Source organism: Apium graveolens, chromosome 5 (assembly GCF_009905375.1).
Source record: "Apium graveolens cultivar Ventura chromosome 5, ASM990537v1, whole genome shotgun sequence".
In the NCBI taxonomy this organism is placed as follows: domain Eukaryota; kingdom Viridiplantae; phylum Streptophyta; class Magnoliopsida; order Apiales; family Apiaceae; genus Apium; species Apium graveolens.
Window position 1 is genome coordinate 26,009,838 of NC_133651.1, and position 72,089 is coordinate 26,081,926.

At 33.6% G+C, this 72,089-nt stretch overlaps 6 protein-coding genes across 12 annotated transcripts; all 6 read left to right on the forward strand.

Annotated features, from left to right (window-relative positions):
• Positions 1-26,471: 26,471 nt before the first annotated feature.
• On the forward strand, positions 26,472-31,322 carry LOC141723712 (uncharacterized). 2 transcript variants are annotated; one of them, XM_074525580.1, is made up of 7 exons: positions 26,472-26,802; positions 27,885-27,998; positions 28,501-28,581; positions 30,102-30,274; positions 30,377-30,473; positions 30,624-30,766; positions 30,853-31,322. In XM_074525580.1, the coding sequence occupies exons 1-6, from the start codon at positions 26,527-26,529 to the stop codon at positions 30,747-30,749; spliced, it is 867 nt and encodes a 288-aa protein (XP_074381681.1). In that variant the 5' UTR covers positions 26,472-26,526; the 3' UTR covers positions 30,750-30,766; positions 30,853-31,322. The 2 variants fall into 2 exon arrangements, with proteins under 2 accessions (XP_074381681.1, XP_074381682.1); XM_074525581.1 differs by lacking the exon at positions 30,624-30,766.
• A 588-nt stretch (positions 31,323-31,910) lies between these two features.
• On the forward strand, positions 31,911-37,386 carry LOC141723711 (uncharacterized). Of its 4 annotated transcripts, none has more exons than XM_074525578.1 (9): positions 31,911-31,938; positions 34,878-35,235; positions 35,467-35,500; positions 35,605-35,832; positions 35,911-36,000; positions 36,241-36,306; positions 36,408-36,499; positions 36,594-36,641; positions 36,905-37,386. In XM_074525578.1, exons 1-9 carry the CDS (start codon positions 31,926-31,928, stop codon positions 37,020-37,022), a joined length of 1,047 nt encoding a protein of 348 aa, XP_074381679.1. In that variant the 5' UTR covers positions 31,911-31,925; the 3' UTR covers positions 37,023-37,386. The 4 variants fall into 4 exon arrangements, with proteins under 4 accessions (XP_074381679.1, XP_074381677.1, XP_074381676.1 ...); XM_074525576.1 differs by lacking the exon at positions 31,911-31,938 and adding an exon at positions 33,658-34,393 and having other exon boundaries at positions 34,792-35,235; XM_074525575.1 differs by lacking the exon at positions 31,911-31,938 and adding an exon at positions 33,658-34,393 and having other exon boundaries at positions 34,820-35,235.
• Positions 37,387-48,022: 10,636 nt separating this feature from the next.
• On the forward strand, positions 48,023-53,998 carry LOC141723713 (uncharacterized). Of its 3 annotated transcripts, none has more exons than XM_074525583.1 (5): positions 48,023-48,179; positions 48,603-48,707; positions 50,018-50,273; positions 51,118-51,195; positions 53,406-53,998. In XM_074525583.1, the coding sequence occupies exons 1-5, from the start codon at positions 48,141-48,143 to the stop codon at positions 53,519-53,521; spliced, it is 594 nt and encodes a 197-aa protein (XP_074381684.1). In that variant the 5' UTR covers positions 48,023-48,140; the 3' UTR covers positions 53,522-53,998. The 3 variants fall into 3 exon arrangements, with proteins under 3 accessions (XP_074381684.1, XP_074381683.1, XP_074381685.1); XM_074525582.1 differs by having other exon boundaries at positions 53,485-53,998; XM_074525584.1 differs by having other exon boundaries at positions 53,441-53,577.
• A 333-nt stretch (positions 53,999-54,331) lies between these two features.
• LOC141723714 (uncharacterized) lies at positions 54,332-56,087 on the forward strand. Its single transcript, XM_074525585.1, has 4 exons — positions 54,332-55,243; positions 55,330-55,392; positions 55,494-55,557; positions 55,828-56,087. The coding sequence occupies exons 1-3, from the start codon at positions 54,418-54,420 to the stop codon at positions 55,550-55,552; spliced, it is 948 nt and encodes a 315-aa protein (XP_074381686.1). The 5' UTR covers positions 54,332-54,417; the 3' UTR covers positions 55,553-55,557; positions 55,828-56,087.
• A 4,248-nt stretch (positions 56,088-60,335) lies between these two features.
• Positions 60,336-64,152, forward strand: LOC141723715 (glutaredoxin). The gene is made up of 4 exons (XM_074525586.1): positions 60,336-60,502; positions 63,269-63,357; positions 63,615-63,713; positions 63,863-64,152. The coding sequence occupies exons 1-4, from the start codon at positions 60,399-60,401 to the stop codon at positions 63,946-63,948; spliced, it is 378 nt and encodes a 125-aa protein (XP_074381687.1). The 5' UTR covers positions 60,336-60,398; the 3' UTR covers positions 63,949-64,152.
• Positions 64,153-65,720: 1,568 nt separating this feature from the next.
• Positions 65,721-67,774, forward strand: LOC141661550 (uncharacterized). The gene has a single exon (XM_074468561.1). It carries the CDS (start codon positions 65,742-65,744, stop codon positions 67,488-67,490), a length of 1,749 nt encoding a protein of 582 aa, XP_074324662.1. The 5' UTR covers positions 65,721-65,741; the 3' UTR covers positions 67,491-67,774.
• The last annotated feature ends 4,315 nt before the right edge of the window (positions 67,775-72,089 follow it).

Below are 72,089 nucleotides of genomic sequence, written 5' to 3' on the forward strand. Positions count from 1 at the left end.
GCAGGGAATGAATGAAATTTCTACGGGTACAATTTTTCTCGGAGATTTTAAGACAACTCTATGATTCCAGATTATACAATCATGCGTGGTTTATACCAATGCTATATTTATCGGGAATCAATGAGATCATACAGGCAGTAATTGTGGAGGTCAGAGAGAATAGTGGGGACAAACAAACATCTCAGTCACAGGTAGTAAAGTTAGAACCTCGGGACAGAATGTAAGAGTTACTGATAGCTGAATCAAAGGAAGCTTAAGTAGAATTACTTGAGGGACTGGACGTCAGGGCAGTGTTTCACTTATCAGGGAAGTTTAGTCGCATCAGATTCACAAGGAGTACATAAGCTATATCCAAGGAGCAAGCCTATCTATTCCGAAACAGAGATTCTTACAGATTTAGTTCAAGGGGTGATTACAAGACTGAAAATGGGACATAAACAAGATTTGATAGCTACATGTATGACAAGCAATATGTGTCAAGTAACTATCAGGGGTTTTGCTACAACAGAACAAGAAGCTTGACAAACAAGGATGAGAAGGGATTCAGTTGAAGAGTTGAGACAAAGGTGGAATGTTTTCTTAGGGAAGCAGCCAGTCAAAACTTATAGTGCACATGAAAGAGTTGGGATGGATCAGATGATGAGAATCATGAATATCTTGCTTTCATAGCAATCTCTGAAGATGGTCCAACTCACATATCTCAGGTTTTGAATTCTTGAACCACTGCAATACTTTGTTTTCAATATTCAATGCATGATTAAGATCTCACTGTTTAAATGCTTAACACCCGCACAAGCATGATAGCATCACACATAGATAATGCTGAACTAGTTCACTAGAATATTTTTCTGGTAACTAGGATTGATGTTTAACTTGTGCATGTTACATTAGGTGATCTTAAATATGTGTTTGAATATTTGTTGAACATGATTAATTGCTTTAGTGAGATATATGTTTTTCCAGCACGTAAGACCTTTGTTTATACTCATCTCCTGTATCCTATTACAATGTGATTTATTCATTTGATATGAATTGTTTGTTAAGATGTATTAGTTTATATTTGGATTGAGATAGCTAGATGAGATTCATCAACAAGATTGGAATAGATATAATTAGTGATTTATTTATTAATTTCATTTGTTCCATATCATGCATGTCTTGCTTAATTCTTATGAGTAATGTTTCTGAATGAATTCCATGTATTCTTAATACATCGCTTGCTTATTTTTATGCCATGAATGCATCTCTTAGTACTTGCATTAATTGTAGAGAAAGCATGTTTAGAATTACAATAGGGCAAAGACTGCTAGTCCTCCTTATGTAAGGTTGGAACCATTTTCCCCTAGCCTAGAGACAAATCTGTCAAAGGTATTAAAATGGAGAAAATGGTCAGTCAAAGATAAGAATTAGCATGATAAGGTTGCAGCTGTTGGTGAAAAGGTTGCAGCTGTTGGTATCTCTGTTTATAATAAAATCTCTAATCCATCTGGACCCAAACTGATAAGTTGGGTACCAAGAACTGTTAATCCATTTGTGAGTGCAGGACATAACAGGTTAATTGATTCATATGTATTCTTGGTATTTGATACTCAAGGCATATGATCAAAGAAAGACCCTCACAATCAAATGTGATTGACAAAAGCTATTCCGTCAATAATCTTTGGAGATGACAGCAAAGGTTTTCATTACGGGACAAGCTATGCAGAAAAGGGATGTCATCATGGACTCAACAATTGCTATCACTGATAACAACTAATCATTGGAGTCACTGATAACAATTGAAGCAACTTTCTTGTTGGAGAATCAAGGCACAAATCCTCTTATCAGACAGTTCTGCATCAAAGGATATAATGTCAATTCAATGAAGGATTAGTGTCCCATCTGAAGCAGGAAGGTTGAGAAGCTTGCTCTGGTTAGGAGTAAGGGAAGGATATGCTCGTGGCTAGACTATAATCTAAGAAAAGGTGAAGTCAATGGTTTCTACTATAAAGCTTCATCTGACAAAAGTTTAGCTATGGCATTAGAAGCTCTCACCCTTGAACATCAACTCAAGGAACTCTTTTGTGAAAAGGGATTAGTGAGAGGTGTGACACCCTCAATCTCGGGATTAGGAAATGAGGACTCACACACCTCTAATCTAATAATTAAATATGCATAAACCCCGATTAACTACTAACAGGATCAACTGAATAAAGTATGAGACAAGATTACAACTACCAATCACAAAATATAACTTACAGACCCAAAATATTAATAAATAACCAATATCGATTCCGGCTGGGAACCGACAGATAACCCATTGTATCTTTATACACTTCTTTCTAGGCGCAAGCTCACTCATAATTACCACTACCTGCTCTGGCAACCGGAAGCCCTCAACACGGTAGGGACCACCAGGTACGCTCTTACGAGCAGTGCGCCTAAGTCTGGCCATCTTCTTGCTTAACTGCCATGGTTAGATTAAAACAAAACAAATGAGTATAAAACTCAGCAAATAACTTTATAGCAGTTCTACAATATCAAATCACAATATGCTTTACCAACTCAGGGCATTCTACTTTATTTGATTTGGGTGGCAGATTTCCATCTTTTGGGTTAAGGAAAGGTTTCTGAAGAAAAGTGTGGGGCTTTCAAGGAACAAGGCTCAAAGCAGGACGAAAGCCGACATTCATCATAAATCATTAAAGGATCAGAATAGATCTTTCAATAGAGGAAAGCAACAGTATTTCAAGATATAGAATCAATCACATGATCAACAATTTCAAGGATCAGGGTTCTCGAGCTTTAAGCTCCATAATAACATAATCAACTCTTTTCAAAGCATTATAAACCATTTTCATTTCCAAAAATCAATTTACTGACCAAAAGTTTTAGTTCCCTTTTTAAATAATCAATTAGAACCCTTGATTGGATTACTTTTCTTTCCATTTCATTATGTACGGGTGATCAGCCCGTACCGACCTCCATCCGGTCATTAAGGTACCAATCGGCATAATTTCAGCCTTAAGTTGGACTAGCTCCGCTAGCCTCTTATCATGACTGGACTAGTCCCAGTAGCCTCTTACGTCCCAATCCAATCCATCAGGAATTCATTTGGAAAACCTTGAGTTGGAAAAACAAGTAGGTTTTCAAAAATCCATTTTATCATTACCAAGCATTTGAAATCATTCGGACTCTTTCAAGTCGAAACTCATTCTTAATTCAGATTTTAAGGAAACAAAGTTCAGGGAGTGATTCAAAGATACGTAAGGAACAATTCTTAAGAATTCTGTATCAGGGATAACAAAGCACTAAATTAGAAGGATCAACATTGGTTTAGGGATCAATAGGGTGATCAAGAGAAACAGGGTATCATTAAATAGGGTTAACAAGGATAATCAAAAGGTTCAATACAATTCATGGCTTAATAGGTAACTTGAACAAAAAGGACAGATTATCAAAGGGTGAAATCAATAGGCTTATCAATAACAGATTATCAAGAACAAGGGTACTTTAAATCAATATCAGGGTTTCATAAAGAAAGGGTTTCATACTTAAACAGTTCAATAATCTACATGGTATGAACAACATTTTCTTTATATCTATTTACACAAGTAATCAGAGTTACTTGCTTGAATTTGCTTTCCTGAAGGTTGAACTACTGCCACCTAGTAAATCCTTTCCTTTCCTAGTCTGAATGCCCTCACGCTCCGAATCTACAATAAAACCAAAACCTTAATTAGATTCTCAACTCTCATTCCCGGAACGATCACTCTATACGATAACTCGATTATATCCTTGACTCGAGCATACGAATATAGCTTATACATATAAGCACATAGCACATCTCTTTTTCATAACTTTTATATCCTTGTATACTTAACAATCGAAGCACACTTGCTTATTCTTAGCTATTTCTCAAATCACACTATTATAACTCTTACGATTACAAGATTTATTCACAACCAAACATTTACGTCCATAACTATCACTTATATCTTTTAAAATCAATCAACTTAGTTCCCTTTTTCTTTTGTTCCTTAATTCGAACCACATACTACAATCAAGCAAACAAATTCATAGATATTAACTTATACACCTTCAATCATCCTTTTGATCATTAAAACCAAGTTTTTGACTTTTAATCCCTATGGCCTATTCGGCCTTATCACACAAAATCAACCAAATACACACTTTAATTCACATAAACACATAACTCATTCAAAACCATTAAAGAATCATTCTCTTTTCTTTTAATCATAAAAATTCGAACCATAATCATATATATACAATCAAATTTCTCAAAATTACACCATGCATCCTTATTCTTAGCATAATCCAACTTTTAAACTAACACCCTTTTCTTTATCAACAACCATTCGAACCAAAACACACATACATGCTCGCATGCAATTCAATTTCAACTCATCATTATATCAAACACTTCATTTTTATCAATTAAACCAACTAAACTTCTTAACACAATCCAAGAATTCGAATTTCACCTAAATCACAACATGCATCCACTTATTCATCAAATTAATCCCTTTTTAACTCAATTCCCATTCGGCAAAAACTCAAATTTACATCTCAAGGACAAATCAATGACATGCATATCTTGATCTTCTTTAAAACTAACATGCAATCACTTTTAGGCCATATAAACTTAGTGTTTACCAAGATTAACTCACAAAAATCAAATTCCTCTTCTTATTAGCACAAAATCCGAACCTAAACTTAGCATGCAACAACAATTTCATTCCTTTTTAATCTAATAACAATCCATAATCACTTTAAACAAGTTAACTCAAATCAATATCTTCAAAGATCAAAACCATTTGGGTTTTTCAAGAATGACACATGAAATAATCGAAATAAGTGTTTGGTATAGTAGAGCTCAGTTTTTAACATCATGGCTCACCACCGGTTCACCGGAGTTCATCACCGGTGGCGGTGGCATCTCGGTGGTGCCCTCATTCGAGGGTGTCCAACCACGGAACCCCCGATTTCCATCAATTACGCAAAATAACTAACATGCACATCTTTTTTATCATTTGTTTACAAAGAATCAAGCTTAAACAAGATGTCATCAATAACAATAACAAGAACCAGGTGGTTCTCGGGTGAACACACACATACTGAGCACACACATCACACACACATCGACATGCAAGTGGGTATACACACATGCACACACTTCTACCTACATATAAGTGTTTAGCAAGAAGATTTAGGGATGATTGGTGAGTTTGATCAAAGAAAAGAGAGGTATACCGAGAGAGATTGAATAAAACCGAGAGAGAGAGAGAGAGAGAGAGAGAGAGAGAGTGTTCGAGTGAGAAGGAGAGAAAAGAGAGAAGAGAGAAAGTGAAAGCACGGGAGCAAGAAGAAGAAAAAAGAAAGGGAGTGAGTTTATATATCACTCAAAAACAAGGGCAATTTGGTAATCTTCTAATTCCTTTTTCACTCTTACTTGTCCCATCTTTTTACTAAAATAAAACAAGGATTAAATATAAAATATATCTCTCTTGGGAAGTCGAGAATTATTGAAAATGACATTTTTAATACGTAGGCCTCGAAATTAGCTTTTTAACCATTACTCATAATAAGATTTTGAGCGAACGGTTGATTTTATATGAATTTTGCAAACTTGCTTTAATAATAACATTTTTCAAATAAAATCAATTTAAAAATGCAAAGATCAACAATCAAATTCACTCATCATTTTTAAAAAGTCTCTAGGACCACTACGAAGATCACAGAACAAATCCCATGTTTTTATCTTACTCGAATGATTTTATAAAATGCAAGAAGGTTAATTAAACCTTTATTTAAATTACATAATTCCTTTAAAATTCACAAAAACTGTCACAGATCACATAGCCATGCACACAGACAACAACCTCACATATATAGTCACATAACGACTCAAGTATGATCATAGAATCTATCCCTCTTTAATCTTTATCCTCTTTTACGCGTACCGGGTCACGTTCAGCCTAACGGCCCGACGCTCAGCGTTTTGATTACGCTTCTTATTCTCATTATCAATCAACATGTCACTTAGGAAAAAATACTTTATTACTCATTCATTTCTTTCAATCACACATAATTCACATTTTATATTCTTTAATTCCTTACTAGGATGGGTTCCGTTCTACCTGACGGCCCGACACCACATCTATACTTCTAAGCTGACTCTTTAAATTGGAACGTTTATATCCACGCTCCTAAACTCTAGTGTACATAAAAGACAATTAATCAGCACTTAATCACATAATTATAATCACATCAAATAACACATACTTTATTGACTTAATTACGTCGTAAAATTCTCAGTCGTCACAATCTACCCTCCTTAAAAGGATTATGTCCCCAGAATCTAATCTAAGCAACTAGATGGGGATACTTTTCTTTCATTTCGCTTTCTAATTCCCAAGTCGATTCTTCGACTAATGGATTTCTCCACAACACTCTAACTAGAGGTATAACTTTATTTCTAAGCGTCCTTTCTTTTTGATCCAAAATTCGCACTGGCTGTTCCACATAGGACAAATCTGGTTAGATTTCCACTGCTTCCAACTCGATCACATGGCTCGCATCAGCATTATACTTCTTTAGAAGAGATACATGAAACACATTGTGCAGATGTTGCATTTGCGGTGGTAGCGCCAATTCATATGCCACTTTCCCAACTTGTCGCAATACTTCAAATGGTCCAATGTACCTTGGACTCAGCTTTCCTTTCTTTCCGAAGCGAGTTAAACCTTTCCAAGGAGATATCTTTAATAAGACTTTGTCTCCAGTTTCGAATTGCACATCTTTCCGTTCTTGATTTGCGTACTTTGCCTGTCGATCTTGAGCTGCAATTAATCTCTTTTGAATCGTTTCAACCTTTTCCTTCGTTTGCTGAACTAGCTCTGGGCCAATTAACTTGCGCTCACCAACATCGTCCCAATAAGTAGGGGATCTACACTTTCTTCCATACAATGCTTCATAAGGCGGCATGCCAATACTCGCGTGATAACTGTTGTTGTAGGAAAACTCAATTAAGGGCAAATGATCATCCCAATTTCCTTTGAAATCTATTGCACAGGTTCGCAACATGTCTTCAATCATCTGGATTTTCTTTTCACTTTGTCCGTCTGTCTGCGGATGATATGCCGTACTCATTTTCAATTTCGTTCCCAAATGATCATGGAATTGTCGCCAAAATCTCGAATTAAACCTTGGATCTCTATCAGACACGATAGATACAGGAACTCCATGACGCATCACGATCTCATCCAGATACAATTTGACCAACTTCTCTAATGAAAACCTTTCGTTTATTGGCAAGAAATGTGCTGACTTTGTCAATCGATCGATTACCACCCAAATCGCATCGTGATTTGACTTGGTTTTAGGTAATCCTACCACGAAATCCATCGCTATATGTTCCCATTTCCATTCGGGTATGTCTAGTGGCTGAAGCAATCCGCTTGGCCTTTGATGTTCCGCTTTAACTCTTTGGCACATGTAACATTTACTTACCTATTCCGCAATTTCCTTTTTCATGTTTGGCCACCAATAATTTTCTTTTAAATCCTGGTACATCTTTGTACTTCCAGGGTGAATTGAAAATCTCGAGTTATGTGCTTCTTGCAAAATCTCGTACTTTAGTTCCATGACATTAAGTATCCAAATACGTGAGTTAACACGGTATATCCATTTTCCATCCTTTTAAGCTTTAATTTCTTCTCCCGTCAACTTATCCTTTTCGCGATTCATCACTTGCTCTTGACAGCATCGAATCTTTTCCAAAATCTTGGGTTGAAACAGCATTGCATATATAGCTTCACCTCCATATTCTGGAGTCTGCACCTCTATTTCCATCTTGTCAAAGTCCTTGATTAATTCTTCCGATGATGTTAACATATTCAACCTTTCTTTTCGACTTAAAGCATCAGCTACCACATTTGCCTTTCCAGGATGATAGTTTATCGCACAATCATAGTCTTTAATCAATTCCAACCACCTTCTTTGTCGTATATTCAATTCTTTCTGAGTAAAGATATACTTTAAACTTTTATGATTCGTATAAATCTCGCACTTTTCCCCGTACAAATAATGCCTCCAAATCTTAAGGGCAAACACAATTGCTGCCAATTCCAAATCGTGCGTTGGATACTTTTGCTCGTGCGGCTTGAGTTGCCTTGACGCAACAGTTTTGTCAACGGAACGGCAATCTTTGAGAAATCTTGCACAAATCTTCTATAGTATCCGGCTAATCCCAGAAAACTTCTGACTTCCGTCAGAGTCTTGGGTCTTTCCCAATTCATTATAGCTTCTATCTTGGCTGGGTCCCCTTTAATTCCTTCTTTATTGACTACATGACCAAGAAATTGCACTTCCTTTAGCCAAAATTCACACTTTGAAAACTTAGCATACAGTTTCTCTTTTCGCAGAATTTCCAAGGAAATCCTCAAATGCTCCTTATGAACTTCTTCCGTCTTTGAGTAAATCAGTATATCGTCGATAAACACAATAACAAACTTATCCAAATACTGCTTTAATACTCTGTTCATAAGATCCATAAATGCAGCTGGCGCATTCGTCAAGCCAAATGCCATTACCGAAAATTCATAGTGTCCGTATCTCGTTCGGATCGCTGTCTTGGGTATACCTTCCGCTTTGATCTTTAACTGATGATACCCAGATCTTAAATCAATCTTTGAAAAACACGAAGCTCCTTTTAACTGGTCAAACAAGTCATCAATCCGCGGTAGAGGATACTTATTCTTGATCGTCAACTTATTCAGTTCGCGGTAATCTATGCACAACCTCATACTTCCATCCTTTTTCTTTACCAATAACACCGGTGCGCCCCACGGGGATACACTCGGTCGGATTACTCATTTGTCCAACAACTCTTGCAACTGAGCTGCCAATTCCTTTATTTCGACCGGCACCATGCGATAGGGAGCTTTCGACACTGGTTCCGTACCAGGAGCCAAGTCAATCGTAAACTCGATCTCTCTGTCTAGAGGTAGTCCAGGCAATTCATCAGGAAATACATCCGGAAAATCTCTTACTACCGGAATATCCTCGATCTTCACAGATTCTTTCTCCACGTCCACGACATGAGCCAAATAAACTTCGCATCCTTGACGTATTAATCTTCTTGCCTCAATAGCCGTTAGAAATTTCTTCTCTTGCCTCTTTCCTTTAAATATCACTTCCTCACCATCCTTGGTTATTAACTTCACCTTCTTACTTTTACATTCTATTTGCGCCTCATGGTTTGACAACCAATCCATTCCTAGTATAACCTCAAATTCTCCTAACTTAAAGGGAATTATGTCAGCAGAAAAGTGTCGACCTTCTATAGACACATCACAATCAGGACAAATCTTATTAACAACAACTTTCTCTTGATTTGCAACCTCTATAATCATATTAGGCTCTAGAGGGTACGCAACACAATTTAACTTATCAAGAATACTTTCAGAGATAAAAGATCTAGTTGCTCCAGAATCCATCAAAACTTTTACTTCTACTGAGTTTATAACAAGCATACCTGCTACCACGTCCACCTCTTGCACCGCATCTTTCATTGTCATGTTAAAGGTTCTAGCTCTGGGTTGAGCTGATGGGGCTGGGAGTGACGGCGGTCCAGCAATTCTGAGAATATTAGCCTTCTGCACAGGCTCCTTGCAAATCTTGGCCATATGGCCCACTTTGCCACACTTGAAACATGTCGAATCAGGCTTCCTTACTCTATTTGGACACTCTAAAGAATAATGTCCCTTCTGGTTGCACTTAAAACACGTTATATCCATCTTATTACACCTCCCCGGGTGTCTCTTTCCACAGTTCCTGCATTCTTGCATCTGGGGTCTACTATCCTTCCCCGGTTGTCCAGCTTTATGGAAACGGTTCTTCTGAGCTCTATTACCGGGTCTAAACTTCTGGAACTTTTGGTTTTGACTTCCACCATTCTTCCCAAACTTCCCTCTGAACTTTGAGCTTCCTTGCTCTTGCTCGGAGCTTTCAAACTTCCTCTTTCTTCCTTCATTTTCTCTTCGGGCAGCTTCCCGCTCACCTTCCACTATCATTGCTTTCTGAACCAAAGCAGCATAATTCTTAATCTCCAACATTGCTATTTGACTCCTAATCCACGGCTTAAGTCCCTGTTGGAACCTCTTAGCCTTCTTCGCTTCTGTATTCACGTACTCAGGTACGAATCTTGACAATTCCGAAAACTTCACTTCATATTCCGCTACTGACATTTCCTCCTGTCTAAGATCCAGAAATTTCATTTCCAACTGATCTTGCATATAGCTTGGCAAATACTTTTCCAGAAACATCTCGGTGAACTTCTCCCAAGATAAGTCTTTGCCTTCCAACAACGCCTTAGAAGACTCCCATCAGAAACTTGCTTCATCTTTCAGATAATAACTTGCGTACTGAGCTTTCCTGTCATCCTTAACTTCTGCTAACTCAAAGGCTTTTTCCATTTCTCTCAACCACGACTGCGCGTTAATTGGGTCTGGTAAACCTAAGAACTCTGGGGGATGAACAGATTCAAAGTGCTTAAAGTTTCCAACTTTAGGGGCCACAGGTTGTTGCAAAAGCTGAGCAAGTCTACTCATCATAGTGGTTTCTGGGTTTATTTCTGGGTCTTGGGTGGGGATTTCTTCTTCTTGGTGATCTGGTGAGTTGGCCATTTCTTACAAACCTGATTGAGCAATTATTTAGCAATACGATGGCATGGCATATATATAACAACAGTTTCTATGTAATCTCTTTTGCGGGTTTTAAGTTTTTACCCAATTTTGCACATGCAATCCTTATTAATACATAATTCTCATATCAGTGTTGTTTTATCATGGCACAAAACAGGGTTTTATGATCTTTAAACATGGTTATACGAAAACATGGTATTGAGAACAATTTATAAGATAATCAAGGTACACAATGGAAAGCAAGACAATGGATTTATTTAGGCAAAGGGTACATAGAGATAATTATGGTTATCATAAGTTCTGAGATAAGGTACAGTAAATAGCAGGGTTAAACAGAGGAAAAACTGAAAAACATCCCCCTATCTACCCCTAACTTCCAACTACTACTACTACTACAACACTAATCTAAATACAACAAGATAAATGAAAAAGGGATCCCGGCATCTGACCAAGTATCCCAAAGCCTACCGGCGCTGAAAACAACAATCTACGGGCTCAACCAACAGTCCCGTCTAATCATCTAGAATCTCTCTCAACACAACCAACATCCAGCAAATGATCTTATGCAGCCTCCGGGCCTCAGCATCAGCATCACTAGTGGATGGTCCCTCATCCAATCTCCTCCTAGAAACCTGCTCCACCATCTGAATCCTAGCTCTCCACTCCTCCATCACCACTAAAGTCCTCTGCATAGAATCCCGAATCAACCTATCTACCAAAGCTCCCAACTCAGGAATGCGGGAGTACACAAAGTCTCGATCTTGGGCTAACTTGCCATCAACACTGACAGGAACAGTCTTAGGCATCTCGGACTCTGGCTCAGGGGAAGGGGTCTCTGAATCTGGCCTCAAGGGTGAAATCTGCATGGGGATCTCACTACTCTCAGAAGGGTCCTCCTCTTGGTCTGAACTAACATACACAGGCCCCTCTGGAGAGGGTGGAATGGGGTCCACAGGGGTACCAGTCAAACTAATCTCTGAGTCTGAATCACTACCACTACTAGGATCCTGAGAGAAAACACAAAACAGCAACCAATAGACAATGTTAGGATTAAATAAAGCTTCCAGCTAACTCACACCCTAACTCTAGTTTCCGCTTTACCAATCAACACTTTCCTTAGACTATACCTAATAGTCTAACTCAACTCTATATGAGCCGAACTCTCTCGCGATATAGATATATTCCCCAAATACCCCTTTTTATTCCTAACTTGTCTCAGGGACTAGATCTTGTAGCTCTGATACCAACTCGTGACGCCCTCAATCTCGGGGTTAGGAAATGAGGACTCACACACCTCTAATCTAATAATTAAATATGCATAAACCCCGATTAACTACTAACAGGATCAACAGGATAAAGTATGAGACAAGATTACAACTACCAATCACAAAATATAACTTACAGGCCCAAAATATTAATAAATAACCAATATCGATTCCGGCTGGGAATCGATAGATAACCCATTGTATCTTTATACACTTCTTTCTAGGCGCAAGCTCACTCATAATTACCACTACCTGCTCTGGCAACCGAAAGCCCTCAACACGGTAGGGACCACCAGGTACGCTCTTACGAGCAGTGCGCCTAAGCCTGGCCATCTTCTTGCTTAACTGTCATGGTTAGATTAAAACAAAACAAATGAGTATAAAACTCAGCAAGTAACTTTATAGCAGTTCTACAATATCAAATCACAATATGCTTTACCAACTCAGGGCATTCTACTTTATTTGATCTGGGTGGCAGATTTCCATCTTTTGGGTTAAGGAAAGGTTTCTGAAGAAAAGTGTGGGGCTTTCAAGGAACAAGGCTCAAAGCAGGACGAAAGCCGACATTCATCATAAATCATTAAAGGATCAGAATAGATCTTTCAATAGAGGAAAGCAACAATATTTCAAGATATAGAATCAATCACATGATCAACAATTTCAAGAATCAGGGTTCTCGAGCTTTAAGCTCCATAATAACATAATCAACTCTTTTCAAAGCATTATAAAACATTTTCATTTCCAAAAATCAATTTACTGAACAAAAGTTTCAGTTCCCTTTTTAAATAATCAATTAGAACCCTTGATTGGATTACTTTTCTTTTCATTTCATTATGTACGGGTGATCAGCCCGTACCGACCTCCATCCGGTCATTAAGGTACCAATCGACATAATTTCAGCCTTAAGTTGGACTAGCCCCGCTAGCATCTTACCATAACTGGACTAGTCCCACTAGCCTCTTACGTCCCAATCCAATCCATCAGGAATTCATTTGGAAAACCTTGAGTTGGAAAAACAAGTAGGTTCTCAAAAATCCATTTTATCATTACCAAGCATTTGAAATCATTCGGACTCTTTCAAGTCGAAACTCATTCTTAATTCAGATTTTAAGGAAACAAAGTTCAGGGAGTGATTCAAAGATACGCAAGGAACAATTCATAAGAATTCTGTATCAGGGATAACAAAGCACTAAATTAGAAGGATCAACATTGGTTTAGGGATCAATAGGGTGATCAAGAGAAACAGGGTATCATTAAACATGGTTAACAAGAATAATCAAAAGGTTCAATACAATTCATGGCTTAATAGGTAACTTGAACAGAAAGGACAAATTATCAAAGGGTGAAATCAATAGGATTATCAGTAACATATTATCAAGAACAAGGGTACTTTAAATCAATATCAGGGTTTCATAAAGCAAGGGTTTCATACTTAAACAGTTCAATACTCTACATGGTATGAACAACATTCTCTTTATATCCATTTACACAACTAATCAGAGTTACTTGCCTAAATTTGCTTTCCTGGAGGTTGAACTACTACCACCTAGTAAATCCTTTCCTTTCCTAGTCTGAATGCCCTCACGCTCCGAATCTACAATAAAACCAAAACCTTAATTAGATTCTCAACTCTCGTTCCCGGAACGATCACTCTATACGATAACTCGATTATATCCTTGACTCGAGCATACAAATATAGCTTATACATATAAGCACATAGCATATCTGTTTTTCGTAACTTTTATATCCTTATATACTTAACAATCGAAGCACACTTGCTTATTCTTAGCTATTTCTCAAATCACATTATTATAACTCTTACGAGTACAAGATTTATTCACAACCAAATATTTACGTCCATACCTATCACTTATATCTTTTAAAATCAATCAACTTAGTTCCCTTTTTCTTTTGTTCCTTAATTCGAACCACATACTACAATCAAGCAAAAAAATTCATAGATATAACTTATACACCTTCAATCATCCTTTTGATCATCAAAACCAAGTTTTTGACTTTTAATCCCTATGGCCTATTCGGCCTTATCACACAAAATCAACCAAATACGCACTTTAATTCACATAAACACATAACTCATTCAAAACCATTAAAGAATCATTCTCCTTTCTTTTAATCATAAAAATTTGAACCATAATCATATATATACAATCAAATTTCTCAAAATTACACCATGCATCCTTATTCTTAGCATAATCCAACTTTTAAACTAACACCCTTTTCTTTATCAACAACCATTTGAACCAAAACATACCTACATGCTCGCATGCAATTCAATTTCAACTCATCATTATATCAAACACTTCATTTTTATCAATTAAACGAACTAAACTTCTAAACACAATCCAAGAATTCGAATTTCACCTAAATCACAACATGCATCCACTTATTCATCAAATTAATCCCTTTTTAACTCAATTCCCATTCGGCAAAAACTCAAATTTACATCTCAAGGACAAATCAATGACATGCATATCTTGATCTTCTTTAAAACTAACATGCAATCACTTTTAGGCCATATAAACTTAGTGTTTACCAAGATTAACTCACAAAAATCAAATTCCTCTTCTTATTAGCATAAAATCCGAACCTAAACTTAGCATGCAACAATAATTTCATTCCTTTTTAATCTAATAACAATCCATAATCACTTTAAACAAGTTAACTCAAATCAATATCTTCAAAGATCAAAACCATTTGAGTTTTTCAAGAATGACACATGCAATAATCGAAATAAGTGTTTGGTATAGTAGAGCTCACTTTTTAACATCATGGCTCACCACCGGTTCACCGGAGTTCATCACCGGTGGCGGTGGCATCTCGGTGGTGCCCTCATTCGAGGGTTTCCAACCACGAAACCCCCAATTTCCATCAATTACGCAAAATAACTAACATGCACATCTTTTTTATCATTTGTTTACAAAGAATCAAGCTTAAACAAGATGTCATCAACAACAATAACAAGAACCAAGTGGTTCTCGGGTGAACACACACACACCGAGCACACACATCACACACACATCGACATGCAAGTGGGTATACACACATGCACACACTTCTACCTACATATAAGTGTTTAGCAAGAAGATTTAGGGATGATTGGTGAGTTTGATCAAAGAAAAGAGAGGTATACCGAGAGAGATTGAAGAAAGCCGAGAGAGAGAGAGTGTTCGAGTGAGAAGGAGAGAAAAGAGAGAAGAGAGAAAGTGAAAGCACGGGAGCAAGAAGAAGAAAAAAGAAAGGGAGTGATTTTATATATCACTCAAAAACAAGGGCAATTTGGTAATCTTCTAATTCCTTTTTCACTCTTACTTGTCCCATCTTTTTACTAAAATAAAATAAGGATTAAATATAAAATATATCTCTCTCGGGAAGTCGAGAATTATTGAAAATGACATTTTTAATACGTAGGCCTCAAAATTAGCTTTTTAACCATTACTCATAATAAGATTTTGAGCGAACGGTTGATTTTATATGAATTTCGCAAACTTGCTTTAATAATAACATTTTTCACATAAAATTAATTTAAAAATGCAAAGATCAACAATCAAATTCACTCATCATTTTTAAAAAGTCTCTAGGACCACTACGAAGATCACAGAACAAATCCCATATTTTTATCTTACTCGAATGATTTTATAAAAATGCACGAAGTTAATTAAACCTTTATTTAAATCACGTAATTCCTTTAAAATTCATAAAAACTGTCACAGATCACATAGCCATGCACACAGACAATAACCTCACATATATAGTCACATAATGACTCAAGTCTGATCATAGAATCTATCCCTCTTTAATCTTTATCCTCTTTTACGTGTACCGGGTCACGTTCAGCCTAACGGCCCGACGCTCAGCGTTTCGATTACGCTTCTTATTCTCATTATCAATCAACACGTCACTTAGGACAAAATACTTTATTACTCATTCATTTCTTTCAATCACACATAATTCATATTTTATATTCTTTAATTCCTTACTAGGACGGGTTCCGTTCTACCTGACGGCCCGACACCACAGCTATACTTCTATGCTGACTCTTTAAATTGGAACGTTTATATCCACGCTCCTAAACTCTAGTGTACATAAAAGATAATTAATCAGCACTTAATCACATAATTATAATCACATCACATAACACATACTTTATTGACTTAATTACGTCACAAAATTCTCAGTCGTCACAAGAGGACTGCCTCATCTGGAATTCAGAGGATGAAAAATGTGAGGCATGTCAGAAAGAGAAGTCAAAGACAACATCACATCAAGTAAAGATATACCTCAGTGATGGTGGTTGACTACTCTTATGAAACAAAGTTGTTGTTTGTGCGTTCTCAAGACAAGACATCACAGATGGTGATCGATCACATCAAAGAAGATCAAGCTGGAAGCAACTGTAAAAGAATTGATCTTGTGATTAGATAATGGGACTGAATTCAAGAAGCATTTCTGATTAATATCTGTAACATCAAGAACATTCTGAGACATATTCAGCACTGGGAGCTCCGTGTCATGATGGAGTGGTACAAAGGAAGAACCAGAACTTGATTAAAGCTGTAATAGAGATATCAAGCTAATCAAGACTTTCTAAATACCAAAGGGCTGGAGCAGTCAAAACAGTTTGCAACAAGTAAGATCAAGTCTTGATCAAGGTGTATACATGAAGACCACTAATGAGTCAATGGCCAACATAAGCAAACACTGGATAACCTGAAAGTGTTTGGAGAGAATGTTCTACAGAAGCAAACAATGAAATGTTTTCAGTTGTTTGAAGATCTTGGCATTTGTAGCTATGACTTGTGAGGATATTCTTCATGGCTACTCAGTTGAGTCTACAACCTACATGGCATTTATGGTTGATCAATAGAAGATGATTGAAAGTCTAAATGCATAGTTCAACAACTCAATGCTACAAGCTGTTACAGGAGAAATTAATGGTATTGATGATTCATATCCAAGCAGTGGAATGGCAGTGTATAATACAACTCATTATTTCAATGAAGCCACTCAGCAAGGGTAAGGATTTTCAGGAAGTCCCAGCAACAGCTTAGGGGGAGCAAAAAAAGGATCAACTAGTCAGATACAATACCACAGTGAAGATCAGAGGACACTAAAGAACATATCTGCTGAGATAAAGGGTTTGATGTCAAGTCTATTCACAAAGTCTAGTTCTTAAGTGGTCTAGATGGTGGAGTAATGATTAGCAGGGCTACTAAGTGCGAATGATTATTTCTCTAGTTTTCTATCTGAAGAAGAAACTAAGAAAGTTACAGAAGCTCTGATAGATCCGAATTGATTGGGTGATTGCAAAGCAAGATGAGCTCAATCAGTCAGCAAGCAGATTAAAGGGAAACTGGTATCCAAACCAAATGACAACTTTGTAATTGGTACTAGGATAACTAGAAGTCAATACTGGATGACAATGGCATTGTTACGGGAGACAAGTCCAAACTGGATGCTAGGTTATTATCAGGAAGCAGTATCTGATAGAAAGCACCAGTGACGAGACTTGAGGATATTACGACATATCAGGTACCCGATGCACATTACACTTGGAATTGGACTCTAGTAGATGTGTACAAGTGTACTCCTGGTTGGTGAGTCAAAGGCAGTAGTCAATGTACAACAGTTCATGGACTTTGCAGTTGCAGATCTATTGGACTATGTATATCTCTTCTTCACAAGCTCACTTCAGGTTGGTATGAACTAGTATACTACTCAAGAAATCGTCAAGGACATGGTATGACCCTCTAACTGAAGTTATAGTTAAATATGAACTAGTAGAGTTGTCATATTAATAACTCTCTTATCACTAGGCACAAATTTAATGTTATATATGTGTAGTGATATAATGTTCTCAAGATGCCAAAGTACAAGGTTCCAAGTGGATCTTAGAGAATCCAATCTTATAACTATTAACAAGATTATTAGATATCTTAAGGGGTTACCAACTCTTGGAGTATAGTACCCTAAAGATATTGTGCTTAACATGTTTGGCTATATAGATTACGCAGGTTGTAATAAAGACGGGAGAAGCATCTCTGAAGCTGTCAACTTAAGTGACAGGAGAAGCCTCTCAGGAAGCTGTTAACTTCGTGGAAGAAGATGGATTTCTTAATGATGAGAAATAACTTCAACTCCAGCAACTTTGTGGAACCTCTAAGTCAGGGCACCTTCACACCAGGTATCATTTATCTCGAGAGCATGTCTTTTAGTCAAAGAGTCACTTACAGAAACATTTATTAAATCACTTGATAAAGTTAATTTTTCAAGACTGGTTTGTAAGTGTGGGATATCATTCATTGCACATTAGTTGAAAATCTCATCTGAAAGAAATTCTCAATATAAGTTCACAAGTATTAAATCTTCAATATTTAAAGGACTTGTGAATTTATCAGTAATCCAGTACCTCGTACTTAGTGCTACTATCTTGATTATCATGATTACAATGTCATATACATTTGTGGTAGTTAAGTATTATAGCATTAAGTTTGAATACTATTTTAATTGATTTAAATTATGACTGTAGACAATTCCATTCTATATCAATCTCATAATTTAAATTATATTATAATAATATACAAAATAGTTATTTGTATCATGTACGAATAATTGTGGTACTTTTAGTATTACTGATATTATTTAGAATTTTTGTTCCAAGTAATCAATGCTTATTTCTAAAATCATTGATATTGAAAGTTGAAGTATTTTCTAAGTCATGCGTATAAAACTCTCAATATTTTATATGCTTAGAAAGTATTTCTAAAATTACTAATTATCCAGAGAGTGATTGCCATGTATATAAGTCATATATTCTATTGGTGATTATTCAAGGATACTAGTATCTAACTCATAGATATTTGGTATATATTTATTTTATATTTATTTTGGGTTGTTTGGATTATAGATATTGAAGCAATTCAATGATTTTATTAGCTCCGTAATTCAAACTAACTTAAAATAAATAAGTAGCATAATTGATTATAACTAAATCTGTCAACAATTGATATCTAGTATATTGATAGTAACTTATGTGTTATAAGTTAATTATGAGATTTTGGTTTTCGTGAATTTAGCAATGATTACATCTCAAGAATTCACTGAAATCAGAATCATGATTGTAGCATCATTAGTTGTATGCTAATTTTTGACTTATATCAGTTAATAATATTTAGTTAAGAGTTCAACTGCTAACTAATTTTGAAGTATTAGTATTTGTGACATTACTTAAAACTCCTCTAAGTAATCAATGTTTATCCTTAGTCATTTATACTAATATAAAAAGTGTAAAAATCTTTCTTAAGTACAACTATGGTCAATGTGGATAATACTTTATTAGAAGTAACCATATGTTGTCCATTTAGAATAATTTTTATACTTATTTCCTAAACACTTTGATAATAGATGTAATAGTCAATGAACCAAAGTATATGAAACTTAGAATGTCTTTCTAAGATTGCCAACAAGACAATGTTGGTTAATGTTGCTATATTTATCAAACCAATATTGTTTGAGATATTACAGTTGTTAGGAGTTAACAATTGTATGATATATGAAATTGAATGTTGATGTCTTTTTGATAGATAATTGGTATTTAATTCATTGATATCTTATTTTAATATATGAAATAAGGTGCAACATAATTATTGGTATCTAAATACTTGACAAGTATCATACAATGATATATTGTTAATATTTTGTTGCAGATAATTGTGAGATTTTAAGTTTTAGTGAATTTATATGCTTTGCTATATCTGACAGATTCACTACAATTTGAAATTAACAGCATAGTCATTCTTATTAAGTTTATTTATCAATAGACAATATTGTTGGTAATAGTTTTATAAAGATAGATTATGGAGTTTTTGATATGAATGAGAATTGCTTAGACTTACCCTAAGTGATCAATGCTTTTACAAAAACTCATTCATAATAAAAGATAAAATCTTTCTTTCTCTTCTTAATACTGCTAGGTCATCAGTCTGTGTCTTATCAAATTACTTATCTTTTTAGGCATAAAAACAGACTTGTGCACTCGAATAGTTTTGAGAGAAAATCAAACTTCTTTCTACATTGGTGATTTCTTATTTCATTACAATCCTTTGAAATCACTATTCTACATCATTTTTCTCAAAAGATTAATTGCATAATTTTCATTCATTATAGATCTTAAGTGCATTTTATCTCTACATTGTAATATGTTCTGTGATACAGGTTCAGCCTCCAATGGCCTTCTTTCATTTGATAGTCATGAGGTTGAAAACTCACAACTTCTATCCCAGACTGTAAAGACAAACACAGAAACAGAATCAACCAACACTCTCTTACCACTAAAATGAAGTATGAATGAGCGTGAGGGAGAAAGTGCTTTAGTGCACCACATAAGGAAGGTTCTGAAGTCAACCAAGCAGCTATGTCTCCTACAAAGATGAGTAGTATTCAAACCGAGGCAACTGCTAGCCCCCATATATCTTCTCAAAAAGATGTAATGGCTGAAAAGGCACAAAACAGTTACTAGATTCATCCTCTCAACAGGATGCGTCTATGGAAATTTTCCTGTCGGCCAAGGTATCCGATGTAGTGTCACCACCTCAAACATAAAAAATTCTTGACGCACATGGATATGTTACACACACAAAGGATGAGTTGATGGAAACAAGAGTTTCGACCATTTTAAGGTCAGATTTGATTGTTCAAGGTTTTTAATGGACCAATTGCCTTTACAGGTGTTAGGAGAAGATACTGATCCAATAGCCATATGTCAGTGGTCAGTGTCTACCTCCCCAGGCTTAAATCCCCTTTATACATCCGCGGTTAGTGGATCTGACATAGGTGCAAATTGACAACTTGTTAACAATGATTCATATTTACTTGATGAGTCACAAGGAAATGTCTTCACAGACATTAGAAGGGAACTTTGATCTTTATGCTAAATTTTCTGGATCATTGTTTGCCTTCCCAGAGTTCAAATCTGGAACCCTAAAATGGAAACTAGCAAATTGTAGATTATGACTCAGATTCATCTGACGAGTCTAACGAGGATGGGGATTTGCGAACTCCCATTGCACCACATGTGACCTCCTTAAGGATGGCTAAGGTGATTTTCCTTGCAGGTACAGCTGGACTTTGAAGCTATGAGCGAAGTGATACACTTGTGAGAATGACTGTAAACACGAGTGGAGAGAAGAGTGAAACACATGTGAGGTACATGAAACAGAATCACACACTCACAGTGAGGAAGAAAGAGAAACACCATATCCCATTCCATATCCCTAAACATGGTTCTTGATACTTCGGGTCTCGAATCTGTTTATGATTGGAACCTAACTCTTAGGGACCTAACACTTACAGATTAGATTAGAATACTTCGGGACCTAACAAGTTAAGAGCTAATAATTGGTAACAATTGATGATCTCACAGTTGGGAGGTATAAGGAGTTGGGAATATTGGTTAACAAGATGATCAACAGTGAAGTCATTCTTGCAGCATTTAACAGGAAATGGTTGATCAGACTCTGACTTGTTATTCTTTTCCAACCAAGTGAAATATGAGAACTCCTTCAGACAATGGCATACATTCCTTCTCTAATGGGGAGATAAAATCTTAAGTAATAGTTTGGAGGATTTCTCAACTAAGGGGGAAAAATAGCAGGAAGGAGGAAAAAGGTAAAACACATATACACTACACCACACCATTGTTGTTTGTAACTACAGATCCTATTGTACGGGAGAGGTGGTAAAATACAAGGTGATTTCCTAGTAATCAGAAGAAGTGGTTTGGTTCATCACTATTCTTTATAAGGGGGAAAACTGTTTTCTAAAAAGGGGAGTACCATTGGTTTTTATCTGCGGATCCTATTGTACGAGAGAGGTGGTAAACGAAGGTGATCTCCTTTAAGCAGTTGATTCTCATAGGGGGAAGAAAGAGAGATATGCGCTTCTCAATAGGAAATGTGATTGTACAAAAGAAGCTGCTGATTATTACTTCAAGACTGAGAAGTATTATCTGGCAGAGATTTGAAGAACCAAGGAAATGAAGATGAAACTACTTGAAGATCAGTTCAGTGCTAGAGGAACAAGCATCTTTCATTTCAGTTATTCAAGAAATCTGGAAATGCAGTATTTGATCCAGAAAACCAGTAGCATTATTTACAAGTCCTGGTGCATTACTTTTTCTAGTTGTTAGTTGAGTTATCCTCTCTATTTAATTTGTTTGTTAGGCTTAACAATAAAATAGGGGAGATTGTTGTTGAGACTACGTAGCTGTATGAACAGTTATGTGATAACTCAACACGATAACAACACTAGAACATGACATGTTAATAATACTACGTCTACACAAGAAATCATGAAAAATGAAGACAAGGCAAATACAAAGAATTAGAAGATTAGAAGAAGGCATGAAGTCTATTTACAGTTCACTGAAAGAAGTTCATTAATATGATCATGCCTCAGTGAAGAATAAAGATTAAAGACTTTCAGGGTTTCATAAATGTTGAAGATTCAGTGTATGAGTGCTACCAAAAGATTTCAGTATATTGGCATTGATTGAAGATAGACAGTTTTCGAAGCATATGAATCTGAAGAATTAAAGATATGGTATAGACAGAGGTTAAAAAAGACAACTGCAGTCTTGAAGCTATACTCACTGACAGGTGTTCATTTATATGTTCAAGCGTCGGTGAAGAACAGTGAACGAAGTATTCAAGATTGTAGTAACAATGAAGACGTTGTCTAAAGTACTAGAAAAGATTCCAGTGAAAGTACATTTGTTTGTTAACAGTTAGTGTTCGAAGCGATAAAGTTGTTGCAAGCTTAACAATGTAATCAAGTCTATAATATGAAGACCTGATCGGGGTTAGTCGTCTGTGAACCAGACCAGTTGCACTAGGCGTCAATAGCTCGTAAATGAATCTGGGTATTATTTATAGAAGGATTGTTAAGTTGAGGAACGTACTTGGATTGAACGTTTATCTGTTAAAGTACGAGAAGAGGTGCGCGGGGTATACAGCTAAACAGCTTAGGGGATTAGCGAAGCTCAAAGTTTAATTGTTAAATTAAATAAATTTATTTAATGGACTATATATAATTTATTTAATAAACTTAAATTAATTTATTTTATAAACTTTATATAAGTTTATGTTATAAATCTAAATTAGTTTATTTTTATAAGTTATATTTAAGTTAATTTTATAAATTAATTTAGTTACAATTTAAACCAGAAGAAAAGAAAAACAAAAAGAAAACAAAAAGAAAAACAAAAAAAACAAAAAGAAAAAGGTTACAAAAATAAGGGAAAAGGAAAAATGAAAAACAAAAAAAACAAAAAAAAGAGTAAAAGAAAATGGAAACCAGGGTGTTAGTTTTTGTTTAAGTACAAGGATAGTACTTGTACCCTGGTCGTCATAAGTGTTTTGTTAAGTTTGGTTTAGTACAAATATATGTACTAGTAATAATAGCTTGTCGCCACATAACCTGTATCCTTTGGTCGCCATAGAGATTGAAGTATATCCCCCTGTACACCTTGGTCGCCACAGAGAAGCTAAAGTTGTCGCCACAGAGCACTCCTCTCCTCAGCCACACAATTTTATTAGATATAAGTCTACACTACAGAAGCAGAAAAGTAAGTTGTTATGTTTATCTTCTTCTCCAACAAAAAGAGAGCTGATAAAGCAAGAAGTAAAGATTTATAGAGAAGCTCCGACACCTTGAATATCCGTTTAACTTCTCACCGGAGTAACGTTATAATGCCCGATTTAACTCTTGTATATTCATAGGGGGCAATATAATCATTACCCAGTAATGAAATCCTTAGACAAACAAAAGCTAGATCATTCTATAGGATTTGATTTATAAATCTTTGTGGAAGCTAGGAACTTTGTTGTTCTTAGATTGTAGCCGGTTAATTTATTTACCGGAGTGTAGCAACACCCCTCGAGGATTTATATATGAATATATACTTCCCCGAATATCTTGTGTTCCTCATTTTATTATTCCTAAATACTATTCATCTCAAGAACACGGAACCACTAACCGAGCACTAAATCTATATCCGCTAAAGATTCGAAAGAATTTAGTGATTATCGTATTCAACCCCCCCCCCTCTACGATAATTCGGGACCTAACACACTTCGATGAGTTCAAGCATAAAAGTGTGCTTGATGAGGATGATTTTGATGAGATTCGGTCAAGTTATCCCTGGCCCGACTGTATCGAGGTTTGCAAGGCCAAGTCCAATGAGAGGACTTGTAACCTAAGTAGCACCAGACTGTATTTGTACAAAGCAGCGTTGAAATCCGGGTTAAGGTTCCCACTACACCCTTTCATTGCAAGACTCCTTATCGAGCTGAAGGTTCATCCATGTCATATTTACCCCAACGGGTGGGCTTTCATCATTGTTTTCATTGTAAGATGCAACGATCTTGGTATTCCTTTATCGATGTTTTGAAGCATATTTATATTGAAGGCATCTCCTTCCTCTAGGCCCGGCTGGGTACTACTATAACACATGCCTCGTGTTCCTCATATTGTGAACACTCACTCTCTTTACAACTCGTTTCATCAGTGGAATAAAAAGTTTGTGGTCTTGGAGTGGAAGGAAGGTGACCGGGGAGTATACTTCAAGCGTGATTTCAATTATCCCGTAAACAGTACTCACTATATTTTTCACCTCACAGATGCTGAGCTCTATGATTGTGATCGTCTTATTAAGGATGATGGACAAACTCCTTACTGGGAATTTGTTACGGAGATAAAACTCGTAGAGTCCGACATTAGCAGCCTCTCTAAAGAGGTTATTCATTTTTATTTTATCTCAAACTTGGTCAAGTTTGTTCTTATATCTATATTTCCTTTGTTTTATTTTAGCTGATGAGGCTCTAGATGCACTGACCGACAAGAGTGACATGGTCACTGGAAGGATGGCTAAGGAAGCTACCAAGTAGGCGAACTGCATCCCTAAAGATATAAAAAATTACATCTTTCCTTTGAAGATTCTAGCATCATTTCATTTACAAGCTGGCAAATATAAATATTTGGAATGGATTTATTTTTGAACAAAAGATGTCCATGCCTGACATTGTTCATAGTCTTGGATAATCCTCTCAAAATAAATATTCATCTCAAGTTGCGTGCATCTTTATGAACCTCATATTATTTCGGTTACTCCACAACAGTGGTATCCCCACATGTTAACACTTTGACGTTAATGTCAAAAATGGTTTTGCATATCTTGGAGGTTTAGGCAGGAATAATCATGAAAGTTTAGTTGACGGAAACGCAAAATTGGTCTTAGCATTATCTTCCCTTCAAGCTGAAATTATGGCAATTTGGAAAACTTGTCGTCTTACTTACCAATGTAAATGTTTCTTTGCTCCGAATCGAATCATATTACAGTACTGCCATTACATTTGCAAGTTCTGACCAAACATGTTTCGTAGTATTAAATATTTTGTAATATTTTACATGCACTACACATATGATATGCAAGATTTTGAATAAAATAACGATATTTGTAGAGCATAATTAGCAAAATAATACATTTTACAATATTTTACTTGCATAACACAAGTGGTCTCCAAAGAAATGGTAATCTCCATAAAATTTAACTCTATCCACATAATATTTTATTGTTACTACCGCACCACCAAAATCCGCACTGCACTTTTCAAAACCCGAACTAACCAATATTTTTTAATGTCATTTTAGTTTACAATTTTTGAAACATTGATAGCGGTGCGGTGTTCACGGCACCACAGTCATGCCTAAACATAGGCCCACTTCTAAATGTGTTTACGAGATTAGTGTCATTTGATTCAAATAGTGATTTAAGGCTGTAATCAGGATTCAGGTTAAACTGATATATAATTAATGTATCATTTATAATATTAGCTGCCTGGTTAAGTGCTTGATTTTTAAGTCATAAAATTTTATTAATTTAAAATGTTGTTTTCATTATTATTTTAATAATTTTGTAATAAAACATAAACATTTGATTGCTTAAATAAAATTGAAATACTAGAAATAAAGTTGATTTCACGTACCCCTCCCTCGGATATCAAATATCCAAATCTCGAGAATATAAAAAATGAGATTGAAAAAATAAAATTCTGAACCAAATATCAGGTATGCCACGTGGGGTTGAGATGAACCAAACTCCCAAACTACCCCTCGAAGTGTTCCATCTAAAATTGAAAATTTTTAATATGGCAAGCGGCTGAGCTGCACTGTTCACATGATTCAGCCATGACACGTGGAATATCCAAGTCCGCAAACTTAAAAAAAAACCTCCTCAATATTGCCCGGTCCATACTCAAAATAAAACTTAAAAAGATCTTGTAATCCCTATTATACCCTTGCATTCCCCAGCAACTTCCTGAATTACATACTCCACAGTCCACAAGGTTAGATACGTAATTTTAACTCCCACCACATTTGATAATTGCTTTTTAATTAATCCATTTCACATTTTTTCCCAGAAAATATATATCCGTATAATATTTTTGTGCGTGGATAATTTTTAATTAGGCAAAATAGAAATGCAATCGCTGAGTTTCAAGGCGTTTGTGGAATTTAACGGTACGGCGAGATCGTCGTGTTTACCGAGTCGACTCGGTTGTGTTAGCACGGATTTCGAGGCAGGAGATAGACGGTCAGGATTAAATTATAGATATTATGGTCGGACGTGTAGGATTGTGGCTTGTGCAAGCGGAGCTGAGTCACAGAGTGCGAGTTCGAGTTCTAACTCGTTCTTGACTCGGAGCCAATCTTATGCTCTTTTAAAACAACAGATGGAAGTTGCTGCTAAATCTGAGGTTATTTCAAATATTAATTCATAATGTTTTTTATTTTTATCATATATCATGTATGTATGTTTGTGAGGCGTCGAACTTCGATAAATGAATAAACTCGATAAATAAATAAACTCATGAAATGGAGTACTCTTTTACAATACGGTACCAACGCTACAGGGAAAGTGTATTTTTAAGTTTGATAAATGAATTATCTCGATAAATAAATAAAATTCAGGGGGATTAGGTATTCGTTTACCGAGGTTTAAGGTTTAACTGTATTTATCTTTGGGGTATTAAGACTGATTGATTTTACGGAATGTTATTGAGGTTTTAGAGATTATGACAGAAATGCAAAATTGAAGCTAAATATATTGTAGTTTCGACATTTGGTATGATGTTTAATTAGATTTAAAATAAAATTGTAAATTACGAAAAAAATTGAGGGATGAAGTATTTCCTATGATCTAAGGGGGTGTATTCAATTGGGATTTTGAAAGATTTTTATGGATTTTAGAAATCATGGGGTATTCAATTTGGATTTTAAATAATCTTTTAAAATCTGAAGGTATTCAACAAGGATTGAAAAAAGTCTATTAAAATCTGAGTGTATTCAATTTAGATTTTAAAAAGTCAATCAAAATTTTTTGGTATTCAATTTGGATTTTAAAAAATCCATCAAAATCTAATGGTATTCAAAAGTCCATGGATTTTCTTTTATTTAAAAATGCTGTGGATTTTGATGGATTTGCTAGTACATTTTTAATATCTTGAAATATCTTCAAAATACATGAGATTTTGATGGATTTCTAAAAAACTCCACAAAATCTGCAAGACTCTACAAGATTTTGGATCAACTCCATCAAAATCCACGAAGAATTGAAATCAACGAAAATCTTTTAAAATCCGTAGATTATTAACAATTCTTTAAAATCTGAAATGAATACACCCCCCTAAGACTGTGTAAATGTTTCCCGGTGCTGTTGCAGGGTAATTTTTGATTAGTTTGGTTTTGTGATAGTGTGGATATGAATGTTGGTTGTTATTAGGCGTTGGTTATACCTCAATTAAACTATTTTTTTTTGTTTTAAAAAAATTGTTCCAAGGACTACGAAGAAGCTGCAAGACTTCGTGATTCTTTGAAATCATTTGAGGAGGAGGAACCAGTATTGCACTTAAAGAGATTGCTGAGAGAAGCCATTGCAAATGAAAAATTTGAGGTACTTGTACTTTTTAGTTTTTAATGCGCAATTGCACCCTCCCCCAGAAAAAACCGAGAAGTAACTCTTTGCCATAACTTATAAGGCAATAAATGCTGAACTATTAGCTTCTTTCATGTAGTCATTGTGGTGTATGCAGTTCCTATGGTTAATTTGAGTTCGTAAAGAGATTGAATGAGAAAATGGTGGAAATGATTGGTAAAAGAATATCATTTAAGAGTTAGTATTTGTTTATTTTATTGCTTCGGGCGAGGAGAGGTTTGTGAACTGATTGTGTCATCCGTGTCATATAAGATGCACAGATTACTTAGTAGAGTGCATGCCAACAAATTCTGATGTCCGCGGAACCACAATTCCGCGTCATATCAGATTCTAAAATACATGGGCTACGTATATTTGATATTTCTTATATGCTATTGTAGTCTCTGTATGTTGAATATCATAACTCGAGTTTAATTCAACAAGTGATAAAATGCTTTTCATTCTTCTCTATTTTTTCCAGGATGCAGCTAGATACCGTGATGAGCTAAAAGAAATTGCGCCACACTGTCTCCTGAAATGCTCCAGTGATGCTACAACTTTGGTAAAACCATCTTACTCTGTTATATGTTCTATTGTTGTTTATAATTTAGATTAGTATAACACTATAAGTTCTATTGGGCGGATCCATCAGGTTCCTGCCTTTAATTATCAAATATTTGCACTTTGCTCCGTAGATTGTTTCACCTTTGGTGTATCTTTTTGAACATAAAGCCGGCAGCTGGTTTAGTTTAATGTTGATTTAAAAGTTTTAGGTTAATGTTTTTAAGAACATTAGCAAGAGAAGAAACAGCATTGAGTAATAGAAATGAAAATATGCTAGCTTGTGAATCTGTTTGTGTTGAGTAACCAGCTCATCTAAAACCTTAAGGTGTTAGAGGAAGGCCCCAATAGGATCATATATTTAACACTCCCCCTCACTCGAAAGCCCATTTATGGGTCGAAGAGTGGAACACCGGCACCCATCTTTGGGGTATCAATTGCCTTTAGTGTTCACATTAAATTGTGAGAATGTTGGGGGTGGCTGGGAATCGAACCTTAGTTCTCCCGCCAGCCTAAGCTCTGATACCATGTTGAGTAACCAGCTCATCTAAAACCTTAAGGTGTTAGAGGAAAGCCCCAATAGGATCATATATTTAACACTCCCCCTCACTCGAAAGCCCATTTATGGGTCGAAGAGTGGAACACCGGCACCCATCTTTGGGGTATTAATTGTCTTTAGTGTCCACAATAAATTGTGAGAATATTGGGGGAATCGAACCTTAGTTCTCCCGTCAGCCTAAGCTCTGATACCATGTTGAGTAACCAGCTCATCTAAAACCTTAAGGTGTTAGAGGAAGGCCCCAATAGGATCATATATTTAACAGTTTGTTTTATGAGTAAATAGTTATGGAGTAACTTTGTGTAGACATATTTGTGATTGCTTATAACATTCTCCATTTACAACATGATAGGTCCCAGTCAAAGCAAATGGATGTAATCTTATTTAGGCTAAGATAAAACCTGAGAACAATTTCATTACTTTCGATATCTCCCCTGCAACAACTGCTACTAGCATATATTAGGTTTACAAGTAACTGCCAACTACTACTAGAACATGACTAACTACTCTTAACTGCTACTGACCACTACTCTTGATACAAATAGAGTGATAACAAAAATACACACTAATAATTAGAACTAATATTTAGACACACATAATAAGCACTACTCTAAGACAGATACCTGGGATTTGGAGTAGGTACTAGGTAGTCTAGCTGAACATCTCAGCTCCCTGTGACCACCCGAAGGGTGTGATGAGGACCTATAACAACATTGCGACTACTGTACGACTACGATCTATGTTGTAATTTTAAATATTTTCTTCTTATTTAATAAATGTCTATTACCTCGCAAGTTGCAAAATAATCTCCCAAAACTATATCTTGCAAAATTTGGAATATCCTGAATATCCAAACACAAAGTTTACTGTATGTTTGTGATTTATTTCTTGATTATGCTATGCATATGTGCCTCTGGACAAAGTTTAAGATTTTGTGTATAATAGAAGTCTATCGCCTGCAGGGGATTAAAGTTCAAGTTAGGAGTGTGTACATTGAAGGGCGGAGTCAACCTTTGAAAAGCCAATACTTCTTTGCCTATCGAATTAGAATTACAAATAACTCAAATCGCCCTGTTCAACTTCTCAGAAGGCACTGGATTATAACTGATGCAAATGGAAAAACTGAGAATGTTTGGTTAGTAATCCTGGTCCTACCTTATTCTTAACTTGGCCTTATGGTTTTGGAATATATAAAACTGTGGTTATGCTACTGTTTAGAGCTGATATTCCTTTACAGGGGGATTGGAGTTATTGGTGAACAACCGGTCATACTTCCTAATACTAGTTTTGAATATTCATCTGCATGCCCATTAAGCACTCCTAACGGAAGAATGGTAAGATTGGACAATTTTTGTCATGTTTGTAAACACATGCATATCTTGCTCCAGTTTCATAAATCGACAGATTAGTGCGAGATTGCATTTTACTTTTGAAACCAATTTTTATACCTACATTAATCTCTTCCAATTTGATTCGTGTCTAAGAGTGAGTGTCGGATGCAATTCACAACGGCACAGAATGGAGTTTTTTTTAACCAGTCTTTAACAGAGTTGGAGTCGCTTCTTTTTGAGAGTATAAATTTGTGCGAGAAATCGGAGTCATGTGGCTAATCATCAGTAGACAAATGGTGTGAAAAGGATGCATTGTGCAGTTATTAGCTTCTATTCCCTACTCACATTGACCCTGATGGTCCTAATTCCATTTTGGTTACAGGAGGGTGACTTCGAAATGAAGCATATTGATAAAGTAGGCTCAAAGACATTCAATGCTGTTATTGCTCCCTTTTCTCTTTCAACGTATGGAGATGGCACTGATACTCTATAGGAGGTGACCTGCTAGACAACTTTTTGGTTTTACCAGAAGAAGTTGTATCCCTAAGGTTTACCCGTTGTTTGTATCTACTCCCGGCCAAAGTGCTAATTATAAGTGTGAATAGTTGAGGGATTAAAGCTAGTATATTTTGGTCTCTGTGATAGCAAAGAAGACTTTGTATAAACTTAACAGGGATTTAGGGTAAGATTGTCATCTGTCAAAATGATTTTTCATTTGATTATTATATTTTGTTTATATTTGAAAACAGTATGCAAGGTTAAATGTATAGAGTACAATAGTATTAGATAAATTTGTGTAACTTTAGTGCAATGGAAATTCCGATTTGAGTATAAATTCCATAGTTCCATGTATGGCGTGTTCCTTTTTAATATATTCCTTTTTAATTTCAGTTTAGTTAGTGTAAGGTAATGAGTGACTTGTTAGTTAAGTGCTATAGTTCGAATAATATTGTGTAGCTTTACTGCAGTAGAGTTTCCAGTCCAATTTTATGTTTTATGACTGTTTCTATATCTACTTAAATATATTCCAATTTAAGCAAGTATGCTATATTTTTTCTTTTCATTTACTCATTATAGCATCGTGTAAGGTGATAAATGGCTTGTTAGTTCTTCTACGGATATTTCTTCTTTTTTTTTGTTATGTTAGACCGTATTTACAGTATCAGTGTCCTAATCAGAGTGTTGATCTGCCGTACATAAACTAGAGAAACCTGCATGCTATAACATTATGTAGTTGTCGGCTGTTGTATTCTTAGTGCAAGTTTCATTCAGATCAGTGAGTTTTCCCTAGCATAGATTCCTTTCCTTCCAATTGCAGGAGGCAGGAGTTTCTTGTAAGTGCACGTTGCACTCAACTAAGTGATTTTACCCCTGGCATACATATCTTTCCTCTTGCTTGCAAAATGCAGATGTTAACAAGTGGATCTTCACTTTCAAAAAGTCAACACAGTTATCATGAAACTAGCAGGTATGCCTTGATGTTTCCAACCAGTGACCTAGTGTTTTCTCCAATATTAGAATTGCATATCTGTTAAACATGAATTCGTGTGGTGTGCTTGTATGGTATATATGTATTATGATACTGTGATAGTCTACATTATAAGACAAAATAATTTATCAGTTTTTTTTATAAATATCAGCATAGTAGATCTTAAATCTGTGAACGATGAAAATGGTCTAATTGTTTCTCTCTACACATTTCTAATGCTGGACAAAAAAGCATTGTACCATTTATTAATAAACAGACATGCTCTGTAGTCTGTAACCGAGTAAATATTAACATTGTAAAGTCTTGCCTTCATTTACCTTTGTCGTCTGCTGTGAGGTTAATGAATCTTTTGTTTTGTGATGTCGATGTTCATGAGTACGTAAATGTCAAGTGATTATTGACTGTTTTATGTTCACTACTCTTTATTGTGGGCAATATATGTGTTCACAAATGGGCAATATATAGGCTTATGTAACCGAACATGCTGCATTTTTGTCTTTTAAAAGAAATTACTGCTTGTAGACTGGTAGTGTTTAGTTCTTTATATGCATGTTTATCAGAGGCAATTGTAGATGCATTCAAGGGGATTTAGACTTCATGGGCATTGCGGTATTATATATTCAGATCAGCAAGTCAAATAGATCCATGCCTAGCTCATGGATCTTACAATCTAGCACCTCAAATATTTTTTTATCAATCTCGCTTCAAAAGTCTCCTTTTGATCCTTTGTATATGTATTTTAGAACTAATATTATTGTAGTCAATGTAATTGAGAAATATAAAAAACATGGATATGTGGGTCTTTCCTTGGACGCTAAATATGCTTTATTCAGTTTATTATTCATTTATATGATAAAGTGATCATGAGTCATGTGGAATATGAGCGTCAGCAGCATACATTACGTTTAGCTCATATGCATGTTGGCATAAATTTTTTTTAATTTAGAACGTTTACTTGATTAATTGCGTAGATAATGGAATTGTGTTTTGCAAGTAATGCAATTGTCACTGCATGAATTCTTGCGTGACCTGTTGCTATTGCGTGTTCTATGGGGGAGATTAGTCACTAAGATAATACCATAATTTAGAAATATTTATGCTAATGTTAGAAATATTGTTTTTCAAAATTTCCCGAGATATTTTTTCAAATTTCAAAACTTCTTTAAGACAAGATTAAGGTTTCACAACAAATTCCAAAATTATAAATATCAAAATGATATTACTTTTTATTAGCTATAAATCGATAACACAAAAGATCTTAATGTAAAATTGAACTAAATATCGATAACCACTTTATGACCTCTCTAACCAATGCTCTAAATTAAAGAGCGGAAATCGAAACAAAAACTCCTGTTTATCACCGAGCCCATTTTGTTAATGCAACTTTACATATATGAATATGAGAATACTTTCAATTGGCAATTGATTAACGTGCGAGAGATCCGGAACAAACCTTCAAAGGATCAACAATTACAAATTCACAAATGGCGTGATGCATAAAACTAACAGCGAATCATGTACTGTCAATGAGTCAACTGCTTTATTGCTTGTAACAACTAACAACAATCACAACTTCTGTATTTCGTACTTGAGAAGCATCAACTATAATCCCAGTTCTATTTAGTTGTAGTAAAAAAGATTTACATAATAACATTAAACTAGTAGCCCCCCTTCTTTTAACTCTTTGTTCGCTTAACGTGTATGATTGGAAAATATTCCTTCTTTTTCTTCGTTGCCAAGTTACAGTGATATTTCTAAATGCATTCGAATAGGTTCAATTTGAACTCGATCCATTGACATGGGCGCTGCACTATTAATTTGTGAGCCCTACGCATTTAATCATTTCGCATTAGAAAATATAACAGATCGATAGTAGGCGATGTATGTAATATATTTTAGTCTCCTATGTATGGTGGCTTTTTGGTTCGCACTTTACAACTAAATAATTAGATTACGAAATTACTAAACCCTTAACAGAAAAAGAGCCCCATATTGTTTTTCTATATGAAATTTTGACAGTTAATACCTGAGTCGGTTGTGTTGACTAGACTCTCTCTATATATTGTAGTATTTGAATGAGATAAATGCATACTGATGTTACTATTGGTGACAAAGAAACATCAGGCAGGAAAAAAGTTAAGGTGAAAAGCTTTATCCTTACTTGCTGCAAACAGACAGGTGTAATTCATTAATATTTGCATGGGAATGGGAATATGAGAATGTGACATGAGAATGCTACACACAGTTTATTCTTAACAACATTACATGGGGATGTGAGTTAAATTAAAAAAAGAAGAAGCTTATGCTCAAAGCACATCTCTCTCCCTCCCCATCTCTCTCCTAGTATTGTTTTCTCTTCTCTCTCCATGTACAAAGAAGTAAAGCATCTTGTTGTTCAAAAAAAAACACCACCTCCTCTTGCTTTCTCCTGCAAGTAAGCATCATCCTTTCCTTTATCCACAATTAACAACTACCCTCCTTTCTTATTTGTTTGTATTATTTTATGTTTGTGTATGTATCTTTCTCTGCAAATACTCTTCTAAAGTTTGGCATCTAGGTCAGATTGGCAACCATTAATGAGGGTCAAATGCATATGGATGTTTCTCTTTTCATACTGCAAGTGCATTTTCATGTAAAGTTTTAATTATAATTTTTCTTTGTCTTCTGGATAATGAATTTTTGTTATAATCCATAGTTCTGGGTAGGTTTTGAGTTTTCATGAGGTTTATATGCATGAGTAATTGAGTATAGTTTGTGGCATTGATTAAAGGTCTGATCTTTTGAGTACACATTTCTTTAAATTCATCTTTGATTTCACAATTCTCATATCAGATTTCATTTTACCCGCATAATATACCAGAGCCAAGTTATACCAACTTCATACAATTAGCCAAATAAGAGCATGGATTCTATAACAGGATCATCAAAAAATTCTTGGCAACCGGTCGTGACTACGGATACAACAACTTCAAGCTACTGGGTGAACTGGAGAGTCTTGATTTGTGCCATTTGTCTCGTATCATCGTTAATTTTTACATTCTTCATCATTTTGAAGTACGAAGGGCCTAGGGATTCTAGAAATGGAAATAGAAGAACAGAGGAAGAGAAAGAACATGCTGGATTGGTATATGAGGATGAACTTTGGAAGCCTAGTCTGCGAGGAATTCATCCAGCTTGGCTGCTTGGATATCGATTAGTTATTTTTTTCGTGCTTCTTATAATGCTGAGTTTGAATGTTGCAGTTGATGGAGGCAGCATATTTGATTACTATACTCAGTAAGTTGTCCCATTTAAGTTGTGAAGTATTTTAGAGCATTCCCATACAGACTTGTCTCTGTTTCTATATTAAGGACTTAGGTTATAAGAATAATATTAATAATTTTAACAACAAAGTGAAGTAACTTACATTCATTTCACCTTAACAACTTTGTGCAATGCTAGATTAGGTTCATAATAAGTATTGGTTTATTTTTTGAGCTTCTACTGACTATATTAGGTACTGGACAGGTGGACTTTTACACTAATTACCTTATACTTTGGGGTATGTCCAACACTTCCTTTTACTTCAATGATTATATATAGATAATTCACGCGATGCATTCTTTTTGCGCATGTTCATTGGCATAAACTCAATTAAATTTGTAGCTCGGAGCTGTGCTCTCCATGCAAGGATGTTACAAATATCACAAAAAAGTTGGTGGTAAAGGATCAGGTAACTTAGAGGGAGATGCTGAGCGTGGCACCCACGGTGCTTCTTTACCGGCAGTCAATCCTAACATGGCCATCTCTGCAAGAAATTTGGGCAAAATTGAAGCACACGGTGATAGGCAAATTGCAGGTCTGTGGGGATACATTTTTCAAGTCATGTTCCAGGTAATTAAATACATTACAGAAAATTATTTCACATGTAATTAGGATCTCAGTTTCTCACAAAAATTCTTTTCCAAACAGATGAGTGCAGGTGCAGTGATGCTTACTGACACCATTTTTTGGTTCGTCATTGTACCACTTCTTGCCATTAAAGATTACGAACTGACTTTTGTAAGTGTTCTAGCTTCAATCTGGTTACAAATCAGTCTAATTTGTTTTCACTAGGAAACAATCTTGAATCTTCCCTTGTGTGTAGGGAGTTAAACATTTTATTAAAGTTAAAACGAATTATATCAATTAGCAAAAAAAAAACTGATTATATCTCTCTAAATGCTAGAAACAGTGAGATGATTATCAGGTTAGATTCAACCATATAATTATTACTGAAAATATGTAATGTTGATATTGCAGCTGGTAATAAATATGCATTCAATCAATGTGGTGTTTCTGGTCGGTGAGGCTGCTTTGAATTGCATGGTAAGCTGCATCTCTTGATGGTACTTTTAGCCACTCAGTTTTCGGCTGTGCCTAATCCATTTTCCAGTTTGTTCCTTAATTTCTTTACACTACAATTTCAGAGATTTCCTTGGTTTCGGATTGCATATTTCTTCTTATGGACAACTGTATACGTCATTTTTCAGTGGATTTTACATTCACTCTCCGCAACCTGGTAAGATACTATGTCCTGTCTGCTAGTTGATTAGCTATAGCTGTTCTGTGCACTACAGCTTCTTAACATTTCACCATGTTTCTACTTAAAACAGGTGGCCATATCCATTTCTTGACCTCTCAGATTCATTTTCTCCGCTGTGGTATGAAAATTTAATATCGCTCTGTAACAAAATCAACATACTGAATAATCAGCATTTTCCCCCATGTTTTGTTGTTATATTGAAAGTTGTTCATTCATTGCACCATATATCATTTCCTTCAATATAACCCTTTGAAAGCAATCTAGTTTTTTGTATAATTCTTTAGTCATTCAATCATTCAATTTATTCTCAAGTATCAATGTTCTTTTTATCAACTGGTATGAGTAGACTGGTCTAATTCTTGTGAAAACAATAAATTTCAGGTACTCAACAGTGGCACTTTTGCATATACCGTGTTATGGAGTTTTCGCTTTGATAATGAAGTTGAAACAATTCACATATCTTAGATTGTTTCCTCAGCCGTACCGAAGTGGAACTTGATTCGGATCAAATCAGCACAAATGGAAATCAACTTTTTACTCCTGGGTCTACGGACATCTTACCTTCCAGCATTCGTTCAGTTTGGTTATAGCTCAAACGACAAACACGATTGGATGCTAGAATTTTCTCATCAGGAGAGTTAAATGCATGTTCCAACCGTGTCCTATATAAGATATCGGGTTTTCTAATATGTGGGCACCGGCAGTAGCAAGTACAGTTTAGGAAAAAAATATTCATTCTGCATTGTTTGGTTGTAGAAATATATGTAGGCTCTGTAATTAGAACAAAGTCATCATTCTAATATCATTCTAATCTGGCCCTTTATATAGGTAATTCCTATTGAAATGAGAAATTATTTGATTCACTTGGCATCTTTTGCAACAGATACAGTGCCTTCATTCTTGTTTTTCTTTACATGCCAACATTTTCAAGTTTAAAAATTAACTAATTGAATTTTCTAATGTGTGTCAGTGACCACTTTAATCACTAATATCTATGTATGGGGGATTTTTTTTTGCAAACAATTAAGAACCAATTAGAGAAGACCACCTAACTAATATCTTAATGGGCATTTGTTCAAGTAAATAAGTCTTAAAACGAAAATTAAAAATTAATTTAAGCTTTAGATCAATTTAATGTGAATTCTAATATGATCTAATCTAGGAAAAACCAACCTCCACACTTCTATAATTGTCATCCAACTTAGATATATTTTACCAAAACGGGTCTAATTTACGATTTCATTTATGAGAAGATAAAAATACTATATAGGTCATATTTTATTGATTATATAAATAAGTTCGAACTCGAGATTTAATCTAACTAGTTATCTTGCCCGCGCTACGCGCGCTCCATATTTCTTCAATTTTGAATTTTTTTCTCGAAATTTGTAACTTTTATAACATAAACGGTTATCTTCTACTTTTATTTAATTTATTTATTACAGTTATTTAGGTTCCATTTATTTTGAAATATAAAATTGATATTATAGTTTAACTTTAAATCTCAATATTTTATTTTAGTTTTCTTTCTCTCACATTTAACCAATTAAAAGTCTCTTAACTCATATTTTAACATTTTTCTTTTACGTTTTTAGTAGTCAATATTTTAATAATTTTTACAACAAAACTGAGTATATATTTTTTTTAATTAAAATACCTTTTTAAAAAATACAGTAAATATTTTTTTTGTCCGCTAACACAAAAAATTCGTCCATAACTTATATAATTTTAAGTATATTATGAAAAATGCCAAATTCTTACTTAAAAAAATGCTAAAGTCTTAACTTTTAAAGTTGTAAAAATTTACGTATTATATTGAAAAATGATATAATATATTATAATTATAATATTAGTAATCACTATTTTTTTCTCCCCCAACACAACATTCCGTCCACAACTCAATAAACAAATAATTAAATTCAAATAATTATGTTTTTAAATTTATTCTAATAATTATGTAAAATTCAAATATTTTCAACATATCTCATTTGATTTATTACGTAATTAAATTAAATTATTTTAAAATTGTTTAGTCATACAATACAAATTTATTTATTGATTCATAAAAAGGATATAGGTCAAAAGTAGTTGAATTTGTTACTTCTGTCTAATATACAAAAGGGGTTGCATGCAGATATATGACCATCTCGATTCCTGCTCAAATCCCCGGGGTAGAAGGTCTATCAATCCTCATACCAAGCTCAATCCTAAGATAATCTACACTACGGTACTAATTCCTCAATCCTCTGTTACTGTTTCTTTAATTTGAATTTCGGTTGTATGCTTCAATTTCTCCCAATCGGTTGTTAGAGTAGTTTATCTAACTTATCTTGTCTGATCTGTATGATCATTGGAAATGTAATTCAAGTTGTATTGATCTTAATTGATGCATGTAAAGACTTAATTCGATCGGCACAATGTGAGAAGCGGAGAAAATTGATGTTTAATTTTAGCAATAGTAAACATCAAGGTATGTAGAATTCGATATATGAATTCACAATTGTAGTTTTTTATTTTGTTTAAAGTCATGACCAAGTCATTTGATATGCGATACTCTGCTGTAATTGTACAGTACTTGGTGTTATACTCGGTGTAGAATTTTGATAATTTTGTAATGGTAAATACAATGGTCTTTAGTAATAGTAAATACTTGTTATTCTACTCTGTTTTTTCAGTCGTGATACCATAGACATATTTCCAAAGTTTAGTTTGTTGCAATGGGTATAATGATTCGAATGTGTTCCTCATTCTTGTTACTTAATTGACAGTTGATTTAGTACAATTTTTCTGGCAAGTAAACATCGGAACAATCTTGCTACTTTTTAGATGTATTAGGAGATGATAGTGTTACAGAGGCTCCGATATACAATCATTGTCATTTCATATGATCTATATTGCCTCTTTATATTGCAGATATGAGTGGAAATATTGATTTCCGTAGTGCAAACATGCAAACCTTGAAAGATTTAGAGATGGTAAACTAACATTCACTGTCAATCCTTGTAATGTACTATAGTATATTCATAATTTTTAAATCTACATATTATGTGTGCTCTTTATCCAACATTACATCAGCTTAGGTACTTTAGCGAGGAAAATCCATTGTTCTTTGTAACTCTCCCACGTGATGACAGAGACCTTCGTGATTGGTATATTTCACTAATATTATGCTAATGTGCATTCTACTATCATTTGATCTTATTGCATACCTGAAGAGTTTAATGATATTATATGATTTAAAGTACTAATGTGAAAACAAATTTATCAAATTCCAGAAACTACCTGATAACTTTGTCAATAGTCTTCGATAATATATTCCTCGTAAAATAATTCTTGTACTTGCTAATGGACATGAAACCTATGTGAATTTCAAGAAGTCGGAACAGTCTCTCTGTCACATGAAAGAGTTCAACATTGATTGTCGAGGTTTGTTCGGTTCCAGTTTGATTTACTCTTATAAGGGCAACGAGAAATTCTTTATGAATTGTTTGAAGGATGACCTCTGCGAGGTTATATACTTCAAGAATAGGACAATTCCACGCGGCACTTTCTATGATCAAGGTACTATACATAAACTTCATAAAAATCTTGTTGGACTATTATGATAAAAATAAAGTGTTTTATGAATGATATGTTTTTTCAGATGTAATGACTGGTATAGGATGGAAGTTCCTGGTATTTCTTAACAATCCTGTATTTTAAAATGGAGAAATTGTAAGAACACTATTTCCTGTCGGAGTCGGTTATTTTATGTTTCTGATATTTAGGTAAAAAAAAAGTAGATTACAGTGTTATCGGCCATATCCACTTGTACAGAGCCTATAATTATGTGCATTTTAGTAATTTATCCATATATTAGTAAAAGGTAAAAGCTGGTACTTTATTAATCTTTGATCCAGTTCTACATGAGAAATGGAAGTCGATATGAAGGAACGTGTTCCAAAATTGAGAGAAAGATGTATGGCCTTGAAGATCTTGTGCGAGAATATGGTTTGAGCGAGACTGACAAAGTTTTGTTTACCTACTTTGGTGAAGGAAATTTTTTTGTTATGATATTTGATACATCAAATATGAAAGTAATGATGCTTGACCAAGATTTCCAAAGTTCAGGTTATATATACTATACAAATCATGTAATTAATTTTAAACTTACATATTCGTTCTTTTTTGAATTTAATGTTATTTATACTAAAGAGTTAGAGATGGAGATTGTTGATGAACCTGTTCAACTTCCTGTTAACTGTTCAATTTCCTGTTAACCTGGAAGTTGATGTTCACAACAATGAGAACATGACTTTTACCCTTGTCATGACAGCATCCAATGTGGACAACACATCTCATGGAGTGGTACGAAAATATTTTATAAAATTTTATAACAAAGTTGCCCTATTTTTTTAATACTTTGACTTGTACTTATTTTTTATATCTGTATTGTAGTATATCCCGAGCTACATTGAATCACCAAATGGACAATGGATAGCTGGTGACATGGTAAATTTGAGAACTGCTGCCGGGAGTTGGTATGTCGGTGTCGTCAAATCGGGGAAGATGTTTAGGTTTTGAAGTGGCTGGAATCAGTTTGTTAGAGAAAATGAGATCTCATTATATGAATTTGAAATTAATTTGTGTCAATTACTCTCTAACTGTATTTCTATATATATAACTTAAATATAAAAAAATTAGTTCTATATTACTCGGTATCGCCCTACGACGACACCTCGTAGTTTAAAATTTGGAAAATTAAAAAATGAAAGTATTCAATATAAGTTATTTTAAAACAGTTGAACTGAAAACTACAATGTTACATTTCTACATATATTGCTTACACATGTTGAAATCAATTTTTGAAAATTACTCTCTAACTGTATTACTATATATATAACTTAAATATAAAAAAATAGTGCAATATTACTCGGCGTCGCCTTACGGCGACACCTCGCAGTTTAAAATTTTAAAAATTAAAAGATATAAGTACTAATATAAGTTATTTTAAAACTGTTGAATTGAAACCATAATGTTTTACCTGAATACATATACAAAACATATAAAAAATTCATTTTAATATTGCTGATATCCACCTTAACACCTCCTATTTTAAGCATTATAAAATTAATTATTGAAAAATATATTGTAAAATTAAATTTTTTTTTCTCAACATAGTTTGCTGTAAAAAATTTAAAATTATATAATATATAACAATGATTTTGAAATGCAGATAAATATAAATTTTCGAAAATATAAACTGTGTATGCATATATTTTGAAATGCATAAAAATATCATATAAATATCACACTATCTCTTTTTTAAATTTTTGGAGATTTTCATTAATTCATTCAATATTTGATATTTTAATATCAAAAGATAATTGATCTCAAAATCAATATTACATAAGGTTACATAATTTATCCAAACTTTTCATAGTTTAATATTGCACTTTTATCTATCTAATATTGTTTTATACATAATTTGAATGAACTTAATAATTTTATTAGTTAAATACAATAAAAAGTATTCATATAAACTAAATTTATTATTTATATACTATGATACTATTTAATCTGATTTTTTCAATATAAAAAATATTCATATAAACTAATTATTTTTTCAAGTTTACATGGCAGTTCAAATTTTAAATCACCCAAAATACTAACTAAACTAAAAAATACTCGTGAAAAATAATATTAGGACAAAAAAATAGAAAATTTGCTATTATTGCATCAATAATTTTTTTAACATTGCTAAAAAAGCACAATGTTCCAGTTTTGTTCTCCTCTGCATTGCGCTGCACAACAGTCTCTGTTCTGAAAGAATATTTACCTCGGAAATGCACCGCTTTCATAAATAATTTAAGCTCATTGATAAGCTTGACATGAATATCATATTAAAGGAAAATAATCTAGTGAAGTGAATATGATGAATTTTAATCATGTGACCGGGACTACATGTATGAAAGGGTCTATCTACAGAATGCATATGGCTGCTCCTGATGTCATATGTATTCGACCCACCTAGGGCAAAAAAAGTTAAGATTCTGGGATTAATAACAACGGCTTTCAACCTTATGTTTACCACATATTGCTGGTTGTTATCCCTCAAGGAGGAACAACAGAAAATCTTCCTGGCACAATTACTTTGTAAAGGTTTTCAATAGTTAAAGATGCATGTGACAAAAATTGATAACCCAATTTCTCAAAGTAACTTACATGTTGAATAAAACATCTCCCGCAACGACTATAGAATGTATGAGGCCTTCCTGACACCCTTGCAAGATTGTGCACACTGCCTCAGTCATATTTCTCATTTAAATTTATTTTTGTGCACGAATTTTTAAAAAAAAAATCACAGTGAACACTTCATATTTATACTATATTTATACTGATAAATACTTCAATAAAATGATTAAAAGATTTCATTACTTGGTTTACTTCAAAAAAGATGTAGTTTGTGATTATTTTGTTAATAACACATTAATTATAGTAAGTGGTCAAAAATTTCATTTTAAATGTAAACTTTGAAAAAAATATGTAATTACAATTAATACTTTAATCATTTTATAATAACCGAAAATGTATCTCTCTTGTTCAATGTTATATTTTTAATTTTACTGAATACATATATGTGTTTTTCAAATTTTTTCATCAAAATTACTTTAAAATTTCATTAGTATTAATTGAAACTTTAACAAATCTATATATAAAATTACAGACTTTGTAATTTTTCAAACTTAGAATGGAGCCCAAATATTAAATTGAAAATTCCTGAAACTATTGTAATGATAAAATAAAACTAAACTTAGAAAAATGTATGGATAAAAGCACGGGGAAAACAACAAATTACATAACAAATACAACAATAATTTTTCTAACATAGCTAAAAACTAATCCACCATGTTCCAGTTTTGTTCTCCATGTTCTGCACTGCAGTGCCTAGTGCCCAGAGGTTGAAACTTTGTTATGCAAGATTACTTTTGTCCTGACTATATCTATTCTCTTTTTTCCTTTCATTTTCATATCCTTAACGGCTTAACCTCTATTAGGCTGAGCCAGGCTGAGCTCCTTCCACACTGGCAATACACTCATTTCATAAGTACTTCAAGCTCATTCCAAAAAACACTTCTTTGTGAGGCTAACATATCCTTCTTGGATTTATAGGCCGTAAGGTATAAATAGTTGCCATCAAGTAGGCCCATTGGTAAGCTTGACATGAATATCACAGTTAAGTACAAAATTAGAAGCACGGATCAGAAAAATAATCAAATATTCTGATTGGATATGGAGAAAGAACATGTAATTGAGGTAAATAATTATATCTAACATTTTTTTATAAGTGCTTTGGTATATTAAAATAACTTATATAAAAATCATGGTTAAGTTGTCTGGAACTCTATTATCAATGTTATGAATACAAAGGGAATCATAAAATATATTGGAAGAGGATGAGATCACGAAAGGAATTGGAAAAAAATGTAATTTTAAAAGAATCCTTGACCGGAACTAAAGATTCAATATGGTTAAAACAAAGGAACTTATACAACGAAGAATGTGATCGATTCATGGTGAGTTATGTACGATGTTTAGTCTCTAAACTTTAATCTTGTTTACAAATGAGATATATCATCCAAATTAGGTATTGGAACTTGGATGAGCTGAAAGCAGCATATATTACAGGCTTTAGTACTTCACCGTGATTCACTTTTATTGGTTTATCAAGTCATGTGCAACAGTAGAGCTCGCGAGGAGATGTTGCACACTAATTCATTTCGCACAAAGAGAAAACCAAAAGTTTGAAGGGAGAGGCCGGCTCCTAATGAGAACAATCTTGCGAAGAAACAACCCCCCTACCGAGTCCTCGTTCAACATATGAAATAGTAAATTATGCAGGATTTCAATTTCTTGGTTAACGGGCACTACAAAAAAGAATACCTTTAAGTATAAATTCTAGTAAAAAGCATACCTATATTATACCGATAACCACAACTTGAGCAAATTAGAGATATAAAAAGGGACCGACGACACTTTTAACTTAATCATGTACACCTAAATTGTGATAACACAACCACAAATCCTTGCACCTATATAAAACAACTCCAATTAATTTGTTTTTTTAAATATATTTAAAAATCCAAATCATATACACATATAAGAATAGAGAGATGAATATCAAGACATTTATATTGTCAAATATATAATAGGTCATAGATTTATGCTGGGATCAAATGCAGTCTACATTACGGCTCGACTTCTGCAACACGTTAATCTCTATTATAGAATGGACCAATACATCATCAAGACATGTATTAGATGTGTCATGGAGGGAAATCTAAAACGAAAGTATACACCATGGTATGTATTCCACATCAGAGACTCCTAAATTTAAATTTTAAGTATGACTTAAATTTTTGGTATATTAGTAAAATTTCTAGCACTCTTACCTGTATATAGGTTTCATCCTTATTTCTCAAATAGACTCTGTTGTTGAATTATATGCCAAGAAAAATGTTTTTATTGCTGATGGCGATTGTGCTGATGTAGAGACAAAGATGTGTCCCATCTGCAATTAGAATTGAAACTTTGCCTCATAAATTATCCACAACTGCATTAAGATGAAAGATGATAATTGGAATCCTAACTGCATATATTAACATCTTATTTTTCAAGGGATATTCAATTACTATAAAAGGATTTAAAAATTTGACATTTTATCGTATGAAGCATGTTATATACACTTGAACATGGACAATCACCTATTTACTGGCATATATAATTCAATTGACTTCCAAAATCTCTCTTTAAATATGCTCCACAGTTCACGTAATTCTGAAAAATCAGTAAATCTTACAACTGCAAACATTAAATATAATACAATATCTCTGCAATCCTCAGGTCATTACTTTTTTCTAGCAATTCCTTGTGATCGAGTTACTTCAAATTTAATATGACAGACTATCTCATCGTAATAAGAAATTGGTATTTGCCTCGGTAAGTTCATTCATCACTTCTTATTCCAAATTTTCCCCTGCAAGTACAAAGATATATATATATATATATATATATATATATAATGATATACAATCCAAATGATTAAAACCGGGGGAAGGTAGAAAAATCGGAGAAAAAGTGGTATAAAATATATTACTTTTGTCATATTCAAGAACAATGCTATAGCAACATGTAAATTTTATCAACATAAAATCAAATGAGTATCAACATAATCAAGAACAATGTTAAAGCAATAAAGGCGAAAAGAAATATTGACTTTAAATCTCTTAATATTTCTCTCAACCTGTATATTTTATCAACATAAAATCAAATGAGTATCAACATAATATCTCACCAGTAATTAAACTACATAATCTTAAGTGCACGATTATGGAATAGTAGCCTGGAACTATTTATTTATATTAAAATTGGACAAAAGGATATAAAGTCGACAAAAACACGGTGAAATTAAATAGTCGTGCACACCTGGCTTAAAATTTGTTGAAAACATGGTGAGATTCATCCCCGCGTCTGCACAAATCTAAACCAATATGGAGAACAATATAATCAGAAAATAATCCACCAAGTTCTAAAATTAACAAAAAATGAGAAAAATCAAATACAACAATAAAAGTATAACATTATGCGAGAAAACAACAAAAAAATCGAAATGAAGTTGTTTAGGACTAAATCAAACAGTTGGAGTGCAAAAAAAACGATCCAAAAAATATTCAAAAAACTATGGTTAAAACTTGTACATACTTTAAATCAATTAACGAACCATAATGATTACCCTTTCCCATGAGAGGTCTGCATATTCGTAATACACAAAGTAACTATACCGGTGGAGTGAGGGATATGAAACTATCAATCGCCTCAAACATTGATGAGTTATTTGAGTCTTGATAATCCCCTGAAATTGAAATATAAGAAGTATATAAAATCACTCCAACATGTAAACACAAATATCAAAAAGATAGGAGAAAGCATTACAGAAATTCAATTTTGTAATAGATACAATGATAATCACAAATACAAACACATATCTAAATACATTAATTTCGAAATAATTGATGTATAATCAATTATATCTTTATCCTGCACAAATCAAACAAATTAAACAAATCACACATACATTACGAATATATATACACACACACGAAGAAACTGAGAGAGAAGAAGAAGAAGAAGGAGAAAAAAAATGATAAATCTTAGAGAAATCGTTTATTTGTAACATAGTTTATGATGAATAGAATTCAAACAAATTCAAACATATTATTTAGTTGCTATAATCAGGGAACAGTTTAAGTGTCTAAATTGATATGTTAGATTAGTTTTTATATGGGTTAAGATAAATTTAAATGTGAAAGATTCATGGATATCTGTATAATATAAAGTTTTATGTGTAAAAAAATAAAATGGGTTATGGATCATGGGTCATGGGTAAATTAATGGGTAAATCTTATATGGGTAATAGCAGTCTTTAAGATTATATATATAGATACATTGAAAAATAATTAAAATAATGTAAAAATGGAACCATTGAAAAATAATTTTTATAATACTAAAATTACAAAAAAGAAAGAGTAAAAGAGACGACATATCAAATCAATACAAAAAATTATACTAAAATTACAAAAAAAGAGAGTAAAAAGTCGAATAAAAAGAAAAAAGAATGAAAAAAAAGAATGAGAGAGATAAATGTCTGATATAATTTGAAATAGTGGTTTTTGAAGGTAGATATATTTGAATAGATAGTTTTATCGTATTCGTGGCTAAAATTGTGGATCTTGAGTAGGACACATATAATATTAATTGGATAATTTGATTGGATATGAGATAATTAAGGAAATTTAAATTTCAAAAAAAAAAAAACAATTGAATGTGTAATTAAAGAATGAGAGAGAATAAAGAAATCAATAATTATCATTGAATTAGTGTTGTAACAGATGTGAGAAAATCATGCAAATCTTTCCTTAGATAAGATGTTTAAATTTTAAAATTCAAAAAAAATTGAACGTATTAATCAGTTGCTACAATTATGGGGGTCTAGCTGTATAATATGTTAGTTTGTATATGGGTTATAAAATATTTAAATCTTAAAAGATCCATGGATATGTGTATAATATAATGTTTTATGCGTAAAAAAATTAAATGGGTTATGGGTAAATTTAGTGGGTAAATTTTAAATGGGCATCAGTAGCCTTTAAGATAATATAGATATAGATATAGATTTTATATCAAAATACCTGATTACAACAGGCCACCTTATCAAAGTTTAAGTAAATGCGGTGAAATAAATTAACAGATTGAAAACTTATCTTTTATTATCAAAGTTTAAACTTTTACATCTAAATAAATGAATTCTCATTTTTGTTAGAAATTTGAATAACTGAAATGCAATGAAATGCAAAATAATAAGTAAAAGTAAATATCTGTTTTTTTTTTTAAATACTATATTAGATCACGAATTCACAATTTTATATTTTCTAGTGAACATATTTCCTGGTGAGGTTTAAATACATTTTTGTATTAAATTCATTTATATTTCAGGTTTGAATCAACCGTTTCAGCCAAACAGTCCCAGCTTATTTTGCTCCGCGTGGTTTAATTAGAGTGAGCTAGATCAAGCTTTAAAATGGAAGCCACCCAAGAACAAGAAGATACAAGCACCAAGGTAACCCAATTTATGTATCTATATCCCCCACACTCTCTCTCTAATTATTTATTTTTAATTATCTTTTTATTGTAATCTTGTTTTTCTATTAAATTCACCCTATGTATTGATTGATGATTCTGGTAGTGTAAACTTCAATTTGTTGATTGTTTGATTAACAAAGCCTGCAGTTTGTTACTGTTACGATTTTCGTGTCACTTAATTTTCGGGCTCTATGTTACTCTAAATCATCATAAAAAGGAATGTTTCTCGAAGTTGTTTAGAATTGAATATTCGTGTGTATTTTGTTTGCGTAAAATGAAGTAGGGGGTTTATTAGGTAATAACGCGGTGAAAGGAGGTAACTAAAGACACGATTGTGATAAAATGCAAACTTGAGTGATTTTTCTAATTCTAAATAATTTGGTTTTATTTTTGCAAATAGAGAACTCCAAAGTTGGCTGGAACAGTCAACTGGGGTACAGCAACCGTAATTGGAGTTTTTGCTGGGATGTTATATGGAGGTAGCAAGGAGGCATCTGCTTCTGTTGTAAGTATTCATTTATGCAAATGAATTCGTTTTAGTAGGGATATGCGCGGAATATTTTTCCTGGTGAACAATTTTTTTTATTTATGTCTTGGGAACTTGGAAGAATTGGTTCAGCGTCCAGATACCTTTGGTTACCAGTTACAGTGTAAATTGTCTCTTTTTTAATTGCTACCCAATATTATGGGAGATATATCGTTTAGCCGTATTATTAATTTACAAAAAAATCTGGGAGACTTCAATTAAGCGTACAGTTGATGAAAGCTTATATAATTCTTTGACTCTACACATTGGTGAGTTGTTGTTTGTACAACTGTGTTTGGGGAGTTGTGGTTGGTTTTATGCTAAAATGGTTACGAGGGAAACATGACTATTTAATTGCACATTATACAAATATATTCTAGCAAACTGAGAATTCATGTGGCCGGAAGTGCACCCCCTGTACCAAATTGTGTAATACTGTACTGTAGTATTCTACAAGTGTACTCATATCGCGTCCTGAGAAGTTAAAGGAATCTGTCACTAGTTTAAATGATTTATTTACTTTCACTGGTTCAAATGATCCATTTAATGTGCCTTCCTACCTATGCAATCATTGAATAATAACACTGGGGAAAAAATGAAAAAAGGGCAGCGGTAAAATAACATTGTATGTTGTGTAACTCAGCGATTATTTATGAAAATTAATGTGGTCGTGTGCAATTTATAGTTAATAAGGTAAGCTAAATATTTCTAATGATCTTCTTAAAGTTTGATATCATATTGCTATATATAATATACTTATATCCTATGTTACTCTGAATCGGGTACGGAGTGTCGGACACGACACATATCCAAGTGTCAGACTTTAGAAAACTAAAAATTGGGGACACGGGGACACTATCCGATTTTTGAACACGGGTACGGGGACACGACATATTTTATTAATAAACAAATATGTTAAATTAGACATCTTAGAATAAAGTAACAATTGAACTTCTATTAAACTTGATTTTTTTAAGAACATTGCGAATTTGGTATCTACCCTACTTTTATCTCATTCCCGCTTCTTTTTTCTTCTTAAATATGTATTTTGAATATGAAGTGTGACTAATATTGGATCTATAAATTGGTCAAAGTGTCCATAGTTTAGTCAAAGGATCCGACACGGAATAAGTGTCGTGTCCGAGTGTCCGAGTGTCCGACACGGGTACGGTAACCTAAACAGAAGAGTCGGAGTAACATAGCTTATATCTTATCTTGCTATCATCATGTTCTCCTCGAGAATGATATAGAACAATGGTGACTCTTAGCACTTTGATATGTTATGGTAGAGCAAGGATGCTGAGGTAATGCTGAAGCTTGGGAGTACACCAGACAAGCGTGAGCAGTACAGACTAATGAGAGATGCAATGGAGAAACGATTTTTAAGAGTAACTCGTGGGTCAATAGTTGGGGGTGTCCGCCTTGGAATGTTCACGGCTGCATTTTATGGTTTACAGAATCTGCTGGCTGAGAAACGAGGGGTTCATGATGTGTACAATGTTGTTGGAGCAGGATCTGCCACTGCTGCCACATTTGGTCTAATTAGTAAGAATTTATTTTTACTGGGTGCATTTTGGTCTAAATAACTGTAATTTCTATCTATCTAGTTTAAAAGAAGCTCACCCAAGTTTGGGTAGTTCATATCCATTTTCTCGTGTTCTGCAGATACTCCCAAGGATATTGTTTTATCTTGAATATAGTGCCGTTATTTGTTTTCTTTTGCAAAAATATATCTAAATCATATCATAAGTATATTGTTGCAAAGCCCTTTTCTGTTGTACCTAATAGTTAACTTGATGCCATTTGATTCTTTGTAAAGAGTGGCTCTCAATTATAGATATTCAAAGCCAATTATCATGTCATCTGTCGAAGTTGCGTGGATTATGTGCTTTTAGTGCCTGTGCCTGTTTTTGTGTGTGTGTGTGTGTGTTTGTATCGGTCTGGCTAACTTCTCTATGGGCGCTTTCTTGAACTTTTAAGGTTTTATGTGTTTGAGTAGTATGATTATAGTTAATACTTAATATTAAAGAAAATGGCAAAATGCATAGCATATATGATACATGTTTTTGCAATACAAATTGGTGGTGGCGGTGGATGTTGTACATGTTTTATTCTTGCGGCAAGAGGATGTCTCGGTTGTTCGTTTAATAAGAAAGTGGACATTGCTCACTAGGCAACATCCACCATTTTAAATGTCAGAAAAGAAAGTTGTTATAATCAACTATTTTTTTGGTTCATATTGAATGTCATGCCTTTGCAATGTCCATGGTCTGATCAGGACATTTTGTCCCGCAAAATGAAAAAAAATGCCTGCCTTGATTTATTAGATTCTTAGACTTAATTTTCCACTCTTTAGCAATTTCTTATACATCTCATCTTCTGTTTCTAGTGCCTGGATCTCTCATGTGGCGTGCAAGGAATGTGATGTTAGGTTCAGCTTTGGGTGCTGCTTTCTGCTTCCCTTTAGGTACTCCCTCTGGTCTTTCTTATAAGGTGTTTGCCGCCAATACACACATATTAAGATATTTGTAACTTTTATTCTTATCTCTTTAATGCTCATCTCGGGAATAAGTAATATTCACATTGAAACAATAATCAATACGACCCTATGGACTCAACGAACGACCTATACAAGTGACCCTTAATATGTATTGCTTCTGTTTTCTTTTTACAATTCTTTTAAGTTAAATCTTAGTTATTCCTTATTTTTTACCCGAAACTTAAAATTAATTTACTTTTTTCTCTATTTTAGATTTGACCAAAACAAATTATCAGTTGTATAATTTATAAAAATAAATATAACTTTTGTATTATTTGAAACTAAACTTTTAACATTACAATAAAAAAATTCAACTAGAATTAATTTAAATTCTTCAAGTCAATCTCTTTTGTCTTTCTCACATAATAATTAAATAGATATATGTTAAGAAAAACTCAAAAAAAATTAAGAAAATAAAATTAACATGACAATAAAAATAGTAAACAAATTAATAAAAGTACAAATTAATAAAAATATAAATAAAAGAGTTAAAAAAACACAAATAAAAAAGTAAAATTAATAAAAAAAAGTAGAGTGCAGTTAATAATTGAAACAAGCAAATTAATGATGGAAGCTGTTTCGAGTATATCAAAGTATATTAACTGTTGTTAGGATAACAATGAACCTCGTATACGTGAATGACTAATTATATGGATTAAAATATTTTCTCTCAAACGACTTATAAAAAGGACCAGAGGGAGTAATTATTAGCTATTAACAAACTTGTAGAAAAATAAGAAAGTTGTTACTCCTTCCATCTCATATTATATGTCCTGTTTTGACTTTTATGTAGTCAAATTGACTAGTTTTTGACCGATAATTAAGAAGAAATTATGTATCATTTTAAAAAATTGAAAAATACATTTTAAAGAGAATTAGATATATTTTGTAATGATGTAAGTTTTTAAATATATTTAATAATAAATTAAGTGTAATTTGCGGTCAAAATATGATAAAATTGACTAAAGACTAATCAAAACAGGACACTTAATATGATAGGGAGGGAGTATCTAATAAATTAATTACAGTTTCTGTTTATAAAAGTTGTTACTACGGTAGATCCATCATTAATTGTTTACACTTAAAGAGTAAATACTAGTTTTAAATATATTGCTGAAGTGACAAGTCTGGCCATTATTAATTTCTCTTGTGATGTGTGTAGATCGCCATCTAATTGCTTTGCTAATTCTTTACTAAAGAATGTGAAGTGAAATGACTTTTATTAGCATGTTCTTTGTTTTTTTGTGAGGAGTTACTTTTCATTAATGAGTTGCAATGAAATACAATATCCGGAAAATAAGTTTTTTTATTTAAAAAGTTTATTATCTAACCGAAAGGCACGTATGTTGACCCCGTACATTTAGACAATAGGACCTTAATATCGGAAAAGTAAATACCCATATAATGAAAAATGTACTCTAAAATTAGATCCAAAGATAACAAAACTATCAAGAACTTGACTGGTACACCATGGTCGTGCCTACATCTGTCTTTTAAACAAAGTACTTTTGTATGTCTAATTTCCCGTTAAAAGGATTGCTTCCCGGAGAATGGATTGTATGCCCATTGTTGTGAAATTTGCTAGAGTTTCATTAATTCCACCAATTTCCTGCCCACTTCCAAAGTTCCAACCATAATATTTTGAAAAAACCTTGTTCACACAACCAACAAATTGTAAGTGTGAGCAAATATATTAAATGGCATTTTCTTTTACTATTTATTAATCTATCATTTTTTGCTCTTGGGTTTTAATATTAAGGATAGGAAGTAAAAGGAATATGAATAAAACTGAAAGGATCGTTAATATAAGGTATCTGTTTTAGGGAAAGAGATTCATAAGGCTTTCAGTTATTTTACTACTCTTTCATCTCATTTTGGGATGGGAGTGAAGGAATTTTATCTCAGTACATCTGTTTTCCTTCCTACTTAGAACTTGGGAGCATGGATGGAAATGAATTCAATTCCCTTTATTTCCATCTGTTTTCCTATATATTAAATTCTGGAACAGGGAAGCTCAATGTTGTAGTCGAAATTACTAAGACTTGCTGTGTTACCAACCTACTGTTTCAAATGATTAATTAACTAAATACTTGGGTTGTAGTAGCCATTCTCTTGTGCTGAAATAATTCGCATTGCAGACAAGGGTGATCATATGAAGTTGGAAATATTTCAGGAAATGGAAATTATGCTCAAAACTGTCAAATCTTTTCTTGATAGGCTGGCTTCATTTGAAACTTGTGGAGAAAGCAAATGAGGGGACGGTGGCAGATGAAAGTGAAGGAGCAAAGGGGGGGGTCGGTGCTGCAATTGAAAGACTTGAAGGAAATTTAAATAAATAGGTGGCTTAATTGTTGTAACGTAAATTTGAGCACTCTAGATCTCTCTGGACATCATGGGTATGCTTCTCTTGCCAGATATGAAGCTTACAATTTCAGTCAAGTGCTGCTCCCAGAGTTAATAACTGCTTCTCATGCTCTGTTCGAGCTCAATCTGATCAAAATTTTCAAAGTAGAAGCTCTCTTCCTGCTGCCGGTCAAATTTAACTACGCATCCAAGGAATCAAATCCCTTGTTTAAAGGATGAAGAAAAATAAGGTTGATGCAGGATCTTCTTGTAATAATATTTTTAAATTAATTTCTCGTATAGCATTTTGAATTTGAAATTTGAATTGTAAGATGTAAAGAAGAAAAGTTTTTATAAAAAAATAGGTAATTTTTGTTATTGAAATACGTTTTTGGCGTTTAAAGATGTTTTTAGAAAATTTTGTTTGATGTACTACATTTCAGGGGAGCGTAAAGGTAGAAAACCCCAAGAATTGTTTGCAAATAATTTTTTTTAAATATAAATTACAAGTAGAAATGATGGAAACTTGGACCCTGGTCCTCTGCAAGCAAAATCAAAGTAAAAAGTGGTAATAGTTATAAAGCAACCTAGCAGCATCATGTCCTTTATAATTTAACACTCAAAAGTAACCAAAATCTTCTTAAAGAAGCAGCAAAAGTTGAAGCAAAATTCATAAACAATTTAAATCAGATTCTTTCAAGCAGTGCTCTGTGCAAATCTACATTAAAAAAGCTTATCATTCCCTTGCATTTACCCATTTCCCTCGAAATCCAAGCAAGGTATCATATCTGACATTTCCTCTCAACTATGGCTCAACACTTTTTCACCATTATTACTATTTCTCATGCATTGTTGTTACTATTTCCGCTAGCTTTAAGCTATGGTCATCCGAATTCATGTCGATCTTACTGCGGGAACTTAACCATTGATCATCCATTTGCACTGCGATCCGGCTGTGGTCATCCGGGATTTCGAGATCTTTTGTTTTGCATCAATGATGTGCTTATGTTTCACATTAGTTCAGGATCGTATCGCGTGCTAGATATAGACTATGCTTATCATTCGGTCACGTTACATGACCCTCACATGTCAACCTGCAACACCATTGAGCTTGGTAGTCATGGTAATGGATTTGCTGTCGAAAAATGGCGTGCCCCGTATTTAAATCCAACGGCTGACAATGTGTTCTTGCTACTTGGATGTTCAGCTCAATCTTCACTGTTCCAAGGTTTCCCAGGGAAACACTTGCCCTGTAGAAATGTATCGGGTATGGGCTGCGAGGAGTATTACAGGTGCCCGGCTTGGAGTCAGATTGGGCTTAACAGGGTAGGCTCTACTTATGGGACAGGACCACCAGAGTGTTGTGCAGTGCAGTTTGAAGCAATCAAGGCTGTGAATCTCAGTAAGCTTGATTGCCAGGGGTATAGTAGCGCATACAGTCTTGCGCCCCTTCGTGTTGATGGACCGGATCAGTGGTCGTATGGGATACGAGTCAAGTACTCTGTGCAAGCGAATAGTGATTCATTTTGTAAAGCCTGTGAGTCTACCGGTGGATCTTGTGGGTATGATCTTGATGGATTTAATGAGTTGTGCATGTGTGGAAACTGGAATTCTACCTCAAATTGTGATACAGGTAATTTAACATCACTTAACATACTCGAGCAATAAAAATTTTAAAATGATAACATAACAATTGAAAAATTATATTTCTTCGAGTAGTTGCAGCTGCAGAGAAGTCGTCATCCACCCGAGAAATATCCTCTTTGGTGTCTGCATTAGCAGGTGCAGTTTGCTTTCAAGCCTATAGCTTTGTAGCGTTCTAGTTTTCTGAAACTTTATGCGACTTCTTCACTTCAGTTATTAGTATGCTATTTTTATGCCAGGTTACTTGGTTTGTTTCCTAGTTCGGATGTCAACACCAGAAATAAATTTAGAGATCTGAAAGAGGTATCTAGCAATTTTTTACTTTCATGTGCATATAGAAATGATACACAAGGTCGAGATTGTTATTTGAACTTCTAAAGGAATGAGAATCATTTATTGTGCAAGTTTTGGCTAATAAAACTCAGACTGTGTAGAACATTTTATGGGTTGGCCCTTGAAGCTGTGAACTAAGATTTGTGAACTCGATTACGATATAAATTTTTTTTGTAACATTATCGCAAGTGTTTTCAAGATGTGTTCTAATACCACAAGATTGTTGTTTAACTGACCCAGGAAAACTAAAATTTGGGTCAGGTTGACCTTCAGGCCGTCATTGCTTTATAATTTTTTCACCAGATTCCCCTGTCAAAAAATTGGAATCTTTTGTCAGCAGACATGTAAATCTGTGCAGATGAGATTGACTCTGTTAGCTGCAAGCTTGTGAAGACTTTTGATTCCTGGGTTATCATATCAATGTTGTAATAAAAGCAATCATATTAGTACTCCATTCTTTGTAAATTCTTTAGCAGTTTAAGCAGACTTTTACAATTTCATATTAGACAAACTAAGAAAAGACACATTGATATCAATATTTCAGACCTACCTCCCAGGATCTACTATGTACATCACAAATTGTTCTACCATGTACATCACACACTAATGACTTCCTAGTAACATTCAAGAAGAGCTTATGAAAATTGAACTTTGATCGATATAGGATTAATGAAAAAAACAGAAAACAGAGTCACTTATATCATAGGAAACTGCAAACTACGGTGATAGTGTAACAACCTATTCAAAAACAACGGAGATAGTATAAGCTAAGAAGTAGTCTTGACAATAATCCAACAGTTAAAATAAACAAGATCAAACCCGTTAGTCTATGAAAACAGGAAGTTCAAAAAGAAAAAAGAAAAAAACAAGATCATGCGAGAAGAAACAGTCATTACCTTGGTAATGCATAAGCTTTCTCTTCCTCAGTAGAGCTGCTTGCTTGTACAATCCATACACTTTTCTTAAACCATCCAACCTCATTTTCTCAGCCATCAAATGCAACTACTCGCATCCATCAGAACATCGCCTCACACCAGTCGTCTCTTCTGCAAATTCTGCCAAAATAATGAATGAGGCGCTTGCTTCACCTCTACTGTTGATTTCCCTTCTGGAGGCCATTGTGTCAGATATTCCTTTTTGACACCAGATGTTCCACAATCACTTGTTGTACCGGGAATATTTTTCTTCTCGTCCGGTTTCACAATACTCACATCTTTGTCGGGTTTATGTTCTTCCACGATACTGGATGAAGCCGAAGTTGAGTCACAACTAGGAAATTCATGTACCATCTCACTGTCATTGAAACCTTCCACTTTAATCAGTGGTGTTTTTTTAATGTTAGTTTTCTCTTTCACTAAAGATGTTGAATGGTTAGCAACTATCTTTCCAGCTGCAACTGATAGAGGTAAATCATCCTCGATTTTCTTGGGTTCAACAGGATCATCGAAATCAGCCCAAAATTGAATAAGCTCTATTTCATCGCTAGTTAACTCCTCAACCTTATCAACACATCTTTCTTCCTCAATAGTACACGAAACTGACCCCAATCTACCCTCACTCGCATCTCTAATAAGCTGCAACACATGAGGCCTCATTGTAATTCCCACAGTATCATCAAGTTTGTCAATCTCGCGTAACCAATTACCCTCTCGAACTCCACTACAAAACCATTTACAAATTGCTTTAGCCATAGCCATGACATACAATCCACAATCAAATCCATTCGTCTGTCGTGGAGTCGAGGCTCCTATATATCCCGGAACATGATCACTTGGACCATCCATCTGTCTTCTTTTATTTCTAAACTCAACCCTATATCTTAAACTCTCTTTGTCATGCACACAATCCCTAACAGCAAGATACAACTCTCTGGCCTCACTATTATTCAATCCGCTTAGACTATCATGATGAGCAAACAGGTTAAATTCTCGATTATAAACCAATAAGCTCCAGTGTAAGCCTCCGTTATTTACAGGGAAAAATATAAGGTCCTTGTAGGGCAACTGCAGAGGCTTTACGCAATCTTTAATGTCGTCTTCATCTTCGGAATTTGCAAGGAGAAAGCTAATTGTTGGAGGAACGAATAAAATCGAATCAGAGGGATGAATGGATGATAAGTAGGTGAAGTAAAATTCGATAAAAACGTCGCTCAAGTATCTGCGTTCGTTCCTGAGTTCATCAAGATCAGATTGTTTAAAGAAAATCATTGTGAAGAGAAAACCTAACCGGATGAATATGAAACGTGAGAGACGTATATACAGAACCCTTGTGCAACAAGGGACTGATGCGAATGTGATAAGATAGGAGACCATCAATATTATATATAACCAGGTTAGGTTTACTTGGGTACCAAGTAACGGGCCTGCGTGCGTGCCAAGTAATGGAGTTTAAACCCATTACAGTCAGAAATAAAATATAATTGCATTGTTTTAATATCATTCAAATATTTATAACGTATTAGAATACAATCAGAATATAATTAGAGATTTAACAAATGATAAATAAAAAAATATAATGTTCTAATACAATCCTAAATATAATATTATTAGAAATTTAACAAATTATAAATATAAAAGGATTACAGTGTTCTACTATTATTTAAACACCAAAAATATACATATAATTTTAAAAAATATGTGTGTCGGGTGTTCGGTTTAAAACAAAATAATAAATATTACTGAAAATGTAAAAATAATTATACTATTTAACTAAGTTAAAATAAAAGTATAAACGGAAAGATAATTCACTGATCGATATAGTGACATCAGGTTAAAAAATAATAATATTTTACTTACTCATTTAACAAATATAATTAACAAAATATTAAAATGAAATAATAAATTACCAATTATTTAAAATAGCCGTGCATCGCACGGATTTTAGTCTAATATTTTTTTAACACAACCAGAAATAAAAAATAATTCCATTGTTCTGCTACCATTCAAACACCAATTGTAATGTAATGTTCTAATACAAATATAGATAGAATATGATTATAAATTTAACAAATCATAAATATAAATATAATGTTCTAATATAATCCTAAATACAATATTATTAGAAATTTAACAAATCATAAATATGAAAGAATTATATTGTTCTACTATTATTCAAACATCAAAATATGATAAAATCATAATATGATTAGATATTTCACTATATATAATTGTAATAATTCAATTACAAATCCGTATATTTCTGAAAATTTGCATATTTATTGTAACAATATTATAACAAACTATCAATAAAAAATAATATTGTAGCCATGAACACATAATAGAAAAAACATAATTATAATTAATATTAAATTATTTGTTTATTTGTCTTGTCTCTCCTTTTCGGGTATTTTGTTATGTCTTTGTTCGGTTATATGTGGATTTATTTGATATTAAATCTGTTAAAAATAATTTTGTTGATGTTTTCGGGGATTTGGAAAGCCATCATCAAATTTTAAGTGGTGGTAATTATTGTAAAAGCTCACATTTTCACAGCCAAATATGATTCAACATTTTCTTTTTTTATCGTAGGTAACCCGCAGTCGCTACCTTTCGGGTGCGCACCGGGTAAAACCCTACGGGTTCACGTAATAGCCTGCAAACCACGTGAATCAAGGTAAACCGCATTTAAGCGATAGACTCTGGTTCAGGAGGCATAATCATAAATTCTCCTCCCGTGGGATTCGAACCTGTGACCAAGAGGTTAGTTTTCCTCTTTTTAACCAACTGAGCCAATCCTTGCGGGCATGGTTCAACATTTGGGACTTACACTTTCGATATGTCTATAACTTATATCTGGTATCTCCAACCTCGGCTTATGCGATTGAGATTTCTGAACATTGGACTAACAATAAATTTTATAGGATAAGGTCAATTGCGATGTTGTTACTTTTAGGGATGTTGGTGGAGTTCAGAGTGCTCGGGGTATCAATGATTTTGTTTTTAATATAATTTTTAAATTTTATTTGTTAAACTATTAGTAAACAAAGTAATTAATTGTGTTTAGCGTGTTATTATTTTTCAATCCGGTTGTATTAGCGGTGGGAGATTTGTATATATTGTGTTAAATTTTACTAGCATAAATCCCGTGCGATTCACGGGTTCCTATTAATATTTTAAATTTTTATTTATCCAGTTATATTATATTTTTAAAATATTTCGCGGGTTTCTATTAATATTTTAAATTTTTATTTATCCAGTTATATTATATTTTTAAAATATTTATATAAATATATAATGATTATAAATTTATAATAAAAATAATAAAATAACATGTGGTCGTAATTTAGTAGAATAAATAGATTATTTCTAGTAGTTTAACAATTTAGTAGTTTAGCAGATATATAACACTATTATTTATATTTTTTAATAATATGATAAGTTGTATTCGTAGTTTAGTAGGATAAATATACTATATTTAGGAGTAGTTTAATAATTTAGTAGTTTATTAGATAACACTATTTATCTATTTTTGTAATAATCAAAATTAGAGAATTATCGTTGAACCAAACCGTTGAACCAAATTTTCTATATTTCGGCTATTATATTATATAAGTATAGATTTAATGAAAATTGTTTATTTATTTGGAAAAAATAAAAATTATAAATTTTCACATTTATTAGGTGATATGGACAAAAATCATAATTATAATCAATATTTTTAAAATTAACATTAAATGGAGAATAAATTACAAATGTCAAATATGCATAAACAGAGCATATTCCACCTGTCCATTATTTATTATTACGATACAAGTCTCCTCTTTCTCTTCTCTCTCTAACAGAACACAATAAATACATATAGACACATAAAAGATGGGGTCAATGTTTAGTTCAAGCAGTAGCAGCAAAGAAGAGATAGACATGGCTCTCGCTAAAGCCAAAGACATCGTTTCTTCTACTCCCGTCGTCGTCTTCAGGTCTCCTCTATTTCTCTTTATTACACAACCTATTTTTTATACTATTCTGTCTCAATTTTTATATGAAATTTTGTTGTTTTTTTAAATATTTAGTTGCAAGTTAAAAAAATTGAAATTAATCTGTTGCTTTTATTTACCTTGTTCAGCGAAAATCCAAAACTGATTTATGTGATTAGCTATACCTCATAGCAATTTGATATGATTATTTATCCTTTGTAGTTCGATTCCAGCTCACCCCAAGGTTTATTAGGAAGGATATTACATCATAAATTATAAGAGGCGTTTGGATACGTGATGGTGATTGGGAATGAGGATCAGGAATGTGAAATTGTGAATGGAGGGTTTGGGAACGGGGGTTACTAGAAATGAAATGTAATCCCAAGGGGTATGATAGGTTTAATTTACCCACCTAAAAGGAATCGGACTCCCGTTCCATGCAACTAAATTGTTAATCCAAATATTATCACGTGTATTTATGGTTCCGATTCCTGTTAATGGGGTCATTAATCATGAAACAAACACCCCCTAAGTTTGCTATAAAAAAGGATATTATGTTTGGTATGGTCATTGTTTTTCTGTACTGTAATTTGATGACAAAATTTATTGTTAAGTTTCCCACACTTTATATTTGTTTTATGACTAACTAGCTTTAAAACCCGTGCAATGCACGGCATCTCATTAATATTTTATAGATTTTATATTTTATATTATTTAAAATTAAATAAAAATTTTATTTTAGTTAAGATTAAATAGTATATTATTGATTAGATTTGAACCATTAACCTTATTAGTATGTTATAAATAATAATATAAAAATTTGTTGTTAGCGGAATTCGAACCTAGGAACTTGAGTTATGTATAAATAATAATATAAATATTTGTTGTTGGTGTGATTCGAACCTGAGAACTTAAGTAGTGTAAATTTTTTAAGAATTTGGATCTAAATTCTAACGGTCATATGATCATTTGATTAAGAAGATCCGATGGTCATAACCGGGAAAAACCAAACCAACCAAAAAAAGGCATACCAAATTATACCACATTCCGGTTAATTATAATTTAGTATAGATTTATGGTTTAGTCACTATAACATTGCTGGAATCTACCTCATTTGTTGATTCCTGTGTCACATTATAAGTACAAAGTTTTGTATTTGAACTTGTTCAGAAAGATTAATGTCAAAAGTACTTATTACGCTGATACAAAAGTTTTTTATTACAGACATAAGGACGGAAGTTTTTCTGCTTCTCTTTCTGCCTTTTCAATTCTTCTTTTGCTTGTCCATTTATTGGTGTTCCGAAGTTTAACTATGATGGTCCATTCAAATGGTAGGATGCGTGTACAAAATTGTTAACTGAAAATTATAAAAATGTACTTTGTATTATTAAATTAATAGTTTTCATAAATATGACATTTTTGGCTTACTTATCTTTTTTCTTGTTGCATTTGATACTGAAAATTCTTCCAAGTTTATATCTGCATTTACTGGAATCCCTTGAATATGTTTGTGGCAACGTACATTTCTGCTGTCTTTGAATGTTTGCCCCCAACAAGAGTTTGATTGTGTAATTTTTGTTGTTGACTGAAGTTAAAATATATGTTGTTGTAATACTGACTTTTATATTTTAGTTAGTGTCATATTCTTGTATTGTAATTTAGTTGTGCATATGACTATATGACACACCATCAGGCGGCACCGCCCATGTAGGAACAGTACCAGACCTATTTTAAGAGCTCTTTTGTTCAAAAATCAGAACTGTGATAGACCTCAAATTTACAACCAAGTATAACTCTTTTTGTTAATGGTGACTTGCACAGTCTTAAAAGTTAAAACCTTAGACACCTCAGCGGCTCAGCGGTAACTACTAGGCTAAAATGCTAGAGGTATGTAGTTAAAGTTGGTACATACCTATGTACTACATAATGTTTGAAATAAAAGTGTATACGAATTATCATTCTGCGTATATTTCAGTTAAATAAGCGAAAAAAACGTATTTTTTTATAAAAGAAATATGTTGTTAGACACAAAACTGATATATGTAAAGTATTTATTTCAAGATTTTAACGCTTTTTATTGGAGCAATGAGATATTGAACTCCTTCGACCGTGTATAAACTTATTTCTAGATCAAGAACTTTCTTAATATTTGTCTAGAAAGCAGGGATTCTTCGATCACCCAGCGAATCCCCGTATCCCCGCGTATCCCCATATTGGATACTCCAATTCTTGGGGATACTCTGATCCTTCAAATTCTCAATTAAAATTCAGTTTATTAATATTTGTACTACGAACACAAGTGAATTTTAATTTAACTTATTGTGTTTTAGATGCTTATATTATGTATTTGATTTAATTTGCATAAAAATATTAGTTTTGTTAATGGATTTCATCATTATTAACATCAAATATATATTTGTAAATTGAAATATTAATATATGTGCCGTATCCCCTAATCCCCTTTTTTTGCCGAATCCATGATATTACAATTATTTCCATGCAAGGAAATAATAATTGTGTGTTTTCTTGGAGCTAAATATGTTTTACAAATGAACAAGTTCAATATTTATTTAGGATTAATCTGGTTCTTTGTTTAGCTAGAATGATTTTTCGTTAGTATGTTGTATCTGTGGTTCATGTCTCTGATTCTCAATTTATTTTAATTACTTCATCTCTGCTGTTCTTGGCCATCTTTTTTTTTATATATTTAAATCCTACTACGATATAACCATCTCATTGTTGTGCTCATATGTCATATTTTCATGTCAGTAAGACCTGGTGTGGATTTTGTAAGAGTGTGAAGCAATTGCTGTCCCAGCTGGGTGCAAGTTACAAAGTCATTGAATTGGATGAGGAAAGTAAGTATGATAGTTTTTGACTTTTGTCCTAAAATTTGAACTCCTCTCATCCTCTTTTTGTCCTATTCTAAGATAGATAGAAATTTGTATTTAAAATTTATTTTAGTGAGGCGGCATTTTATTGTCGCTCTGAATGATGCACCGTTTTGAGTGAAATAAAAATAACATGTCACTCTTTTTTGTTAGTAAACATTAATTTAAAAAAAATAAAAAAATATTGCGAGTGTGTAATTATGTTGCTGTATATATTCAACAAGGTGACGGCGATGACATTCAAGCAGCTCTTGCACAATGGACTGGGCAGAGGACTGTCCCAAATGTGTTTATAGGTGGAAAGCACATTGGTGGCTGTGATGGTTAGTGAAACCATACCGTTATTATTCCTTGGAAATCTTACTTCTGTCATGCCTCCCAGCTCTACTGAATGAAAGTAACCAAAAGATTTAAATACTAAAATTACATATGTTCACTTTAAATAATAACGGTGATGGTTTTTTTCTTACAGATGTAACAAAGAAACACCGAGAAGGCAAGCTAGTTTCCCTGCTAACGGATGCAGGTGCAATTACCAACAACTCTGCCAGTCTTTAAGTTTAAAGTTTGTAGACCGTACAAGTGAATAAATACACCAATGTACAAGACGATATGAATTGCTGTGCGAACAGTGTAATTTGGGTGTTCTACGGGTGTTGGTTCCTCTTTAACTTGGTAGACCAAGTAATTTGATTGTCCATTTGAGTTGTTTTTTTGTGAAGTGGATTGTCCACGTGCATCAAAATTGTCATTATGGAGTTATTCTAGTGCCCCGCGAGCTCTTAAAGCTTTGTCCTTGGACAACTTATAAAAACCCCGCCTAAGTTAACTGGACTCGGCTAAAATTCTCCTAACATATAGTGTTCAAGCGTTAGTTTTTTTTTTAATTTCATTTGATTTTTTGAACCAGGTGAAATTAATGAATTTTAAGTAAATAAATAAATCTTAAAAAAATATTAGTTTGGAGGGAATTTAATTTAAGTTAGGAGTGAAATTAATTAAGGTGAGTACAAAATTTTAATAGAAAAATATTAGAAATCTCAAATATTTTTTCCAAAATCTTCCTTACATTTTGATGTATCAAGTATGTAATTACTAAGTTCCCTGATAATAATATGGACTATGTGTGCAAAAAATATGCGCCCCTAAATCAAAATGTGCTATGTATATGCTAGAGTTGTACAATTAATTCGCTCAATTGCACAAATCGCTTGCACCGCTCGCATTTGCACCGCTTTGTGCTAAAAACCGTAAAATGCGGAACGAATGCGATTTGAAATTATAGAAACCGCATATTCGTGGATTGACTGCGGATTTGATTTTTAAATAATCGCAATAGTCGAACCGCAACCGCAAACCGCAACCGCAAACCGCTATATATAATATATAATATATAATACATAATACATATAATAAAATACAGAAACAACCATATATAAAAATTAAAAGATAAAGAGTTTGAGGCTGGGGATGTTGAACTTTATGTTTTATAATTTAAAATTTTAAATAATGTATTGAAAGAACAAAAACTTGAGCTCAGGCCCCATAATCACTTGTACTCTTATAGCATATTTTATTTTTATGAATTTTTAAGATTTGATAAGTATAATTGTAATGAACTGTTTTTACTTATCATTTTTCGTACAAGTTGATGGTTGAACTGCAAATCGATCCGCACCAACCGCAACCGCGCGGTTGAAAAAGTCGCGATTAACCGCAGCCGTAAATGCGACTGAGGTTGGAGATTTAAGAAAATCGCTATATGTGTTTTGGTGCGATTTTGACCTTCCAACCGTACTAAACCTAACCACGTACACCCCTAGCATATGTTATTGATAAAAAAAAATGGGGAATAAATTTGGATACATAAGGCTACTCAATTTGATATTTTGGTAGGATTGTGTAGTGTTTCCCGTTATACATGAATAAAGTACTTTGTATATTGAATTAGGCTTTTATGCGCCCTAAACTTAAGGAGACGTATACAATTTTGTTACGATTTACTTTTGACCGAACGAGTAAAAAGTAACTATTGACATATATAGGTTGTGATATTTATTTGGGTTCGTTTGAAATTGTTTCCCCGAATTAAGAAAGTAAGTCGTAATTGGCATATATCAGATTTGGCGACAAAAAGGATGCCTTAAATCGAATCTTATTTATAAATTATTTATGGTCGTACTTGTACATACTTCAATTTGAGAAGTTGTTTCCTATTCAAATTCAAAACTAAAATTCTTATTTTCCTTGGCACGCAAGATATTACCTCGCTTCGCTTATATATATTCATGCTGTTAGGGCTTTGCCCCTTCGCATGCCTTTGAGTTTATCAATATTAACTTCTTTTCACGATGATTTCATTCAAACAATCAGATCTTGCTGAGCTTAAAGACCCCCACAGTTATTTGAGTGATGTTATTATTGAGTTTTTCTTCACTTACTTATCATCAATTCACCCGTCTGATTCGATTCTTTACGTTCCTCCATCAATCAGCTTTCTCCTGTCGAACTCTACAGATGATGGTTTTGTCGAAGATTGCTTGAAGTCTCTTGAGTTGCCTTCCAAGAATCTGATATTTTTTACTGTGTACAGATGTAAGCACTGGAGTTTGTTGGTGTATCATCGCGAATCGGATAGGTTTGTTCATCATGATAGTAGTAGTACCAGGACGAATGATGCTGCTGCTAGAGAGTTGTATTTGTCTGTTAAAGATTGTGTGCATGGAAATACACAAAGGATTAAGCCTAGAACTCGAAGATGTATGGATGGTCCGAGATATGTAGGCTGGCCAGAGAAGAATGACTATGAATGTGGATCTTGTGAATTCCCATGGATGCGGTATATGGATGGTCCAAGTGATGATCCAAGATATGTAAGGCCACGGATGCGGCCAGAGAGGAATGGTTGTGGTCGTAGATCACGTAGAGCCCGAAGGATGCAGCGAGAAATTTCATGGATACAGATGCAGCGGGAGAATGAATATGATGATGATTGTGGATTAGATGTAGGCCCACAGATGTGGCGGGAGACGAATGATTATGATGACAGTAGACTTTCTGATGATTATAATCGTAGATCATATAGATTGCCAAGGACGCCGCGAGAGAAGAATGAATATGAAGATGATTGTGAATTATATGAAGGCCCGCAGATGTTGCGAGAGAAGAATGATTATGATGATAGTAGATTTTCTGATGATAAAGATTGTGGTTTATATGATGCGTTAGATTGTGGATCATCTGTAAGGCCACCGATGCGGGGAGAGAAGAATAAATATGAGTGTGGATCATCTATAAGCTCACGGATGCAGCCAGAGAAGAAAGGATTATTCATATGCCCGGAGACACCGCGACAGAAGAATGGATTTGATTGTGGATTATTTGTAATGGCTATAGCTGAAGCGATTTGCAGATGGTTTTGTGAGGAAGGTGAGGAGAAAAGTTGGATAGGGAAGATTAATGAGATGGTTGGTGATAGCTTGGTATCCACGATGAGGACTCGTGTATTGGAACTTATAAGAGACGCTAGTTCCGGTGGACTGGGGACAGTTTCGTGTACTATTGAAGAAGAGAAAAGTGTTGGCGTATGTAGTAACACTTGTGATGCATCCAGGGGTTTGGATCATGATGTTGTTACGATTGGGGAAAATAAGGAAGAAACCTGCAGGGGTTTGGATCATGATGTTGTTACTATTGGGGAAAATAAGGAAGAAATCGACGAAATTGTTGATTTTTTTTGGGAAGATATTAACTGGTCCACTGATGAAGATGACTCTGGAACAATATCAGATGGAGATGACTGTCAAACAATATCTGAAAGGCTCGCAGAGTTAATAGTAGAGGAAGGTGAGAATGATTGTAGGACACTAAGTGGAAGTCCACCGCAATCAGTTGCAGTTGGAAAGATAGTAGCTAATGAGCGAGATTCAGCACCGTTAGTGGAAGAGGAAACTGCCAATGGAAAAGTATGTACAGAGGTCCCATCATTGGCAAGGGAGGAAGCTGTTGATGAAAGTGGGATTGTAGAGCCATCTCCAAGTTGTGACTTAACGTCAGTTGCGTCCTGTATTGTTGAAGAAAATAAACCTGTGGGACGGTAGAGAATGGCGCAGTAGCAGTTTGAAAACGGATGATACAGGAGACACTTGTAGTACAACCTCAACTTTGAGTAATTGTAGACCATTTGCATTCAAACAAGTCTCTTCTGGCTTTTCTAGGTGATGCTGATGGGGATCGCACAGTCGAGACAAATTAGACATTTATATATAGATAAGCCCTTACTACTTGAGTCGGTCACGCTCTTAATCCATTACATATTGGACTGCCAAGATACTTGGTATTTCAGCTCTGTTTTATTATAAAGTTGATTTACAATACATTTTTCCTATTTGTTTGCGGTTTCAGATGATTAATTAGCGGACTTCTCTTAAACTACTAATCCTGTTTATAGTTTCACATGACTAATTAGTGACTTCTTTTCTTAAATTACTAAGCCTATTTATCGAATGCTTATGTCACGTAACAAGTTCATTAGTTTGTTAAAACTTCTAATACCATGGAAGGGAACGGAGGACTGATAGATACTACAAGATTACCCATTCAAGAGTATCATTCTGCTCCCAACACTAATTTGAAAATTGTTTGGTTACGGATTTTAGAAACGAATGTCAAGAAAGCAAGCTAGCTCTGATAGACGCAGGTGCCATTGCCAACAACTCTGGTAATTAATGAAATACAACAATGTTGTGTAACTTAAGTAGGCCGAGTTATATGGTGGTTGCAATTTTGATGTGCCATTGTTAGTTCCACTTTTTTTTAGAAACTTGATCACTCTTGTGCTTCAAATATGCCATTCTGGGAACGTGTAGACTGTTTAGTAGTTCCTCTGAGGATATTTAAACCTTTGTAATTTGTAAAACAGATGATCCAACCCTTCCTTAAAATAAACATTTAGCTCATATGATCTTTTGTTCTTGAATATGTCTTGTCTTGTCTGGAAACTTTGCTTGTCAAGTATTCTAAAAAGTTTTCTAATCTACATCAACTCTTTTACCTGTAGTACTAGTACCTACTGCATTAGTGCATTGTCCAGAGGTTTTACTTGCATATACTTTCACAACTATACTTTTTTCCAAAGATTTAATTACCGGTATACCCCTCTCTACCAGTAAATTTAAACTTTCTTAGTTGAAAAATCTTTTCTTTACTTGATTTCTTTCTTTTTTTTTAATCTAACCTACAACTTGTAGAAAATTTTAAATTCTTCTGATTAATTACTTGAATCTTTTCAAAAAAAAAATTAAATAAAAATTTGTAGATATTTTGAATTTCTTCTAATTATTTGAGATCTTGAGAACTTAAAAAGATCAAATATAAAAATCCGTGAAATTTTTATTTAAATTTGTATATAACAAACAAATAAAATTATTAGACAATGGAATGAATACCTACGTATAAAAACTAAAAAACAAACACATTTTTTACTTTCCCTATACAATCCCAATCCTTTTTTGAGCCCATTAAAAATATCCAATCAACATTAAATTCAATGGGTAACAAAATTTTTAGGTTTAATAAATTGAGCCGGGTATAGATTCAATTAAATTTAATCATAATCCAATCATACCCAGTTCTTTATAATACAATTTTAATGTAAAAATAAAAAATATATAATAAACAACTTTTTTTGACAAAGGAAGAACACTTTCATTCATTCATAAAACCTCTGAAGGGGCATGAATACGATCAAAGATGTTATAAGAGATGAAATAAAATTGCCTTGCTAGACAATGGGCTACCCTATTTGCTGATCGTCTAATAAAACAAACTTCAGCATTTGCAATATCTGTTTACAATCCGTTACCATCAAACCAAATATAAAAGCTAACTTCACTGAACTACGCAGAGCTTGCACTACTTTCGTACAGTCAGATTCCCCCGCTACCTTGTTCCACTGTTTCGTTTTGACCCAGCTTAGTGCTTCCTTAACAACTATCACCTTAGTTTATTGGACAAATTTAGTATTTTAGACTAAGTTGCGAATCATTTTGATACTCTATATGAGTGAGACACATTATGTGTTAGTGGTGTGTATTTATTGGAACGTATTCTTCTCTTCGAGGGGATTCCAACGCATATTAACAAGCTCAAAATGAGTAAAAGGTGAATGAAAACTGATATTCCAAAGTTTTACCTTTTAATATGAAAAGTGGTTTTGTACCACATCGAAAGTAGCACAAACCTATTCCTTAGTTTTTCTTATAAATACCATGTACCACATCGAAAAGAAAAACAAGTCCTTTCAAGCCTCTCTTTATAAATAGAGTCTTAGGGCACCAGTTTTATTAAGTCAAGGAAATAAGAGTCATCTCTTTCATTCTTGGTCTCTTTAGTCTTAAATTTTTCCAATATTCCGGTGATAGTTCTCGGGCTCAGTTCAAGTTCGCTGAGAGTATATTCGATCTATCGATTATACTAGTATCTCGTTTTATCCTGGGAAGCAGGTCGCTAAACACGGATGGTGCGGGGCGAAACTGCTTTAAGGAGACAGTTTTCTGGACTCGAGATTAAATCCAATCTCTGTTTGTTTTCTCAAACCCTTCTCCTAATTTAATTGTTAATTCTTATATGCTTATGTGATTTAAGAATTAGCAATGTTCTTATGAATTAGTTATATATTCAATATATATATATAATAATGTCTTTATCGTACAAGATTGATAACAATCTTAAAGCAGTTTTCTTCAATTTTCATACTTTCTTGTGAGTAGACGCAAAGGTCAATTTGATTGTTTAAATTGGATTTATTTATGGGTATATGAGTGACCATTATTTGCCTCATTAATTAAATTAAATTTAGTGCGTTAATTTCTTTGATCACTTGTTGCCATGTGCTTGAAATTAATATAAATTTGATTTTAAGTGGTGCTTTGTTTAAGTATAACAGGTACGAGGCAAAAGTAAGCACAAAGTTGTTGGATAATTGGTTTCTTATAAGGCTATTGATGCTTTAATGATTATTGATTTATGATCAACTTATATTAAAGTGAACATATTTGGTGACATCTCTCTCTGGTTGATCATTATAAATTGGTAGATTAAACCCAAATTTATAATTCGTCCATGTTTTCACTATTAATGGATAGCTTATTATGTTTTGTTAACATGGTGATTGATTTCTTAATTCTGAATTGATTTTGGAATTATTAGTACACTGATACAAGAATCGTATATGCTATAGTTTACATTCGTGTTTGCAAGTTCATAACATGATATTGCTATGCAATTAAATGATATGGCTACATAAATGTGACCCTTCATGATGGAACTTGATTATTTGGTGATTAATATTTTTTTAATCATTGTTAAATAATGTGACGAGGTGGGCAGCTGAAGTGAACCAGATTTACAATTGCTCAGGATTCTCCACATTAAAAAAACCTAATGGGCCTGGAGTACAGGTTATGGGTCGGCATATAAATTATATTTTTCTGGTTGGATCTTTCCTCCAGTTAAATAGTAATTTCACGTGTTGGTGTCGGCCTGCTGCGGCAGTGACACACGAGCCTATTATAGTGATCCATATGATACTTAATACGACGAATATTGATCTCAGTAGTTATGCTGAATTTCGGAGAGAATCCGAAAAGTTGTTAACCCTTACACATCAGTTGATCAAGGATAACTGAATGTGGGGTTATTGAAGATTTATGTTCTTCCTTGGGCCTTTTATGGTTGTACCAGTAGGTGAGCCAGAAATGTAGGTTCGTGTGAACCATGTAAATATTTTAGAGAAATTCGGTAATTGAATTTTAAATGATAAGAACCACGGGAAGTTCTTTAAACATGATATTAAAATCTTATAGGTTTTAATGAATGACGTAAAACCTGCTCAGATGAGAGGTAGTGACACGATACGTGTTTACTGTCTGGTTTGATAGTAAAACATTTATCACTCGTACTCGTAGTCGAGTCAATATTGAAGCTAAATAGAGAGATGTGTGCTCTATAAACTCAAGGGTAAATCCAACTTAATACAGATAATTAAGATGGTAGTGAATAAATTTGATGATGAATAATCACCGGGCAAATTCTGTTTGCAACGTGAATATTCATGAGGTCGTTGCACCTTACTCGCATTAAATAAATGGAGTAGATGCAGGCTTGAGTTGCGCTCTGAGAGAGATGCAAAACGATTGTGATCAGCTCAGACTATCACTGAATTTGAGGATATTAGTTACGAAGGGCCAATCGTTCCTTAAACATGATACCACAGAAGGAAATAATTAAATTTCCTATTAGTTTTGGAATATTTTCTGACATTCTGTAAAATATTAAAATTGTGGGGGTATCTAAAATAGAAAATTATTGAATTTTCTATGAATAGTGGAATGTAATGAAACATTCTTGAAAATAATTGAAATGTGGGGGTATCTCGAAACTTGATACCAATACCTCTGTTGGTAGCATGAGATCCAAAATCAATTGAGATATTTTGGATGGATACATAGACAATGGTTGAGTCTAATAATATCCGATATATAAATCTAATATTTGAGATTCGTAAGAATACTATTACAGAGTTTAGGAATGCTTATGCGATAAGCTAGTAGATCCTAGTAGATCTGTAATTAAAAGTCATCTAAATGAACTTACGAGTTATTGGATGAATGTGATGATGAACCTGCAGAGAGCAAAAG

Excerpts from the sequence above, each read along its gene's own strand:
- LOC141723712 (XM_074525580.1), top strand. The coding sequence starts at position 26,527 with ATGCAATCGCTGAGTTTCAAGGCGTTTGTGGAATTTAACGGTACGGCG. Across the intron at positions 30,275-30,376 it reads GGAAAAACTGAGAATGTTTG|GGGGATTGGAGTTATTGGTG; the intron begins GTTAGTAATCCT and ends ATTCCTTTACAG. Across the intron at positions 30,474-30,623 it reads GCACTCCTAACGGAAGAATG|AGTGAGTGTCGGATGCAATT; the intron begins GTAAGATTGGAC and ends TTCGTGTCTAAG.
- LOC141723711 (XM_074525576.1), top strand. The coding sequence starts at position 34,862 with ATGGATTCTATAACAGGATCATCAAAAAATTCTTGGCAACCGGTCGTG. Across the intron at positions 36,001-36,240 it reads AAGATTACGAACTGACTTTT|CTGGTAATAAATATGCATTC; the intron begins GTAAGTGTTCTA and ends TTGATATTGCAG. Across the intron at positions 36,642-36,904 it reads GATTCATTTTCTCCGCTGTG|GTACTCAACAGTGGCACTTT; the intron begins GTATGAAAATTT and ends AATAAATTTCAG.
- LOC141723713 (XM_074525582.1), top strand. The coding sequence starts at position 48,141 with ATGGAAGCCACCCAAGAACAAGAAGATACAAGCACCAAG. Across the intron at positions 48,180-48,602 it reads AAGAAGATACAAGCACCAAG|AGAACTCCAAAGTTGGCTGG; the intron begins GTAACCCAATTT and ends TTTTGCAAATAG. Across the intron at positions 51,196-53,484 it reads TGCTTTCTGCTTCCCTTTAG|GCTGGCTTCATTTGAAACTT; the intron begins GTACTCCCTCTG and ends TTTTCTTGATAG.
- LOC141723714 (XM_074525585.1), top strand. The coding sequence starts at position 54,418 with ATGGCTCAACACTTTTTCACCATTATTACTATTTCTCATGCATTGTTG. Across the intron at positions 55,244-55,329 it reads TACCTCAAATTGTGATACAG|TTGCAGCTGCAGAGAAGTCG; the intron begins GTAATTTAACAT and ends TTCTTCGAGTAG. Across the intron at positions 55,393-55,493 it reads TTTGGTGTCTGCATTAGCAG|GTTACTTGGTTTGTTTCCTA; the intron begins GTGCAGTTTGCT and ends TTTTTATGCCAG.
- LOC141723715 (XM_074525586.1), top strand. The coding sequence starts at position 60,399 with ATGGGGTCAATGTTTAGTTCAAGCAGTAGCAGCAAAGAAGAGATAGAC. Across the intron at positions 60,503-63,268 it reads ACTCCCGTCGTCGTCTTCAG|TAAGACCTGGTGTGGATTTT; the intron begins GTCTCCTCTATT and ends TTTTCATGTCAG. Across the intron at positions 63,358-63,614 it reads CATTGAATTGGATGAGGAAA|GTGACGGCGATGACATTCAA; the intron begins GTAAGTATGATA and ends ATATTCAACAAG.
- LOC141661550 (XM_074468561.1), top strand. The coding sequence starts at position 65,742 with ATGATTTCATTCAAACAATCAGATCTTGCTGAGCTTAAAGACCCCCAC.